Source organism: Gymnodraco acuticeps, unplaced genomic scaffold (genome assembly GCF_902827175.1).
Source record: "Gymnodraco acuticeps unplaced genomic scaffold, fGymAcu1.1, whole genome shotgun sequence".
NCBI classification, from domain to species: Eukaryota; Metazoa; Chordata; class Actinopteri; order Perciformes; family Bathydraconidae; genus Gymnodraco; species Gymnodraco acuticeps.
In genome coordinates this window covers 62,476-116,250 of record NW_022990010.1, presented here as the reverse complement: position 1 = coordinate 116,250, position 53,775 = coordinate 62,476, and the positions used below count along the sequence as shown (strand labels likewise).

General features: G+C 40.1%; 3 protein-coding genes across 5 annotated transcripts; 2 read left to right on the top strand and 1 right to left on the bottom strand.

Annotated features, from left to right (window-relative positions):
• Positions 1–6,783: 6,783 nt before the first annotated feature.
• dazap1 (DAZ associated protein 1) lies at positions 6,784–28,158 on the top strand. Of its 3 annotated transcripts, none has more exons than XM_034213125.1 (12): positions 6,784–6,924; positions 8,053–8,093; positions 9,380–9,546; positions 10,072–10,137; positions 11,323–11,427; positions 11,654–11,702; positions 15,293–15,375; positions 18,471–18,618; positions 18,749–18,781; positions 19,980–20,150; positions 23,055–23,219; positions 27,294–28,158. In XM_034213125.1, exons 1-12 carry the CDS (start codon positions 6,893–6,895, stop codon positions 27,455–27,457), a joined length of 1,224 nt encoding a protein of 407 aa, XP_034069016.1. In that variant the 5' UTR covers positions 6,784–6,892; the 3' UTR covers positions 27,458–28,158. The 3 variants fall into 3 exon arrangements, with proteins under 3 accessions (XP_034069016.1, XP_034069017.1, XP_034069015.1); XM_034213126.1 differs by having other exon boundaries at positions 11,320–11,427; positions 20,001–20,150; XM_034213124.1 differs by having other exon boundaries at positions 11,320–11,427.
• Positions 28,159–28,617: 459 nt separating this feature from the next.
• Positions 28,618–47,217, top strand: LOC117544254 (dipeptidyl peptidase 9-like). The gene is made up of 21 exons (XM_034213151.1): positions 28,618–28,755; positions 30,501–30,591; positions 31,475–31,713; positions 32,238–32,350; positions 32,855–33,028; positions 35,688–35,856; positions 35,950–36,060; positions 36,308–36,436; positions 36,586–36,647; positions 36,739–36,839; positions 37,008–37,185; positions 37,571–37,730; positions 38,899–38,978; positions 39,098–39,268; positions 39,431–39,566; positions 39,906–40,051; positions 40,251–40,397; positions 45,033–45,185; positions 45,380–45,522; positions 45,788–45,899; positions 45,987–47,217. Exons 2-21 carry the CDS (start codon positions 30,536–30,538, stop codon positions 46,077–46,079), a joined length of 2,673 nt encoding a protein of 890 aa, XP_034069042.1. The 5' UTR covers positions 28,618–28,755; positions 30,501–30,535; the 3' UTR covers positions 46,080–47,217.
• Positions 47,218–49,151: 1,934 nt separating this feature from the next.
• LOC117544217 (angiopoietin-related protein 4-like) lies at positions 49,152–52,127 on the bottom strand. Its single transcript, XM_034213075.1, has 7 exons — positions 51,596–52,127; positions 51,322–51,432; positions 51,074–51,164; positions 50,340–50,453; positions 50,077–50,172; positions 49,707–49,985; positions 49,152–49,618 (listed from the first exon to the last, which is right to left on the bottom strand). Exons 1-7 carry the CDS (start codon positions 52,037–52,039, stop codon positions 49,446–49,448), a joined length of 1,308 nt encoding a protein of 435 aa, XP_034068966.1. The 5' UTR covers positions 52,040–52,127; the 3' UTR covers positions 49,152–49,445.
• Positions 52,128–53,775: the final 1,648 nt, after the last annotated feature.

Genomic DNA, 53,775 nt, shown 5'->3' with positions numbered 1-53,775 from the left:
CATCATGCACTTCAGTCCCATTAGGTGAGGCAGAGTGGGGCCGGCTCCTCTGTGAGGGTCCTCGTCAAAATGCAGGTTTTCATCCACCTACCGCTCTCACACGAGGCTCTTCATCTGCACTGCCTGTGAATAATAGTTATTTCCAGGAGCTCAGATTCATTCAGGAACCACAGCACTCTGAGATGGGAAATAATAAACACCTTCCCTTTTTTCTGCAGTTCTCCAAGCTGTCATGTCACAGACCACAAAAAGCCCATCGGAAACCTTACGATGAGGTTTTAGCTCCAGGAGATATCCAACTTGGTTAATCATAGCATTTAATTGGAGAACCACTGGCAAGCAGTGAAACCTAACCGGGAACATTTCTAGTGATTTCAGTTACAGGACGTTTGAAGGATATCAGTTATATACCTACAAAACATCACGCTATGGCAAACCCTTCTAGCATTAAAGACCTTCAGAGGATATGAACTGGTCCAAGATTCAATTTAAACCTGAAGGTAAATGTTGCTCTCATTTCCTTCTCCACTTTGGATCAGCCTTCCTCAAAGCCACACTAAATTACTGAAAAGTATTATTATGTTGTTATCTTAAAACTTGGTATTCCATGTTGACTGTTTTATAATTGTTTTCCTCTCAATCAACACAAGATAAATAATCCCAATCAACTATCCATTTTCAAAACATAAACAAATTCACTTTTCATATTAAAACAATTCATCCACCACCTTAAACATTGGACATAATAAGTAGTATTACAATTAAAATGCTCTTGATGTTTTAAACTTTGTTTACATTTATTTCCCCCTAGTCTGGGGACTTTGTCCTGGCTGATTTTCTCTGTGTATGCTGCTCGGGACGTATGTGCCATACAAGCGTACACAGCTCATGTTCGGAGAAACCTTAAACAAAGGCATCAGTAAAGTGGAACTTCTGTGTGAACTATTCATATCTTAAACTGCACTGTAACTTTTTATTCATGTATTTGTTTGTATATGTTTATTTTGTATTTTTGCTATTTAATGACTGTTTTTAAATGCCTTTGTCTGAATGTCTTTCATTTTTATAAAGCACCTTGAATTGCCTTGTGTTGAAAGGTGCTATATAAATAAACTTGCCTTGCCTAGAAACCTCTTTAAACACCACTCTATAGCTCTTAAACGTTACATATTGTATATTACTTTTTCAATGTTATCTTTGAGTAAAACATGATTATACATCCTTTTCAGGAAGGCAAAAACAACAACTGCCTCTTCGTTAGCTACTTTATCACGTGACCTGTTTCATCACCGGTGCTCTTTAAAGGTGTCCTTATATAACATGCTGCTGCCCTCAGCATTTCTCCACCAGGGTCAAACTGAAGGGAAAGTCGAGTCAAAGGGCAGCAGAGGTATTCCATACGTCAACCAGATAAAATAATTTCATTATCTGTCAGTTCAGAGTCCTCTTGTGTTTTTAACTCATGTGCAGACAGATGTCACCCAGCACATTTGTATGTTAAAATAAAATGTAAAGCATGTTGGCCTAATGACCAATTACAACATAATTACTTTGGTTGGTATTTGAAAATAAATGATTTAAGGGAATAATAGTTTTTGCAAGAATCAACGGAATAGTGTGGTGAATAATTACATTGTGTACATGTTTGATGAAGTAAAATATCTGAGGTTAGGATTAGCTTGTTGTCATCTTAGATAATGAGTCCGTCCATGAGGTTTATGACCTGTGTGTGTGTGTGTGTGTGTGTGTGTGTGTGTGTGTGTGTGTGTGTGTGTGTGTGTGTGTGTGTGTGTGTGTGTGTGTGTGTGTGTGTGTGTGAGAGTTGAGCTAACTCTGAGCACTATGGAATAATTGATGGAATATATATTTTACTGGCTCGATCGTTGGTGTAGCCCAGGGGTGCCCAACCTTTTTTGATCCGAGAGCTACTTTTAAAGTTGCCAGTCTGCCGAGATCTACCAGTCCAAGCGTCCAGGCATAGCCATTACTGACAGCCTACTACCAGGTAAATACACACTTCTACTTGTATGAAACTGACCTTTGTATGATTAATACTTCATAAAATACTGCAGATCCTTTATCTTACCTCTTTCTAATCTACACACATACAAGTATTTAACTGAAGCTACACAACAGTGTTGTTGATACAGAGTTGGAGTTTATTCACACGTCACATACTACAGTGGGTAATGTTTTCAAGAAACATTGAACAGTGCTGCCACATATGACACAGGAAAAGAAGAAAAGACACTGAACCCTTTCTTTGCCATTATATAAAATTATGTTGCTACAAAAGTATAAATTAGGCTTAAGACAACTCAGATCTGAAGCTACACAGGAATCTGCTGCCAAAGTGCAATAAAAAAAGACATAATTAATAGAATCAAACCCTTTTTTATGCATTTTAGTAGATTATAAAAATAAATGCCTTTTTAAAATAGGATGGAAGCAACACTAATTTCTTAACCTGAATTGATAATAGACTATAATCAATTTAAACAGAACAGATCTTAATGTTTGCATTCTTATACCATTTTGTACAATAATTATAATGAATAACTTCAAACAAACTAGAATTTACAGCTGATTAATAACGGTATCTAACTTGAGTTTTTATTATATCAAAAACCTGTTATTTTTACTGTCCCCCAAAAGCGCGTCGGCAGCCTCCAGGAATGCTTCTTTCACAACTTCGCCGTCTTTGAAAGACTTCATGTGTTTCGCAAGAACGTGACTGACACGATAAGAAGCTATGGTAGCAGCCTTGCTCTTGTTGTTGGGCCTGGTGAAAATGGACTGCTGTGCATTTATTTAGCTGTCCTTTCGGGTCCCTCCCCTTTTGGGACCGTAGGGCAGAATTAGGAGGGAATTCCGTCTCGGAGCTTTTGAGCACTGTTTTGAAATGCCGCTCCTAAATTACCCTTCTTCGATAAAGCCACGCTCGCATTGCAGATGAGACAGATGGACTTTGAATTGGAATAGATACAAAAATAATCATCCTCCCACTCGGAGTGAAAATTATATATTTTCTGCCATAATTGTGGTCTTGTGTGTGTGCGGACTGTCACTCCTGTTGACACGGACAGCGAACGTCAGCAAATTAGTGCCCAATAGCCACGCCCCGACACATGGGGTCACGCCAATCACAAAGCTTTGATGCGTCCAAGTGCATTATTCTGGCACAGGAAGATTATGTTATAGGTCATTAACGATAAAACAAAATATTGTTGTTCTATTTTTAGACACATCTCGCGATCGACTGGGAATCTACCTGCGATCGACCAGTCGGGGCACCCCTGTAGCCTATCCTTCCAGTGGATGTGGTACCATGAGGTCAGATTTGAAGGTCTGATGTGCCACTTGTAACAGGGAGAGGGTGCTGTTTTTTATTTCAAGCTTGAACAATGATTTATGACTAGCAGTCTGTGGATTTATGCAGTGGAGGAATCTAACTGAGTACAGTTCGAATTCTTTTATTATTTCCTTACTTTCCTGACAAAAGAAGCCTGGAGCAGCCAAATGCTGTAACATTACATTTAGTTAAAGCAAACATTGTTTTTTTATTTAATGAATCAGGTGTCTGTCTGCTGCATTTTATTTAAAAAGATATTTAAAATTAAAAAGAGTAAAAATAGCCCTAATGAAAACAAAAAGAAAAATCAGGCAGTAAGTTTACTTATTATTAATGGATATTTATTACAAAATGGATTGTAATATTAACAAATAAAGTCATATGTTCCCCAAACCTGTATAGTAACAAAACAATGTATCTGTGTCCCATGAGACACGCTTCACTGGTGACCAGGTGACATAAAGAGTTAAAGCTTTATTGGTAGCTTTAAAGCCAAATTGAAAAGTGCTCTAAAAGCTATTAAACGCAGTAACCACTGACTCTGCATTTTATAGATTTAGCTTTGTATGCAAATATCCAGTTTTTGTATGTATAACATGCAGTTGCTGCTGACATGGTCTGTAATGTACTGCTTGGTGCAATGTTCCCTGTATTTGTATAGTTTGTTAAGAGAGTGTTGTGTCACTTACTGAGCATATTTTTCAATTAACCTGCACGGCAGATAAACATTTTCTTTCAAGCCTTGTACAATACATACATTGCTATAATCTATGTTTGATATGTATAATGTCAATTATAAACAACATAGAATGAGTTTACACACAACGATACTGACAATCCAGAGGACTTTTGGTAATCACATCATCATGCTTTCACCTCCTGCTCTATTTTGACTCATTAACAATATAGTACTCATTTGAGGTCTCTTTTGAGATACAGAATCAGTCTATTCTCCCCATGTACAATGTCATTTACATCCCCCTCCTCCCAAAAAAACCATGTCTTGATTGACTCCAGTCCCAGTGGAGGGAGTCTGCTATTATCTTGACACACTGAGGTATGACCTCATTTTGTCCTCTGAAAGAGATGAAGAGAAACAAGAACACTGAATGTGAGGGTGAATCTCATTCTGACATTTATAGTCCCTATGGTAGCTTTGCAAAGCTTGGGGAATACTCCAGAATGGATAGCGAAGTACTTCTATTTTTATTGTTAATCAGTCATATACAATAATTGCATGATGAATAAAATGGTACACACATTATTTTTGCCATAATTCCTGATATATGAGTCTATTAGAATAGTCCCCCTTCTTAGCGACCGTATAGGCTATAGGTATAGGCTATTTTCCATCTGACACAACATATCTCTAATACATCTGACGCATTTTGAATACATTTATTGCTAAACCTTCAGGTTTAGTAACCTTAGGTTAGTGTTTATAATTTAAAAATTGACATATGTTGCAGAGGGCTTTCATTTAAAACACCAATATGTTTTCAGACACAGTTTTACCCTGAAATCCAAAGCCTTCCTCTTTGTATGTACATTTGAATTGATAAGAAACTTTAATGTGACAATTAAATTCAGTCATTTGTGTTTGTAAGAGATGGGTATTTGGTTGATTGGTGATAACACTCTTACTAATGGAAAACAGTTTCATTGGAGAAGCAAAGAGTAAAAGGGTCTCAAATGGAAAAGAGAATATTAATAAACATATAAAGGCTAGTAAGTCAAAAGGATTTTATAAAACCATAATGGGCAGTGCGTTTTCAGTGGTTTAAAATGTATAAAATTGACTAAAGTAAAAGTAGCAATATTGCATTATAAAAATACTACCATAAGCTTCCTGAATTTAGTTATTTTCTAAGCCCAAGTACAAAGTACTTGCAACAGAATGTATTAGAAATATCGAAAAATAAAAATACAATTCACTAGCTGTGAAATGGTCAAACATTTTCCTCTTGAATATACAAAAATGGTATATGATGAAAGTACAAATACCGAAATAAGTTACCTAAGTACATGTTACTTACATACATGTTGATATAAACTATTTAATGCCAGATTTATTGGGAATTGCCTGTAATACAGAAACGTGACAGAGAGTGGAGATGTGAAAAAAGTAGGGTTTAATTAATATTAGAGACACTAATATCTTGAGGGGCATAACATTACCACAGTTGTACACACTAGTGTGCACTCAGTGTGAAGACGCTTATGTTATCATGTACAGACTTCTTATTAAATGCACCTGAAAGGTGTTATTTAAGCACACCTCATTTTGTGTCAGTTAAAGGTGCATGACATGATTTAAATATCACTGTTTATTGCTCATCACTTTTGATCAGCTCAGATCTGCAACAGTAATAGCTGGGTGACCTGATCAAAAAGATTATTTTTTTAAATGTGCACATTCCTGTAAATAAAGGAGACCCTTTGAGTTTATAAAAATGTTTTATGTTGAGTCGTACCACATGTTCAAACTGAGCTGAAAACAATGTGGAATGATTTAAAAAACATGGGGGACAATTAAATCATCTTTAGAGGATCAATAAAATAACAATCTTGGTCATTGTAATTGCTTTTAAATGTTTTAAAAATATTACCTGTTTATGCATTATGCATTTAATTTTTTATTTTATATGGCTATTGTGCTCACTTACTTGTAGTGTGTAACAACTGTCTGTACTTTAGTTTTGATGTTACAACATAAATGCTGCCCCCTTTGACAGGCCCTCTTGAAAAAAGTCCTGACCTAGCTCTAAACAGGAAGAATATATCGATGTGGGATAGCTCATTAACTATTCTTATATCCCACCTTGAGCATATGAATCAGATCATACTTTAGTCTTTATATTCTCACGGAGAGATACCGCAGGTCCTTCCTTCCTGCAGCGATCAGACTATATAACCAGCACGGCCCCTATAGACCCCCACACACACAACAACACAGACTATAACACCTCTTGTTGATACCAATGTGCAATATATATGCTGTTAAAAACTGTGCAATATATCATGGCTGCTAAATCCTCAGAACTGTTACAGGGTGTGTATTTTTGTAAAATGTGTAACTTTTTTATTATAATTTCTTTTTAAATCTTTATTACTTTTGTATGCATGCTTAGGTAACATTAAGCTGTCTTTGGCTCTTTTCTACTGTAACAATGTACATTTCCCCTCTGTGGGACTAATAAAGGTATTCTGATTCTGATGTCTTGACAGCTATTTCTAATTTTCATTTTTTGTTGTGAGGGATGTTTCTTTGCAGGGTTTTCCTCGTAAAAGAATATCCTGATAACAAAACCTCCTGATGTAAGGTACCCCTGGTACAGTTATAAATAGTAAAGAGAGTGTGTGCTGGTTGGGTGTAATGTTCCTTTAAAGGCCGCTGCCCCCTGCAGCGTCGTCACTGCGCAGAGCAGTTTGAACCAAAAAGCGGAGTGACCTTCCTCCGCTCTCAGTGAGTCTGAGAGGGGCAGCACTGAAGCAATAAGCCGGTAACAGCTCCTACAGTCCCCCACGCAAGCCACAGAAATGAACAACAACTTAGTCGGAGATGAAGTCGGGTAAGATGCATTTAACAACGCCTTCTGCTGCAGACGCATGACACTGTAAACTACGTTATAACTTATAATTAGCGTGCTCTCTTGTCAAGCTGTCATCTGACAGCTAACGTTAGCTACCAGGCTAAGCTAGCTGTAGTAACTCAGTGGGATCGCTAGCCCGGGGAAAGAGGGCTAAAAAGTGAAAGTAGTCATCAAATAAGCTCAGTTGTAACTGTTATTTCTTAAGACGAAATACACCACGTTTATCTGGAGTGTTGCCACTTAGCTTGTCAAGGTGAAGTGTGAAAGTGTAGTTACTTATTTCAGTGTTGTTTCGAGTTAGCACCGGAGCTAGCTTAGCTAACGCCAGCGAAGCGAAAGTCTCCTCTTCTCGACTTGGCCAGCGTGAGGACATTTAGCGGGCACGGCTGGAGGATGGAGCATCCTGCACCGACCCTACACTTTGACCACTGCTGCTTCATCACCGCTGGTGTGTTTCAGCACTGATCTCTACCAGTCATGAGCTGACCACCTAGTTTGATATTAGTGCGGCTTAAACTTGCAGTTTTACAACCAGCATCCGAGCTCCGCGGTCCGCAGGCAGGGAGCCGGGCAGCCGCTCCGCTGTGTCGGCTCTGACTGCACTGTGCTCGGAGCTTCAGCGCTGAAGGCTGCTGCATCCTCTGGAGCCAGTTTGTCAGCTGAGTGCTGTGTTCGCTACGGCTCTGTCCCGGGGTAACTTACGTGGCAGGATGTTCATAAAAAGACTGTTATTTTCGACGCTAATGCAGTGTGTGTCAGAAGAGCAAAGTAACATCCACGAGCAGCACTGTGCCTCAACATGAGTCACATTCAACGCGGACCTTTAAACTGAGGCTGAGCTGCAGCAGCTTTGGTGGCAGCGTTGCCTCATGTTGTGTAATATCTGTGTACTTATCTGTTCAGTCAGCTGTAGCGTCGTTAGGCTCCTAAACTGTGCTGTCACTCTTCTCCTCTCTCTGTGTAGTTAGTCTTTTAATGCTTCTGTGCAGGCAAACTGTCTCAATGCTTGTTATTCCTTTTGTATATGACTTGTATAACAGTGCATTTATTCTAAATGTAATTTATAACCCCTGACTGACTTCATATTTTTGTATCTACTCTTTACAGTAAACTTTTTGTGGGTGGCTTGGACTGGAGTACCACACAAGGTAAGTCAAGTTAAAGCTCAGACCCTTTATGCTTACTGTGCTTTTGGTTAACAGGATTTGGTGTAACACTGATGCGGTTGCATGGATGTGCTTGCAGACTGGAGGATCTGGTTGGTAGCCATTATGGATTACCAGATCATATTTATCTATTAAATACATGTGAGAGCTAGGTACAATTATAAACATACAAATATTTCAAAAACATACAAAGTGTTTTACCTTCTCCTCCATGACAGTGTTCATGAGTGTATGGTATTTAGCACATGGCAGGTTATTTGTACAATGATTGAAATAAGGGTGTATGGTGATTGGCCTCTTTGATGATCATACAGATAAATGCCGTACTTATTTATTCTTTGATCAAGCGTTGCCTTATTTGTTTTTGTTCATATTATGTTATTTCTAATGTCACACTGTTACAGTAACTACATGCAAATGCCATTACGTTTTCCTGTGTTTAAAATATGGCATTGAGATTTTCTTTATTTTGTGTTATTATTGGTGATCATTTGCAAACACTGTCAGTGAAGTGTACATCAGACAGTCTCCATTGGGTCAGCGTGTGCATTCCCCTCCCAGACTGCCCAGAGATGGTCTAGTTTGTCTTAAGCCCCTTATTGGCTCATGCTTGGTTAGCCATTGTGTGACTTTGAGCAAGGCTTTGTCCGTGTTAACAGCACTGTAAACATTAGGATCTGAACCACAGCGCTGCGTAACCCTGAGCTTGTTTCCCTAGCGATGCTCCAGGGCTTCCCAGCAATGAGAAAAGCGATTACGATTACTCTCAAAAGTGGCTTCTCATTTGTTCAAACTTGCAGGCCTTGCTGTGGGTGTGTGCGGGAGTCACAGCAGTTGGGTGTATATTTAGTGCTATTCAACATGAGTTTGTCAGTGCCTTGTTTGCTCTTGAACATCAATATGTCGCTTGAATATTTCTGCATTGTTGTTTTTATGTTTTCACATTAGAAAAAGGTAACATTCCCAATACTACCATTACATATAATCAAGGTCACTTGAGGATTGTGTCATTTCATGAAGTGGTGCTTGTGTGTTTTCCCCAACGCCTGTTTTAGCACAGGTTGAGCTGCTGTACATATTTTCCTAGTATCATTTATCAAAAGGAAAGCATCAGCTCTATAAACCATGAGTACACTTCTTTGTGTCCAGGATAGAAACTGGGCTTATATATCTCAAATGTATAAAACCACCTATGCTGAGTTGTTGTATGTTTCTACTTAATATAATGAAGCAATACTGTTGTGTAATTAATGTATTTCTCTTCTCAGAGACACTTAGAAACTACTTCTCACAGTATGGGGAAGTAGTAGATTGTGTCATCATGAAGGACAAAGCTACAAATCAGTCGCGAGGCTTCGGCTTTGTCAAATTCAAAGACCCCAATTGTGTACGGACAGTGCTGGAGACAAAGCCGCATAATCTTGATGGAAGAAATGTAAGTATTTAAATCAAAGGAGCACATAATCAAATCAACCTGAGTAATCAGCCTGTGCTTTGTGTGAACAATATGAAAAACCTCATACTGGATTTCACAACACAGAGTAGTTGGAAGTTATTCAAGGAGAAGCACTTGTACTAAGCATTTGTACTTGCCTGCAGACATTAGCACAAATTCACTTCAATTCAAATTGGGATGTGTTTTTTCCCAACAGGATTTACCTGTTTTGTGTCAAATTAGCACAATTGGCAGTGAACGTAGATTTCTCTGAGAAGCCGTTGTTCCCTTTTCTTCTGCATTAACATCAATGCAGTCAGCTCCCCATGAATGACATAGTGCCACATTTGTTCTGTTGAAGGAGGAAAAGAAGAGCATAACATTTTATGGCCGCATATTCAAATGAATGTCAGGACATTTATTAGGCGAGTCAATATACTGTAATGGATTCAGTGAAGGTGAACATTTGAAGGTGCCTTTATTTGGAGCTAATGTCAAACGCTTCCTCTCTCTCTCTGCTGTCAGATTGACCCGAAGCCATGTACTCCCAGAGGAATGCAACCTGAAAAGTCTCGAACCAAGGAGGGCTGGGTAAGAGAACAATGTCTACCGGGTTATGCTAGGTGTTTCTGCTGGAATAAGACTCAGGCCGTCAGTGTCTCCATCCCCTCCTCCTGAGGTTAGTCTCCTTTCCTAGGCCACAAGGAGACCTTGAACTTCATCTATAAAACTAGTCTGACTTTGACCTACATTCTCTGTAGAAAGCCATTTCAACAAAACAAAAACAAATAGAAAAAGATTACAGTGCAAAGCCTTCAAACCTTTGAGAATGCTAGAAAGTAGATTTGGGTTTTGCTAAATCACAGAAGCATTAAAGAATATATGAACCTCAACCTCTTTTTTGATCGAGGGACTGCGACTATATCAAGAGATAATTGGTACGGTTTACACCGCCTGGATTGACACATGATAAGGTCACATTTTCCCAGATGAAACAAAAATGAAGAGGTCATAGGCCTGTCACCATGCGAAATGTTTGAATTTCAAATGACACATTTGCCTCCTTTTTTTAATGCAGTACAGTTGTATGTTACTTCTCTGGAATGTGTTGTTATTATCTGTCCTCCTCATTGAATAAAACTGAAATACCACGAGTAAAACTAGAGACGAGTAGGCTTGTGTGGTTCAGAGAATTGCTGTCAGCAGTGCATTTTTGAATGGCAGAAATCTCTGCAGCAATGTGGGTAATTTGTGGGTCGATCAACATCCCTCTGCAGATTTATTATAGGCATTTTGTCCTTTTGGACGTAAAAGCTTTTACCAACTGCACCTTTCCTGTTTATAAAACCTTTTTATACGTCATATATTTGGCTGTAAGCATAGATTGTAAGTCAAAAGCTTTTATAAATGTGGCTCTTTCCCTCCTACTGGACCTCCTTTTACTGAGTAGCTGCCTCTTAATGTTTTACGAACAAAGCAGACGATGTAATTGTTAAAAGTCATTGTCGTACGCAGCCTCTAGCCGTTGCAGCTTGAGTGCAGTGCGCAGCAATGCTGAAATGCTTGGTGGCTGAGAGTAAGGGGAGGGAGATGTGCTCTCTGATCTGTGGAGACTAGTGTTTGCATTGACATGACATGTTAAGAATTATACCCCAGGGCAAGAGGAGAACCTCATTTCTCCTGCACTGTCTGAATAGATGATGGCTAAGTTAACTGGCCCCTTCCCAGAGAGGTCCTTTAAAATACACTGAAATCCATACTGTTTTCTTTCAGAAGGGCAGCAAAGCCGATAGCAATAAATCAAAGAAGATATTTGTAGGTGGAATCCCCCATAACTGCGGCGAGCCTGAACTCAGGGACTATTTCAATAGATTCGGAGTGGTGAGTATTGCCAAGTGCATAATGCAGTTCATAATATCATTAAGAATGCTTGAATGGATGTGACATTGAACAGGGTCAATACTACACTATAAAATAAATTGAAGTTTATGCTGGAATCGGAAAATTAATTATTTGATCAAATTGAGTCAGAATATTTAATTGAAGTAAAAATGGACCTGGTCTGGTTTTCTTAATGGAGCCACTGTTTCCCTTTGTCCCATTCAAGGTCACAGAGGTGGTCATGATCTATGATGCGGAGAAGCAGAGGCCCCGAGGTAAAAGCTGATCCCGTTTTTTCTCTCCCCTCTCCATACCTTACATCTTAAATCTCATGACAAACTATTCTGGCCCAAAGAGAAAAGAGCTTCAATTTAAACACTGTAGGCCATAACAGGCTTTTCATGTGTAGTGAAGGCGCACAATCAAACACGAAAGCATGTTGGATAAAACGTTACAAACCGTACAAAGTCACCACAGTGTACAAACAAATGAGAAATCTTACTTGACATTTCTGGAGGAATGAAAAGCTCAGTCTAATGCCTAAGCTCCGCTCTCCTGTAAAATGCATGACATTCTAAAACGGGCATCATGGCGATACCTTCATGTGGTTAGTTACACATTTTTGCAATTTGACATGAATGTAATCTGCTGACTCGATACAATGGTAGATGGCACCTTTAAAACCTCTCATCTTTCTGTGTCATACGCTCAATTCGGAAAATGTTTCGGGAATCACAGGTTCTGATTTGTACTGACGCAATGTCCTTCATGACCTTGTGTGACAACCTTAGCCTGTTCCCTAAACACAAATCTACTCTATAAAATAGCTAGAGCAAGAAGGAATATATATATATTAAAAGCCTTTAGTGAACAGTCTTGGTTAAAACACAGATCGGTTATGACTTGGTGATATCTTCATCAGAAATGATTAAAATGTAACAAAAAAAGATGGTCATCCTCAAGGGCGTAATGTCCGCTGTACTTACTACATTGGAAACTCGGTATTCTCATGGGATGATACAATACATGTATTACTACATCAAAGTATATATCAACACAGCTTATTGTGCACTGGATAAATGTTAGGAACACCCTAAGGAAGATCTTTCTGATCCAAAAAGCTCACTGAGGCATTTGTTTAAGGATGTATGAATGATCTCTAGTTTAGGTGGTGTTGACTCCAAATTCAGATGGTATCCTCAGTATTCTTGAAATAGGGCTTCTTACATTTATTTGAATGAATGTATCTCTTAATCCATTTTTTTGTCTTTTAAATATAAGAAAACGGTTTTTTTTAAGTACGCACACATTTCCTAAACACTTAATTCATTGTTTGGTCTAACCAGCAGTCAATCTTCAGTGATGCTTTTTAAATACGTTTGCAGGATTTATCATATTTTCAAGGAATGCAAAATCTGAATTATGATAAAGAGTCCTCGTACTTGTATTAAATGCAAACAGTTTCTACCTCGAAGTCACTAACTGAGGGAAAGTAGGCAGGTTGTAGGAAAGTAGGTGCTCCAAAAATGATAGTACTTTATCACAACATGCATCTGGCATATTGAGAGCAGTTTGAGTATCTAAGGGGAGGTGCATGTCCTTCAAAGGGGCTGGAGGTCCATTGTTATCACTAGAACAATTGAACCGTTTTAAAAGCGTATTTCCTGACAGACCATTCAAATCTCGGAGGAGTTTGCCCATTTAATCATAAATGTGATGTGAGTTTATGACTTGTGCCGACACTTTTAGCATGGATGTGCTCACTGGGAATCAGACCCACCAGCAGTGTGTTAGACCCCACCCGCTGCCTTGAAGTCACAGTTGTTTCATCTGTGTTTGTCCTACATAGCAAAGATGCAGCGACCCACAACATATATTACCGCTCTCCTCTCAAACCCCCATTCGTTCTCTATTGGGCGAAACTCAGAATAGTTTGTCATTTGAATTGAACAGGATGTATTGCAACAGTAACAGTAACTCTACTAGTATAACATTTTCTTTTACTAAAACCAATAAACCTTCAATGTTGGAATAAGTTTTCTTTACCTTGAGTTAGACGTAACTTATACATGTATCTTAAATGGCGTAGTATGTGTTTTCCTTATATTTAGAAAGTTAAGTAATTTTGTAAGTAAGCCCTTTCTATTTTTCTTTCTTCTGCCCCCCTTCTCCTTGTGAATGGTTTGAATGTGATTAACGGTGTCTCTTAAGATTTGTCTTTTCTCTTTTAGGTTACTGTGCATTGACTGGTAGCACAGAGGTACAGGCCAAATGTAAAAGCACTCAAAAAATGGTCTTGGTCTATATGGGAGGTGTACAAAGTTGCATCAAATTGTACAATTGTCTGCAGGATATTATTTCCTTGATTCTATTATAAAAAACGTTTATTGTTGATTTTCCTTTTTATTATTTGAGCTTTATATTTGATCCATGCGACAATTGAAAATGTTGCATGGATGTTTCCCAAGGACGATATTGACATTATCATAATATAAGACCAATATTCCAAATATCAAGACGTAAGAATCAAATGACTTTAAATCACATTCTTGGTTTAAAACGTACAAGAAAGCTATACTGTAATCACATCATAATGCAATTACATAATTATATAGAGAACACATGATTAGGGCTGCAACTAACAATAAATGTATCAATAAATCAAACAACAATTTTACCGATTAACACATTAAAAGTTTGTTATATAAACTGAATTTCTAATATTGTTTGCAAAAATCAGTCATTTGTGTGTTTGAAATATCCCATTTCATGTGTGATTGAAAACAGAGAAAAATATGTCAATCATCAGTATTTGACCAACAATTCTTAAAATGTTAACTTGAGTGAAAGACTTGTTGAACTCTCCAATGTGGCGACTTAGTTTTAAATTCTCATCAAGGACGGGTCATTGACAGTCTCAGATGTTATTAATAGTGATAGATCATGATGCTGGGGATTGCTTGGCGTGGCACTAGAGGTCCCTCTAAAATCTGTTGTCTCGTAGGACCATTAATTGGATTCAGGTTAGGTCCCCAAGTAGAGATGTGCACGCAACCCAATTCTGCCAAAGTAAATCAAATTGAAAGTAGATCACTGCAGCGTACCACCACCTGCTAATAAAAGTTCTGTTACAGATTTTCAGATGAGTTTACTGAGCCAACATGTTAGACCGAAACGTTCCTTGTTGTTGTTGATGAACTTTGTATACACCCCATAAAAGTCTTGATCAAAATCTGCACTTGTCACTTTGGGAAACCCGTTGTGGCCTATATCTTTGTGTTACCGTTGTGATCAATACTTTAATTGTACATTTTAGGCTTATCCTGGCTGACTCAAAAGTGAAATACTGAATTTGGGAAAGCTTGGAGAAAGCTTTAGGCATTCTACAGTTTGTGTTTCTCCATGTTTTGTGATGCATTAACAATGGCTGCTGCGAGTGTGTGCTCCACAGCAAAATACCAAGGGACAGATCAAGGTGGGGTTTGGATGAAACAGCATGAAGTAACAACATTATTCAATTGGCATTTATCATTGGTAAAGAATGGGAAATTGACTTAATTTATGTTTTTGTGACATTTCACATGAAGTCAAATGCTGCACTCATCATTCTTCATGTTTAGCAGTTAAGCAGTCCCGTATTGTCATCTTGACAAAAATATTTCACATTTTTGCACAGTAAAGAGCAAAGTTTCCTCCGATCCCCCAGGCTTTAGTGTTGGATCTTTGTTCTGCGACATCATCCGAACCCCAGGAGCATCTTGCTCAGTCTTGACGGATCCTCACTCTGCTGAAGTCCAATACTGTTCTTCATCTTGTGTTGTCACAACCCCCCTGCTACCTTGATTCACTCTTGGTCGTTGGCTAGGTTTTGGATTTATTACTTTCGAGGCCGAACAATCAGTGGACCAGGCTGTCAACATGCATTTTCACGACATCATGGGCAAAAAAGTGTGTAGTTGTAGTTTTATTTTACCCTTAAGATCAAACAGAGGCTTGGGCGACAGAGTGAGAATTATGATGCTGTTTTTTATTTTCTTTACTTTCCAGTGGCTTCTCATTAGTGACTGCAGCATCTTATAGCACAAAGTTAGCCTTTACACATCCTAAAATCACAAGGCCACCTATTAATTTACTCATCTTATTATTATTTTATTAATAATAATATGTTTTGGCTCTAAACATTTTGCTACCTTCACACCTATTGCTTATATAGGCACAATACATTTATACTAATGCTCTTATATTAGTTTTTTATAGTCGCCTAAGGCTTTGTTTAAATCGACCACTCCTTTAGGATGTCCTGAGTGCATAAGATTGTACATCAAATATTAAAGTCACATTATTTTCTGTTTTCATATTTAAAATATAAGCTAAATAAAAATTCAAAGCTCATTTGCATGAATATATATCACCTAAAGGATTGGTCAATTCAGTTCCGTTTCTTTTGATTTCTGATCTTTTGTTGGCAGGTCACTTACATGTCGACATGTTTTCTTTTTCTTTTTTTCTTTTTGAAAAGTAAAAACAAAAGCTCAACTCAGTGACCTCAGTTGAAGAATCTCCATACTGTATCCTTCAATTTCCTAAATAACAAAAGACAATTTACTCTAAAACGCTGCTTAGATCAGTCATTTTGAAATGTTTGTTTGTACTCACTGGGTGAACCAGATGGACGGCTTTTACTGCGCAAAGAGAACTCAGACAGCGTCAGGTAAGCTGTCCATCCGGGAAAACACTATCAATTCATTATGTCGTTATATTTAAGCACCCCTCCTAACCCTTTGGCAGTCCTTGTATTCTTCTATTGCAAGTGGCAAACACCTAATGCCTGGCACCTCAGCTGAGTAAAACAAACCATTAAAAAAATAAAGTGCTACTTGGTACAAATAAAGCACAGCTTTTGTGGGCATAGGAAAATGATCAAAGTCAAACACAGTGTAGTCAGTCGTATTATCACATGTATCCTGTTTCTGTCCTTGATCTTTACATGGCTGCATACGTGTTCTAAATCAGTCTGCGATACTTGACACTGAGAAGACCTTTGTTTATGTCTTGGGATTTATTTAAGGTTTTTATTTACAATGTTAAAGCATTGTTCGTGTTTTACTTTTGATAAGGGCTTGTTGGGGTGGTATTCCTGCACTGAATAGTGTGTGCAGTGAATGTTTCCTTCTTGAATTTCTGTGTTAGTGAAGCCTGTGATTCTGTAGGATGATCTTAACATTATCTCTGTTAAATGAAATAGCAATGTTTTAAAGTATATTTGGGGGCATTCTTGCTTTTGATTGAGAGTGGATGTAGATATATAACGGGAAATGAAAGACGGAGAGATAGGGGAATAACTTGCAACTAACGTCCCTGGTTGGAGTTGATCCATTGGTTTGCTATTAGCACTAACAATCCTAGCCCTACTATGTGTAATCTAAACAAACTATTGAATGAAAGCTTAATATTTTCATTTGTACTATTATATTTTTGGTTGTTTCTTTTTAGACAAAGAAGCGTAAAAACTTTCCTGAACTGATTTCAAGATGGATTTTGGTTAATGATCTTAAACAACACTAATCATTTGAATTGAAATGTCACTTAATACACTAAAAATCCCATTTCCTAGGTAAAAGAATCAGCCCTACCTGTATACTCTCCAGTGGAGCCCGCCCCCCTTGACTTTGCCCTGGTTTCCAGAAGGAATCGAGGCTTACCTTAATCCATTGTTCTTGACTTGACATTACCTTACGCTGGGACTTGAGGGAGGCTGGGAGATATGAGCTACAAAATTAGAAATTGGAGCACATCAAACTGTGGAACAAATCCCAAGTCTGCTGTTGGGGACTGCACAGAAGTCATGGTATCCATCACTCGTCGCTGTGATGCCCACGGGAGAAAGTGCTCAGGTAGCTGCTGGCGGCGGCGGGCCGCTGCCGGAAACATGTGCATGTAATTAGGTCGACAGAGAAGGAAGAGGGGAGGCTGGGGAAGGTGGCAACACCTTAAAGCGGGAGGAATGTGTGATTCGTTTCCTTTCTGCAAGGTGACCCCAATAACTCAAACCCTCAGTCTATTTCTGGTTGCCCCCCCCCTTAGTCTCAGCCTGTTTCTTTGCTCTGGTTAACTGCTGGTAGCTTTGCCTAGTTACAGGAAGGACATTTTTTGTTTTTGGGGCAATATATTTATACTTGACTTGTGGCATTTACTAGTACAGCGATAGATATTAGCAATACATAAAGGTCAGATTTAAGAATTACAACGGATGGATAAAGTCACTTGGCATATGTTAATAAATTGATGTTATAAGGCGTTGATTCCCAAACAGTCATTGGCCTATCCAAAATAAATGAAAGATTAGAAACAGAGGATTGAAACCCTTACATTTGAGGTTTTGAAGTATAAAAAAAGTCAGCTCCGGCAGCAGTTTGACATTCAGCTCCAATTCGGTCAGTCACTTAATTGAAAACAACCTTCGATACAGTATGAAGATTCATTGTATATATTGACAGAAAATACTGTTTATTTGTTCTATCTGCATGTTTACCTTTATTTATTCTGTGAGAACTCAGATACAAATTTCTCTCTACCTTCATTTCCCCCCTAAAACTTATTCCAAATAAAATACATTTGAGATTCTTTGTAAGCATTAGCCAGAGAAAGGTAAGTCATGACCTTCCATTAGATGTCCTAGGGGCTATTTATTGGAATAAAAAATAAATGTATGTTTCTCAGGTACATTTTAAGATGCTGTGATCTGGAGATGATTCATTTAAAACGATGTGTAACATTTACTGTGTTTGCACTATGATTCTGGCTACTGTGAAATTCTTGCTTGATCATAGTACCTGAGACACATAGCTGCACCGCTGTACTGGCTAAACAGTAATATTATTTACCATAGTTGCCCAATATTAATAATAAAGATAAAGCGAAAGATTTCAAACTGGCCCAATGTAAAAATGTATAATCAGAGGTAGGTTAGGACTGTCTAGGCGAGGGACTTTATGGACCTTATACTGGTGTTGCTAAATGTGTCCTCCTTGTCCTTTGTCCAGGTGGAAGTAAAGAAGGCTGAACCTCGTGACAGCAAAGCTCCTGGCCAGGTCGGCCCTGGCCAGTGGGTGCCCCGGGGCATCCTGAGCACAACCAATGGGTGGACAGCACAGCCTGCCCCAGGCTGGCAGCAGCCTTACGGGGCGCAGGGTGAGTGGGAGCAGGTCCGAGAGCTGTTGAACCTGCTGCTTCAACACTGTTGAATTGATAAACTGTATCATTGAACATTTAATATTTCAATTATTATCCTCGTCTAACGTTTTGTTTTCTCTTCCTGAAGGAGTGTGGGTGTCGACTACTGGCCAACCCTTAGGTAAGTGTTCGTCTCCACTTTACAGCAAAAATACATTTTAGAAAATTGGTTGGTTTTCTGTTTGTAGGCCTCTAAAAGTTATTGACCTATTGTATGATATTACATTTTTCTTAACTGATCCTGAGTCGATAGTTGTTATTATTTGGTTGTGTGGTTTTACAATATTCATGTTTTATTTGTAATTAGAATATTTTTCACATTCCAAAGTATTGATATTGCGCTTGTAATGGTGTAACATTATTTGCTATTATCTAGATGATTTTTTCTTTCATATCAAAATGATGTCTAAAACAGGAGACGTCAAACAAAAGTATTTATGGTCACTGGCCTTTCCGCTGCATAACTGTGAATTGATCAAACTGCAGATAGATGTTGTGCCTATTTTGAAACGTCTGTGTCAGAGAAAAGAGCCTGCTCTCTGTGTGGCCAATAGTCTGATGACCGTTAACAGCACGTGTTATCACTGATTCATAATGGCTGAGGCTGCTGATAATTTGCTGCTTGAGACAGATGGCAGCCTTGAATAGTTTCCAGCCTCCCTCTGCTATTGGTCAGGCTCGGTTTCATATCACTACCTCCAGTTCAACCCACAATGCTCACTGCTGTGTTTACCCTCAGAAGATATTTCAGTTTTATTCAGCTGTAGACTGTTTTCTGCAAATTCCGTTTCTTAAACCAGTTATTTCTCTTGTTAAAGGTAGGGTAGGTAATTCACTTCGGAAACACTTTTTGTTATATTCCATGGAATGCTCTTAACATCCCGATAGCAATGAATACATTAAATGCTTTGACAATAAATACATAAAAAAATGTCATCTGTGGAAGCCGTGGCGCTGTAAAAAGCACGACCAATCATTTTAGCCGGCCCGGCTAAAGTAACTGGATGGCCTACCTGCCTGTCAGCCTTCCATCTGTGCACAAGCTTATCTCGTGCCCTCATTGGTCATGTGTGCGTTCATGTGTGTTGGAGGAGGGGCTCTGTAAGGAAGTCTGAAGGAAGGGGCAGATTTTTTTCGGCTGCGTACTTTCAAATTCTAGCGCACTCGAGCTGGTTTCTCCATTCTTACCTACCCTACCTTTGAGCTGTTCAAAACGTACACCCATACATGTTGGCAGTTAGTTATTTTCGTGATTACAGTTATTGTACTTATTTCAATATATGAAACAAACATTTATCTAAAACATTTCTGTAAAATAGATCTGTTCTGTGTTGGAGCAGGTGGCTATGCACCTCAGCTGACAGCAAGCCGCGGTCACCCCACACATCCTCCGTCACCTTTCAACGGATTCCTGGTCACGACCCCGGCAGGCGGATTCGCTGCACCTCAGGCCTTCCCTCAGCAAGGCTACAGCACCGCACCTCAGTTTGGTCAGTAACACTGTGACACACTTACTACTTACACTGTGGTGTTGATTTAACATCACAATAAAGTACTTCTATAGCATATGTAAGAGAGAAGGTAACACTGTGGATTCGGTGGATATAAGTAAAAAATAAGACATACAAATTAGAATCACCAACACTGAAATAGGTGTTAAAAATGTTTTAGTTGAATCTAGTCAGGTTTTCCCGTCAGCTTTGCTTTTAAAGAGCCTGTGACACGGGTTTCCCCCATCATCCAAACCCATCAATTTGAGTAAATATTGTCCCCTTGAAAACCGTTACTGAACTGATTTTGGATATTTGTACTTTGATAACCATTAATCTGCCCTTCAATGTTGACCATTTTCTGGATCTTCTCGGGGATTCTTCAAGTCCCGCCAAATTATGTGTGACGTCATTGCGGGCACAGCGCTCCAGCTGCACCGTTCAGGATCCCAGCATCTGCATGTAAACGCACGATGGTGCACACAGCAGCAAGCTCAGACAGCGATGACAGTTTAATTTTGAACGTGTCTGAGAGCTCATATGAGGCTGAAGGATCGCTTTATGTTGTATCTGTTAGAAGTTTAGGAATTAGGTGCGTCAATATGGGCGATCATACGGTCATGTAGCCAGTGGTGGACTGGGACTAAAAATCATCCCGGGACTTTCGACCGGCCCACTTCGGTACCGCTAGTAAATTGTCAAGGGGGGAGTGGGGATGTCAGGGGCGGCGGGTGCTGTAGGCTAGGGAAGGCTAAGCAGTCCCAAATAATATTTGTGTCACTGCATTCTGGTAAAATACAAATATAATGTATAATGTCTGTGTCTTTGACATTAGCGCTGCTAGCCACCTGTGCCCTGTACTACGAAGCCAGTTCAACATACCCTGGATATGTTTGAGTAACTAACTAACAACAACAAACTAACAAACGAGATCTCGCTAAGCGGTCCTACGACGCTGGTTATCAACTCGGTAAATCAAGCCAGGGTTTCTCTCTCCAGCTGAGAGCGCGTTCACGGGGGCGGGGTTAGCTACATTTGACCAATCACAAACAGGGACAAGTGTACTGACAGCGCAGCGTCATACTTCATTAATGAAAAGTAAACTAATATTAGACAAATATGAGCTTTAAACATCCATGACTTAAACATATAATCCAGGATACAAGCCACAGAGTTGCTGCAAGGTGAATACAGAACAACTGGTTAAAAAATAACTAGGCCTACCGAGTGTTTGAAAGCGTATAGTTTTATGATATCACTGCCCCGCATCTAAGACACGAGTGGATCTGACTTTAATTACATTTGACTCGAGTGTTTCGTCAACTTAATGTGTTGCTTAAAATAATACTTCTGCATACAGTATGTGACACTGTAAGTGTTGCACGGCCAGATACGATATATTTATGATATGTTATGATATATTATGATATTATGATATATTATGATATTATATGATCGATGATCTGATTGATGATGTAATATGAATGATAAGTGCGACACGTCGGCGTCTTCTCTGCATACGGCAGTTTAAACTGTATTTCCTTTATCCTGTAATATGACTTGAGAGATTTAAACTCCGCACACTGAGTTGATCTCTTTTCTATAGACGCCGGAGGCGGGCAGCGTCAGGTAAAAAAAGTTATTTAGCCTTCCCAAACCTGAGCCTCACGCGCCGCCTATGGGGGATGTGCTAGTGACTTATCCGACCGGCCCACTTCGGTACCGGCCCATCGGGATTCGTCCCGATGGCCAGTCCGCCACTGCACCCAGCCCACGTAAACTGTCAACGGGGGGGAGCCTCGCTGCGGGGAAACGGTGGACCTAGTGTCCCGATCGGAGTGGGAATAATAATAATAATAAAAATAATAATCCGTGCATTTTATCCATTAATTTCCCCAACATTGTGGTAAAAAAACCACACGTTTAATCCATGTTGGTGTACTACAACTACAAAAAGCATCGGTTTGTTTTCTCATCAGGAAATGCAGACCGGCTCAAACAAACGATATTTAATCATCATCCTCACGATCATTTAATGTATCATATGTTCGCCGAATTGACATGAAAGCACTAATAAATGTAGTTTCATCCACTTGAGTTTACAACTACAAAAATAATCGATTTGTTTTTATATCACATCCTACGGGAGGAAATTCAGCAGCTCTCACTACCGATTTGTAATCCTAATTTAATCATCATCTTCACCACGATCATTTATGTTTATGTTCGCCGAATTGACATGAAAGCACTGACAAATATGAATATACTGTAGTCAACTTCATTAAAACGTTATTAACGTGCCTAAACTCAGTAATTCACCATTTCTACGCATGACAACACACTTTGTCCGTGTTTGGCTCTCTCACCGCACAGTGAAGCGTTCCCGCATTGACGTCACTTCCGGCTTCCCCCAAAACTTCAAAATGAGTCGACGGAATTTCCCCGCGATGTTCGAAATTATTGATATTTATCGGAACGGTATCGCACCTTCTTTTTTAAACTGACGGTTCGAGATGACTAGTAGCCCAATATTTCATTGCACAACAGTTGTTGGGATGCTGTCACAGGCTCTTTAAGGGAGGAACATCCACCTTATCAGAGATGGACAGCATGTCTCGCAGATACCCAGCTTTAAAATGTAATCATGCTAAAAAGTCTGTGTGGGTATTATATCCTTCCAACAATTGAACCTGTTACCAAACTAATATTGTCAATCATGGACAACATATTAGGAAAGTGTTAAAGCAGATCAAAATTACAGTTACAAAACTATTAATCACAATGTAATCCAGCAATCTGTATTTACAAAAGACATGTGCATGTAAAACATTGATTCTTTATACCTCTGAATCATGGTGGTTTCTGAATGATGTGATGCAAGATGATCTTGTTACACACCAACAGGTTACAGTTTCAGCACACCCGCAGCAGACCATTACGCTCAACAGCTTCCTGCTCCGCCCACAACTCCAGGAACTGCACCTCTGGGCTTTGCTTCCGCCACCACACCGACTCAGGACTCGAGCAAAGCTCCCATTGGGCAGCCTGACTTCCCCTATTGCCAGTATGGTAAGAAAAGCATTGTGCATTAAGCAGTCTGCTGCCCTTCTCCCTCCCATTTGGTTTTTATTCTCCCCTCGGCCCTGCCCATTTCCCTGGATTTTTCATTGGAAGCAACTACAGCTCATTCAAATGCTTACCTACACTCTTAGACGAGCAGAAGCTTGCTCCTGGAACCATTCAGCTTGAACTGCTCCACATGCATACATGCTTCTTGCATACATGAAGCCCTCCGAGGGCTGTGCAGTGAAGATGCTGCTGAAGATTCCTCATAGCCTGGAGTCTTCAGCAGTCATTTCTTTCAAGTTTTTCAAGTTTCTGTGGATTGATGAAAACACATGTGTAGGTTTGAATTAGATCATCCTGCCTGGCAATGTTTTTTGTTTTGTATTTTTATTTTCAAGGGAGTGAAAGCTTCTCCTGGCAGACTGCAATAGACAGTTGACGTGGTTCAATTATCCCTACCTTGTAATTATCCCACCTACACCTTCTCTCTTCTTCCCTGTTGATGACTTTGCTGGCTTATTTTCCGGATGTTGGCACGACAGCCGTAGAAGAGCCCCAGCATGACAGTTTTACGCCTGTGAAACCTTATTTCTGGAATTAGGCATGTCCAGCCTGCCAAGCTACCTATCAAAAACGGACGACATGTCCATCATTTTATCAAACCAGAGCTTTGCATGTTAGACCCTCTGCCTTTTAAATACATGCACAAATTACAAGTCATACAATACATTCCTTGGCAAGTCATTTTTTGACTATTGTGTCTGTAGGTTTTACTTCCTGTGAGTGTCTTTGTGGTCTTTTAGCTGGACTGTGTTCTGCCATGATAATTATTCCTCCTGGATCTCTTCTGGGCCAGTAAATTCTTGGCTTAATTTCAGTCAGCGTGAAAGGACTTGAAAATAACAGATTTCATCAAGCCACTTCTAGAAACTGATTCTCTTGCTTTATTCATTTCTGTGATTCAAATAATTGTGAGGTAGTTCTCCAGTGACATGGTCTAGTATACACATGAAGACAGAGATACTGTAAAAAACTAGCCAGCATCCATGGAATATGAAAATGCTTCAGTCAACATTCACACATTCAGTCTCATAAACACACATCGGATAAGAGTCAGATGTTCATTCTGAGGCTACATTCAGTTTTTTTGGCTGGCTGGTATTTTTCTTGGCTTACAGCTGCTTCACACTGCTGGATCTGTATTTAAAGCAGTCATGTGATCAGGATAGTCATGACAGGTGCCCATCTTGTTCAGTGTTTCCTGCTTGTGCTTATCTTCCATCCAGCTTTTTGCATTTAGTGTTCACTGCCTGACCTGTCCAGACAGCATTTAAAGCCGCAGAAGCAACACACTTTTTAAAAATATTTAACCGCTAACGATTTTTTCGGATATCACACTCCTCTATAGCAAGGACTGGATATGACATTTTTACCTTTTTAAGATGAGTAAATTGGGAAGAAATCTAGCAAGTTTGGTTTCAGGTTAGGTTTGGCCAACGTGAAGTAAGGGAGTTTGGGGAGAGTTGACTTCAAACCAGTGGTTTTGCATGTTTGATTCATTGATAATTCAATTGATGCCATTTTAATGATGCATACCATATATTATTGATGACTCCCACCTTCCAGGCAAGCGCTGGCTTTACTTAAATTACAGTACACTCACATTCGAAAACCTAATTCAGTGATATATTACAATAAACTATTTTTTGTACGTAATTCAAGAACACAACTTTGACAGCTCAAAAGCAACTTCTTCACTTACATTTGTCCCTATAGTTACAGGAAATCGATATATTTCCAAGACTATAGCTAACCAGACAAGTTCTTTTTGGTTACTTTAGGATATTAAAAGAAAGTAGAGTTTAGAGAATGGCCAGTGCTTACGATGGGAGTACACAGAACAATGGCAAATAATACCACATCGATACATTAAGTCAATTTCAAGTTGATTGTCATAGCATTCTGAATCAATGACTGCTTGGAAGATAGGAAATCTCTCTAGGTTATGGCATTCTTTGGTCAATGGCTGGCAGCAATAGGACGTCTATGCAAGTCGTATTTTATAACTAAAACAAGCCAAACACTGGTATGTTTTTTTCTCGTTACTCTCCCTAGTTGCTTCCCTTTTCCAATATTTTATTGTTAGGAAAAACACATTTTTCACGTTGCAATTTAACATATCATGCACATTTCACTTAATTTCATGAGGCCAGGCGGGCACGATTTGTGAGGAGCACTAGCACAAACTCACACTCCATTTTGTTTGACTTCCAGATAAGGCTGAGCATTGGTGCCTCTCCAGGCGTAGTGCAGTTGCAGTGAATGAGTATAACTGTGCAGCTCTTTAATCTCAGTAAGGGGGGAACTTTGTAAAGTAGTCGGCCAGCAGTATCTGGGTTCAGTCAACCTGGTCTCCTCATCTCCCTGATAGGCTTGGGTAACTACCTTCAGGACCCCTCTGCCTACGGACCAACGCGTCCTTCTCACAGTAATGGTCAGGATGAGCAGGGAGGATATAGTGCAGGTAGGTGACAGCATTGTCTTCTCCAACCACAACAGTAGCATTTGTTCAGTACTATAGTGTTTATAGACATGGTTCTTTTCCTCTTTTCTTTTGCTCTGTGTTTTTCGTATTTTGCATGTACATTTTGCATGTACATACAAATTACATTGTATACTCTTGAATAGTAAAAAGCAGCCATCAAGTTTCAGCTGAGTGGATTTAAAAGACATTCAAATGGATTTGCATCATTCGGAGCCCAAAGCAGTCCTTTCCCTCAGTGGCTGAAGCTTTACTATACCAAGACTAACCATGTCTTCATCGTTTGTCCACTCTCTCTGTCCGCATTGCTTTGCAGATTATACAAGGATGATCTAATTGTCAGAAAATGTGTTCATGGTTCAGTTGTCTTTATGCATCAGCAGTCCATTCACCCGTTGTGTTCCCCCATGTAATGTCTCCATATTATAGCTAAGGGGATGAGAAAGGAGAGAAGATTCAAAGAAGGACACACAATAGCAATACATTTTCCAATTCCTCTCTTCCATTGGTCCTGTTGGGACCACACTCTGTTCATCAAGTACCTGTGTATTTTCCGCTCATGGAGCACTAAAGAAATGTGATGTATTTTCTAACTGTACCTGCCATTTTTTTCCTTTCTGTCTTTCTATCTGTCTCTTGTATTGTCATTCCAATTATTTATAATGTCCCAACTCCAGTATTATTAGGGACAATTTCAAAATCACTGCAAACTACAAACTGATGTTTCTACCACCCATTTGGTTGCAAACCACTCAGTTTTTCGCCCATCCCTTTAATGTCCCTTTGGCTTGGACAGTGGCTGGGGAGTTTGGGTTGCCCCAGCCTTTTTTCCAGTCAGATCAGTTTCCTTCCCTTTGTGTCACTTTGGTTTCCCTGTCTGTTTTCAGGGAGATGGTGCCATCCAGTGTCTGAATAGAAGAACATTGATCATCAAGAGAATCTAGAGATTGTTTTCCTCAATGAAGCCTTCTTAAATTAACTGAAATTATCAAGTTTGTCTATATACATTTTAACAATATTGTTCAACACTAAAGAGCTCATTGAAGGAATACAGTATTTGCATTTAGAGGGAAAATCCACCATGAAACCTTTACATTTTGTACACAACATGCTATTAGCGATGCATATTTAATTTGTTTATCTATTTATTTGTTTGGTGTGTCACAGTTCTTGTAGCACAAACACATTTCAAAGCCCAAAAAATAAAAAGTACATATTTTAGATCTCTCTATAGCTAAAACAATATAGATATAGTCAAGATTGAATTACTAAACAAAGTAAAATTGGGAGAATCGTTTTGATGTCAGCTTCAGTAGAGTTTCTAAAACATTTCCTTTTGTTGTCAAACAAAAATATTTATCTAAAAAATGTATTGTGTAGTGAGAAGGTTGACAGGTGGATTTAGCCTTTTCCATTAAAAGTTGTTTTACTTTGCAATACTTGTAAAGAAGTAAGGCTTCTCCCCAAACACTGTCCGGTGTCCCTGACATTAAAGTCCTTCTTTCCCTCTGCTCTCGCCCGTCTGTCGTCCTCAGGGTACGGGCAGGACCTGACCGCCTTCAGCCACACCTTTGCAGACCCCAGCCAGCCCACGGCTTCCTACGGGACAGCACAGCCCGTCGGCCCCCAGGCCACTGCCACTGCATTTGGCAGAGGGCAGAACCACAACGTACAGGGCTTCCACCCATATCGACGCTGACCACCACCTCTGGGCAGGGCAGCTGTGTAAAGTGCAGAGAGAAAAAAAAATAGAAGTCAGGGAAATGTGTTCTTGCTAAAAAGCAAAACTGGAGTTCTGGATTGTTCTGTGGGAATGTTGACTGCACAGAGTTTGTGAAACAGAAACGTTTGTGAAAGCAGGGATTCCAGTTAAGTCAAAAGGGTCTAAAGAAACCCAGGTTTTCTTTTTTGCATAACTTTATGAACATTCAGCAGAATGAAGCTTTTATCCCCCACCCACCCCATCCCATGTTTTATAGTAGGACTAAACTACTTTGCAATAATTTTGATTGTCTGGTCAAACACTAGCACAGAGACATTATGTAAAGAGACTTGCATATAAATATGTATATTTACGGTGGACACAAATGAAAACAGGGTCTCAAGTTTCCTCAGCTTTAAATTCTAGGGAAAAATGTTTTTATTTTTCATTTGGTGGTTTTGTTTACTTTCTGAGCCTTTAAAGTTTGTTTAAAATGGAGATTATGAATATATATATATATTATACACAAACTGTGCAATTTTTTAAAAAGAGAATTTTGTACTATTAATGTACACTTTGCTTGTTTTTTTATTTAAAGATGTAGACTTCCCTCAGGTGGCTCTTTTGGGTGCATTTTTTGCACTTATGCAAAAAGAAAAAAAGGACAAATTATTACAAAAATAAATGTTTTAAGGATACAGTCTTTGTCCCGGTTGTTTATATTTGGTTGTGTTTGTATTTGCTTCTGGTGTTTTAAGGGTAAAATCTAGAAAATAGAGCTGAAACAATTGGTTGATCATTTCTGATTTAGTAGATTGAATCAGCCGTTTTTTTTCAAGCAAAAATGGCACAACAAGTGGTTACTGCATTTCAAATGTAAAAAATGTGCTGCTTTTATCTGTTTGATATTAATCGAAACATAAGTACATTTCCCATCTGGCTCTCAAAAACTGAGAATATAATAAATGTCGAATTAACATATAATGAAAATAATCATTTTACACTGTAAAATGATTTTTTATTTTTTTTTTTAAACAACGTTAAAGTTAAGCTTGTAAAATGTACAGGCTTAACTTTAACGTTGTTGTTTTTTTAATTACGCTTTTTGAAATGGTTTGATATTTTTTCAGAAGAAAACGAATTTGAGGGATCACATCCGGGTCACAAGATATAACGTTTCCGCGTTCTCTTAGCATATTAGCATTTAGCAACCTGCTCTGTTGGATTATTTGCACATAACTCAGACCTCGTTCATTGTTTCCTAAACGGCGAATCCTCAACACAAGACAGAAAGTGTAAGCTCAAAATGAATGAGTGTTTATTGCTTGCTTTTGTTTCTGTTTCGGTGTATTAGCTAACGAGTGTTTGGATAACGTTAATGGGCGGCTAACTGGCTAGCTCCAGGCTACGTAGAATATACACAGTGTGTTTTAATTATTATAACATAGATAATTATGAGTCTTTATCATGTTTTATGGGGAGTATACACGTGTCTCGACCAGATGTTTTCTGTGTGGTGTGAAGCTGTCGGTGACTTTGCAGACTTCATCAGCTGAAGTGTCAAAACGAAACTAATAGTTATTCGTTAAACAAATGTTATGTCATTGTCGTTGTAAATGGATGCTAGAAAACATACAGCATGTAATAACTGAGAGGATAATGCCAGATATATGTACTAGAAAATACCACAAGGGGATATTTACATGAATATTTCACGAGTAAATTGTATATCGAAAAGTAGGGCTAAAAAGCAGAAGTCATTGAAGTCACATGAACAGGTAACGGATAAAACAGTCAGGCGGAAAGAGTCCAGTTGTTGGGGGCACCGTGGGAGAATAAACTGGATGTATTCACCAGGTATTCACCATCTATCCAGTTCACGGAAGATTGTTTTTACTTTCGATTTAAACACTTATGAAATAAATTCTCAGACCTTATAATAAAGGACACATGCAAGCATCAACATATCCTCAGAGTACCAATAGGGAAATAATTACTTGTGCAGAATGGCCCATTACTGAATAATTCGCATTGTATTACTGAGTAATAATCAATGATGGCTGTTTTATCACTGAAGCTTTTAAAAATATTATTTTTAGCATTTTGGACATTTAAATAGGCAACGTAACTAGCAACCCAAGCTGTCAAGTCAATGTAATGAAGTGACAAGTACACTATTCCCTGCAGTGTAGTGTAGTGGACTAGAAGAATAAAGTAAAATACAATTATACACGAGTTAAGTAAATATACTCGCCAATGCTGCTCAGAGCAAACCCATCTTCACATTAAGAACTAAACATACATTTGCTTTTAATACAATATTTGAGATTGTCTTGAAACATTCAATAATTATACTTTAAAAAAATAAAATAAAATCTAAACCACACTTAAAAGGGTTTTAACCTTAACCCTATCTCACGGCCTAGGAGGAGTTTGATCAGTTGTGCCCTGGACTTTCAGTCACGTGATAAAGGAGTCAGATATAAGGATAGATTCTGCATTAAAATCCACTTTAATCAACTCTTCTTAAATGTACAAGTATGGCATTGGTTCTTCCAACACAAACATGAATTGCTAGAAGGGAGCTGCTGTCGTGTTTCTGGGCAACAACTTCTGTAGAATTTGCATTTTATTTTGGCCCCAGGGAACAGAACAGCCTACAGTAAAATGTGGAGCGACAGTGCAACATTTGCCACAGTTATAACTCAGACGCTGAAGTGTCAGCATCATGCAGCTGAGTCACACTCAGTGAGACTCCATTTCAGGAACATACAGCTGGAAATGTGGTGAAGGTGGCCGGCTGTAGAGCAGCAGCTCCTCCATGAAGCAGCAGATAGACATCTGCCCTGAGCAGGGTCTTCACTTCAGTAACAGTTTCACTTTGTTAGCATGTGACCTTAGCTTACGGCTAGGACTAGGTTTTCACATGTTGAGTTTTGTGTAAATAATTTGATTGTCAGTTAGACCAGGTGCTGCCAGTCTGAAACTTGTCTAAATGTTCAACATCTCCACTCCCGTGTGTTTCCCTGGTTTCCCTCAGGGTGTCAGGTCTGGTCAAGGGTCGTCGAACAGTTAATGCACAGAGTAAAGAGGCGGAAAATTGAAGACAAAAGAGAAGACAGCCCTGAAAGGTATGTGTCATTTTAACCTTCACAGCTGTTGGTAACATTTTATTTATTTTCATTATTATTTTTGATCAATGACATTTTTGGTCTAAGAAAGGTATTTTTTATTGTGTTTGAAAATAACCTGGAGGTTCAAATCTGTCACAAGACATTTTACTAGTCCTGGAAAAATGTATCCTGTTGTATGCTGACTAAGATGTTAGGTTTGCACAATCAGTATCACTTTAAATCACTTCTGAAAATATTTATAAAATAAAAAAAGGCTTTTAATAAGCTGTTAGAATGAAGTTCTTATATTTTTTTAATATCCTCTATTTGTTTATTTTGATCTTATTTGATAGGATTTTATTATGGGTATTCTGTTTTCTATTCCATTATCTTTACCATCCTAGTGTAGCTTGACTTTACCAATAAGCACTATATAGAGCTAAGGCTGATGGGAATGTCCTTTGTTGCTAACATAATGGATCATGAACCACTGTATTCTGACCTGCTGGTGGTACTGAAAAGTGAACTGATCATCTTTAGGAAACGACCTCAGTGGGACGGGAATGTGTGAACCTACATTCCTGGCAATCGCTCCAATAGTTGTTGCTGTTGAATTTCCTTTTGGACCAAAGGGGTGGACCGATCACCTGACAGATTGGTACCTCCATCCATAAAAAAAATAACATTTAAAAGTCTCTTTGAGATGACTCATCACTTTAACAAGATTATACGTTTAGAAGACCCATACATAGTCTATTTTCTGTTAGAACGTCCGACTTGGTAGGTCAAATAAGCCAAAATCAATCAAAGATTCAACCATGTTTTGCAGTTTGCTTGTGGTACTTTCCCTCTGGGATTTGCTGTAGCTGTGTCTGATCAGAGTTTCTGTCTTCATCGTCAGACTGGCACTGGCAGGCATGACGGGGCCTGAAGAGCTCTCTGACAGCACAGAGGTGGTGGAAATGGACGACGTGAATCCCAATAGGTTCCAGGTGGAGAAGCATACCTGGGATGGCCTGAGGAAGATCATCCACAACAGCCACAAGAACACACGCGTGGTTATCAACAAAGCGCCACACGACTTCCAGTTCGTCCAGAAGGATGAGACCAGTCCGCAATCCCACCGCATTTACTACCTTGGTGAGCTCGGGACAGAAATGTAGTATTTTCATGCAGGCTCTGAAATGAGTACACGCTAATGTAATGTTCTACTCGTATTGTGAAAATACAGCTGAGATAAAGTGCTGTTGGCAGGCACAGACTCCTTGGCCTTCAGATTCAGCTGCTTACTTTCTGTCTTTTGGAAAGCTAGCATGCTTCTGTGAATAATATGTGGATACAGCTGGTGAGTCACAGTAGTAGCCTGCAACTGTTTTCAGACTCATTTGATATCCACAAGCTGCAGTGGATCAAGGCTGTGTGTGCTTGAGCATACCTCTAACTCAACTAGGAACACAGATTACCTCTGAGGCCATCTTTCTGCACAGAATCAGTATAAAAGTGTCGCTGCTCTTTCCTGCTTTTCCTAATGTGTGTCAGTTGTAGTGTGTAATATAATTTCCAGAGCTCTGTCAAATGTTATTATTTGCCCCACACATACAGTCTGGAAGACCTGTACCCATGTAACTCTGTTGTTGACTTTACGTGTGTTTGTGCTCTCATAGGAATGCCTTACGCCAGCAGGGATAACGCTTTACTCTACTCCGACATTCCCAGGAAGGTCCGCAAAGATGCTCTATTGGTTTTGTCATGGAAACCAATGCTGAATCACTTTCAGGTGAGAAGGACATTTAGTTAATTCTGACACTTTCACTTAATTTCTATGGCGTTCACACCCCCCGTGAATTCTTGAAGAAATCTTTATTCACCTGCCTCTACATTGAATACAATAATCAAAAATGAATTGAAGTAAATGGAGGCTAACTTGTTCGCTTAACCATTAACTGTATTAAACACTTCCCCATTAAGAGACTGTTTATGCACAGGTGTTTAAAAAAGTTCAGTTTTAGCGTAATTACATGTGTTTTAGTCTTTTTAAAACGACTCTTTTAAATGTTCCCCTGGCGACAAAACAAGCTCGACCACTTTATTTCCTAACAGAAGTTGTTCCCGCTGAAAGGAGAAAATAGAGTGTTATAATCATTGGTACCGACCGATTATCTCTTTAATTCAGTGTGGTAGTGTTTTCTTATGGTTTGTTTACCATGCCCTGAACAAACTCACTTTGACTTTGACCCGCTCGGCCATCATGTTGTGTGTCCTCCTGTCACCCTGACCTCAGGCCAGCCCTCGCGACGGGAGCTTCTCTCGGGAGGAGGAGCTGCTGCGAGAGAGGAAACGTTTGGGGGTGTCTGGCATCACCTCGTATGAATACCACCGACCCAGCGGCCTCCTGCTGTTTCAGGCCAACAGCAGCCTGTACTACTGCAGCGACGGTGGAGACAACACTTTCACCGTGAGTTTCACAGCACTGTCAATGCCAAGTCACGCAGTGAATAATGGCTAAGATTGCTAATAGGTCACTACCTCAATAATTATCACTTTCGGTCCTTTAACAAGAAGTTGCATTACAGAAATACGAAAAGGTATATTGGAGGTCATTTTGAAACTTTGGATGTTTGTTAAGTTTCTCCAACAGAAAGCACTGGCTTTTTTTTTTTTCTACATCTCAGTTAATGTCTTAATCACAGTGAAGACAGCATCCAACTGGTATTTTACTGCTAGAAAAATAAAATGTAAAAAAATGGTGAATACCAAAGAAAAACCCATATAACTCAAATGTTCAAAACATTTAAAGGAGACATGTCATGGCCATTTCCACTGATCATAATTCCATTGTTGAGGTCTACTAGAATAGATTTATATTGTGCAATTTTCCAAACTCACATTGGTTTCTCAAACAGCATCTCTGTAACAGGGCTCGAGCTTAAGGACGTCCCGTCGTCCCGGGGCCGAAAAAAATAGGAGGATAAAAAATAATTTTGGGACGAATTTGGGACGAGAGTTAAAATAAAAATACCCTGCTAACTCTACTACAAACGGCGATGAAAATGAAACCGACTGCACGTTTTGTGTATCACACAGTTATTAAACCTCCTTGTCAACATAAACACACACGCACAAAACATTTAGAAACCCGCGAAATACACACACATGTAGCTCTAGCCGCCCAGCTGGCTGTCCCTGCAAATTCGCAGGTCTAGCTATGTAGCCTACTGAGTGTGTGTATTTCGCGGGTTGAGTGATGTACAATGGCATCCCGTGGAGGAATTCTGAAATGTTTTACCGTTAATCACAAAAACGCACAGCAGAACCAGACCCTGGAGCGCCGGCCTCTTTATTTACTTACTCCTCTTCATCCCCTATGGGTAATAAGGCTGAGATGAGAACTCTCCATCGTATTTAGTCCTTAGCAATATGCTGCGCCTCTCCCCATGTAGGGATGGGTACCGATCCCCGGTATTAAACGGGCCGGAATTATTAAAGACAGTGGTAACGTTAAGCTCCGACGTTATCAGACTTTTTATCGGTACTGGAGACATTTAAAAAATATGTCATATGTATTATTGCTACATACACATTATATCGCAGTTTTAGTTTCACCAACTCCGTTTCTAATATGCAATAAGACTACAACATGCGTCTATGATGTATTTTCGAGCTTTCCAATCCAGACGAGATCTCTCTCCCGTCTGTGTGCGAGGGGGCGGGGCCGTTTGTAAAGGTCTCCTGACTGACAGACTGTCATCCTGGTTAGTGGTTACTCTGGGTTCTGTCTTCAGGACAGTGTTGGAGTTTTTTGTTAATTGGATGAGACTTGATTGGATTCAATATTAGAGTAATTTTCTCGTTTGTGTGTTTGTTTAAATATATTTGGCCTTTGTTTATGTGATTGAATGATTTACTCAAATAAAAAGGTTGATGAATTATCATCTAATGATTTGTATGATGTTTTATTTATGTTAAAGGTCACTTTGAATGATTTTAACTAATGATAATGTAGAAAAACTAACATTTTAAATTCGGGACGGTACACATTAATTTCGGGACGGCTTAGATTGTATTTCGGGACGGTTCCGGGAGGATGGGGAAAAAAGTTAGTCGAGAGCCCTGCTCTGTAAACTACGTGTATTCACTGAATTTCACTCTCTGTCTTTAACGGCTCGTTGTAGCTCCAATAGCTCCAGCCCCCAACCCTCCCTGTGAGCACAGTGTGCTCTGATTGGTCGGGACGTTGTGAATCGCGCTGAGCTCCGTGGAGGTGTAGTTTCCTTGTTTAGCGATACACAGCGAAACACAGCCAAACTCATCCTGAGCACACACAAAGTCACAGTCGAAGTAAAAACAATAAGTGTGGCTTGATATTGAGTAAGAAAAAGGTTGATAAACGCTGTGAGAATGGGTCTGCAGAGAGAATGGGTCTGCAGAGAGAATTTTGCCGCGATCCCAACTGTCTGTTATCAGCCTGCAGCCAGGGAGGAGAAATCAGCTGAGCTGCCTGCACTGAGTGTGTGAGGAAGTCCGTGGATTGGTCAATTTGGACCAATCAGCGGGGGCTTAGCGTAACGGCTCCGCGGATGTAACGTACCGGCTCCACGGATTGGTCCATTTAGTTCTGGGTATGTGCTTACGTAATCTCGTACCCGGAAGAATCAAATGGTCAGTGACGTATCTCCAACGAGGCGTTTTGGGGAGGTCTTTTCTGTGTTAGAGTTTCACTCGCTACAGGGTGTACTTTGAGGGTTTTGACTCTGCAGACCGTTTACATGCATAAAAACCTTCATAACACACAAGGAGACGGGTACTAACCGGAAAAGCATGACATGTGACCTTTAAAAAAAAAAAACAGTGTTCAATTTATGAATGCAAACAATTATTTGAGCACAAACATGAACACTTGAACCTCTAATTTATTTAGAAAAATATAGAATCTGAACATTTGGAGACACATTTTTATTGGACAGTGACATTTAAAAAAAAATTGAAATATAAATGTAGGTCTTCTAAAATCTCACTCTTGGTCAGACACTAGATAAGAAAATTAGTACTTGTTTTTACATCTTTACTGACTTTTGTTGTGACCTCAGAGCTAACCACTTTATGTGTTTGTTCAGACTACTCCAATGCGTCCTGTTGAGATTAAGAGCGAGAGTCCAGGAACACGCATGGATCCCAAGATCTGCCACGGGGACCCCAACTTCATCGGCTTCATCAACAACAACGACATCTGGGTGACCAGCATTGAGACGGGGGAGGAGAGGAGGCTCACGTTCTGCCACAAAGGTCAGGGCAGAGACGGTCAGATGATCCTGGAGAGTGTTACCTGGTACTTTGAGGTTTTTCACAGTGTTTTTATTTGTCTCTGTACTGACGTAGGTATTGATAACCCAAAAGAGGACACCAAATCTGCCGGTATAGCGACGTTTGTTACTCAGGAAGAGTTTGACCGTTTCACCGGATACTGGTGGTCCCCAGCTGCTCGTGAAGGTGAGTGAGAAAAACACATGTTGTATCTTAGCAAGGAGAACTTATTATCAACAATCATCAGTCAAACAAAGATGGGTTATAATTTACTTGAATAACACATTTATTTATGTGAGGCTTTGTTCAGGTTGTTCCAGAGTCAACGTTTTTCAGAATGATCCTGATACCTTTTAACTTACACTTCTCCCGTGTGAGTAAAAATATCTTTGACTGGTTTTACTGATTTTTTTTTTTCTTCTCTCCGGTTCAGAATCCGATGGGGGTAAAACTCTGCAGGTTCTGTACGAGGAGGTGGACGAGTCTAATGTCGAGATCATTCATGTTCCATCTCCAGCTTTGGAGGAGCGCAAGACCGATGTCTACAGATACCCATGTGCAGGTACACAGATACAGATACAAACTAAAAAAAGCTTTTGTTTTAAAACGCATAACTTTTGCTATGATAAAGCCTAGCATTTACACTACACTGGTATTGTAAGAAATAATTTAGAATTGCTGCTACATAACCCAGTTTCGTTTTGTCTCTAGGCAGCAAGAATCCCGACATTACTCTCAAAATAGTAGAAATCAGGACTGACAATCTCGGCAAAGTGAGTGCTTATTCAGTGCCATCAAATATAATGATTACCAGAAGGTTCTTTTGAAAGAGATCTTTAAATGCCGGCTTCATGTCTCCCTCAGATTATCAGCACACAGGAGAAGGAGTTGCCTGCTCCCTTCACCACCCTGTTCCCTTGGGCCGAGTATATCACCAGAGCCGGATGGACCAAAGACGGCAGATAGTAAGTCTTTTGTCTATTAAAGTTAGAAAAATCACACTGTGATTTTAACAGCCCTACCTCTTTAAATTATCTTTAAACTTTGCCAAGCTCAAGAAGCCCAGAACCTAGTCACATGACATCATTCTGCATACTGCGCATGCTTATCACCCCTCCCTCTGTGTGTGTCAGTGCGTGGGCGGTGATGATGGACCGGCGGCAGCAGCGCCTCCAGCTCGTCCTGCTGCCTCCGGCGCTCTTCATCCCTGCTCATCAGGCTGAGGCCAGCAGGCAGGAGAGCCTGGAGGCCCTCGGAGACTCTGTCCATCCCTTAATCATCTACCAGGAGACCAGCGACATCTGGATCAATGTGAGGGTTCTGTTCATACTTAAGCCTGAACGTTTCTTACTTTATGTCCCATTCAGTAATGATGCTCCCCGAATTTAGTCAGTTATTTTTTCAGAACGTTTTAAGGTCTGTCCCGACTAGTTTGGAGTTTCGAAAGCTCTGATTAATTTAAGAACCACTTGACGCATCACGACTACATACTGTGATTGTGTCTGGCTCTTGTGATCTAAACAATTCCCGAGAACTCCAGGGCATTGTAAAGTCCAAAAGTCTAAACTTTTAGATTGTCTTACAAGAAAGAAAAGTGTAATAAACCTAAATGGTTAACCAATTCTGTAGCTTCAATGTATGATTTTATAAGAGTTTCTAGTGAGAAACCCATCATGACTCTCTATTTATCTTTCAGGTCCACGACATCTTCAATCCATTGGTCCAAACCAGTGATGAAGAGATCACCTTCGTAACCGTGAATGAATCAAAAACAGGGTTCTGCCACCTGTATAAGATCACGAGCATGTTGCAGCGGGGCAGCTACGCCTGGGCCAACGGCTACACACACTCTGAAGGTAACATCGTCACTGAGCACAGGCTGGTACCAGCAGGAATACATCACAGGAAACCTATTGTGAAAAAACGAATCCCTGTAGTTTTTTACTTTAAAGGGGACCTATCATGATAAAAATGCACTTTGTGATGTCTTTTATACTTAAATATGTGTCCCCGGTGCGCAGCGTCAGAAAATAAAACCCTCTCTCTTTTCCTCCGTACCCAAATCTTTTAAAAACGGGTGTACAACGAGCGGATACAGATTCCATCCGAACTGACGTTAAATCGGCGGCGGACCCACAGAAAGTTGCTATCAGAAACAATGCCTGACGTGTTTTGGATGTAATCTCGTCTTTGTTTACATTAGCAAGCCTCGCTAACACTCAGAGATAACCTGTACTGTGTATGTGTTTAAAAAGCAGGAAATAAAAAAGAACTCACCTTGTGATAAACCTGCAAGAGAAAAAGCATTTGAGCTCCATACTATTTCAGAAATAATCCTTGACGTGGTTTAAACAGGATGGCGTTTTATCACAACCGAATTTAGCTTTATCTCCAGTAGAATTCTGATCAGGCATTAGCTCTGCCTCCTCTTCTTTTCTTTTTTTCAAGCTAAGGACGCAAAATCGGCGTTTCTCTAACAGGGCTGCAAAAGAGGGGTATGAGCAGTATGAGGCATGGCTACAATGGGTGATCTGTTTGGTATTTTGAAAAAAAAAACTTCACAGAGGTGTTTTGTATAGGTATGGCCCTACAATATATGTTTCAAATATAGGATGATAGGTCCACTTTAATTTAGCCCAACAGTAAACATAATTCAACCAGTCTGGGGAAACTTTTTTAACAATAAGCATTGATGGGATCTCTGACTTTTATCATTTTCAGCCTTTCATTTTGTTTATATATGTATGAGCCCTTAAAGGTGTTTCAGACATACTCATCAGTCTTGAGTAATCGGTTGTAGTCAATTGAGTCACTTATTTCATGTTTTATTTCTGTATAAAATTAGCTCATAGGCTTATTTCATTGTGTCGATGAGGCTTAACAGACAAAGATAATTAACTATAAAATAGTCATTATAATAAAAAAGGATTTGTGCCAGGCAGTGACAAACTGATTGTATTATGTTATTTCATATTGCCTTTGCTGTCAAAACCTACTCACTCCCCTTCTCTCCTCTCACACCAGATGATTTCAAGTGTCCAGTCAAAGAGGAGGTGACAATCACCAGTGGGGAGTGGGAGGTGCTGGCCAATCACGGAGCGAAGGTAAAGTGCTGCCCAAAAATCTGTTTGATGACATTAAACTGCATCCAGAGCAGAACTAATTATCTTCCAAAATCACTCGTCAGTAAAACAACAAACCTTCTCCTGCTCTGTGTGTGCAGCGTTCGTCCAGTCCTCAGATTTGGGTGGACGAGGCAGCGAGGCAGGTTTACTTCCAGGGAACCAAAGACTCTCCTCTGGAGCATCACCTCTATGTCGTCAGCTACGACTCGCCGGGGGAAATCGTCCGCCTCACCAAACCTGGCTTCTCCCACAGCTGCTCAGTGAGCCAGGTGTGTAACCTCATGAGTATAACCTAATAATAATATATATATATCATTTTAAACCGTTGCCGTAAGTGTTGTTTTCCTGAATTTTTCTCCATGGATTTCGGCACATCTATACATGTTTTGGGATACTGGTCAACCCTGTTTTGTGTTGCGTTTTCTTTTCAGACTTTTGACCTGTTCGTCAGTCATTACAGCAGCTTGACCACAGCGCCCTGCGTTCACATCTACAAGCTGCAGGGCTCCGAGGACGACCCGCTGCACAAAGAGCCGCAGTTCTGGGCGAGCATGATGGAGTCCTCTGGTACTGACAACTGTTATGTCAAAACTAAAAGAACCTGAGACACTCAACATTGTGTTTAAATGTTTATATTAAATACATAAGGGCTAATTCGTTTCTAACTCGATTAACTAAAGTAGAGCTACGTCATTTAATGAAATGGGTTTTGTTTTTTTTCAAAGCATGTGAAAACTATCAAACAGCAATAGAAAGTCAGCATAGTACTGATATCTACCTGTTTGTTATATTCATTTGAACAACCATTTACATGACCTTTATGTTAAGATAAGATATGATGGAGCTTTATTAATCCCCGTGGGGAAATGCAGTTACCGTAGCATTTAAATATAATTTTTTTTCCAGGTTTCCCAATGGACTACACTCCTCCAGAGATCTTTAGCTTCACAGGGAAGTCTGGATTCGAGCTGTACGGCATGTTGTACAAACCGAGCAAGGTCGTCCCCGGCAGGAAGCATCCCACTGTGGTGTTTGTGTACGGCGGACCGCAGGTTGGATACTTTTACTTAACATTTTTATGATTCAATTATTTTACTTGTTAAGAAATTCTTGTTTTGGTCCTTTTTTACTTTAATAAATGGCAATTAATTTGTGCCTGTGGTCTTGTCAAAGCAAACAGACTGTCAAAGCTTTTCTTTAAAAAAGAATCAAAAGACCTAGCTGTTACCATGATTGTATTCTTTGTTCCAGGTCCAGCTAGTGAATAACTCGTACAAAGGAGTGAAGTACCTGCGGCTGAGCACGCTGGCGTCTCTTGGCTACGCCGTGCTGGTGATCGATGGACGAGGCTCCTGTCAGAGAGGACTCAAGTTTGAAGGAGCTGTGAAAGACAAAATGGTATTCAACACAAATCACCCGTCTGCTTCAGGACAGACTCACACAGGGACGATCTGTTAACACAAACTGGGACTAAATATCTTTGCAAACAACCTTTCTTTCCTTGACTTAGACAACATTAGACATGGTGATGCAAAATTAAATAGAAAATTAAAACTAGACTTTATTCTTATTTCTAGTGACAAAAAGAAGAAGAGACAAAATATTTTGGACAGTTTTTCTTATGAATGCAGCGTTCCCTGTCCTGTGTACTACACCAGCAGCACACAATAGCCACGTTCACACCGCAGTACTTTTCCCACTTTAGTTCCGAAATGTCGCATTCACACCAAAAAGAGCCGGAACTAAAATTAGTTAATCAGAACCTTTTTACCCCCTTTTGCTAGAGAGCAGGGTTGCGTTCCAATAGTCCATTTAGCTTAGGAACCTTCCTAACCAAGTGAAATGACCCGGAAGTACGTCAGTGGCAGCCATGTTAAGTGCCGTTCCAATTCTCTAAATCAGAGGTGCCCAGTACGTCGACCGCGGGGGCAATGCTGGTAGATCGCGAGTCATTTATAAAAAAAAAAAAATCCAGCTCCGTTAAAATAGACAAAACAGGTTTTGATCCCTCCTCCCTTGGCCTCCCTGCCACTTCATTCAGAAGTTTACTTGATTGACAGAAAAAGCGACCTATCGCTTTCCAGTCTGTTAACCCAGAATGCAAAGCGATACAAAATCAGTCAAGTGCCGGGAAAACTCAAATTAAGTTCAAGAGACAAACAACAAAATGAGTGCGGGACCGAGCAAGAAGCTAAAGGAATACCACTTCCACCCAGAATGGGAGGAAGAATATTTTGTTGTGATGTCACATTCAAAGGTTATTTGCCTTATTTGTAAAGCAAGCGTCGCTCTGCCATTATTGGAGTGTTCACAAGGCATATGACAGCGACTTCCCTCCGAGTAGCGAGTTGAGAAAGAGAAAGGTCATGTATTATTGCTACACAAACATTATCTTGCAGTCTTAGTGTCGCCAACTCGTTTCTAACATTCAAAAAGACAAACAAATGCGTCTATGGTCGGTGTATTTTTTATCTTTCCAATCGAGACGAAATCTCTCTCCCCCCCGTCTGTGCGCGAGGGGGCGGGGCAGTTTACACACACGCAGCTGCTCCATGCAGCAACACACGGCGGGGATGGCGGAGAGAAGCGCTCCAAGGTGTGGTTAAATGTTACCCGTCTTGAGGTGGACAATGCTCCTTGCCAAGAGAGTTCAGCATGTAAGGGCGGTAACACGAGCAATGTGTCTAAACATTTAGCAAAAGTGCTCCACATCCAGACGGAGGAATGCACCGGGTTCGACTGTCTTTCTAGCAGCTCTGTAGCCCCATCCACGAGTAACTTTTCCACGTCAGGTGTTATGTATGCTAGCAGCAACACACGCAGTTAACTCAATGATTCAAACATGGGTTAATGATTAGAGGAAACTGAGTTATTTATTTTGTTAAAGTTTCAGCTATTCTGTTTACAGTTCTGTCATCAGATTATTTAATACGATTTGTTAAAACATTGTTGTTTCTTTTGATGTGAAATATTATTTATTTAATTTAAATAAAAAGCAATGTTAATTTTGTAAACAATTTGTTAAGTTAATTTAATATATGTATTTTTGAATCAAGTATTCATCTTTATTGTCTTCATTGTTAGTTTCCACATGCCTAAAACAACCTCAAGCTAAATCTAAAAGTTGATGGCTAAATAAGAGCGTTTGAGAAATTGTGCAAGGCATACAGTAATAGTCCGAATAGTCGATTAATTGTTTCATTAATCGATAGATTAATCGATTATCAAATTAGTCGTTTGTTGCAGCCCTATTGTAGTTATCCCATGTATAAATAAAACGTGTTATTCAGCAACCCTTGCAATTTGGGATTTTATTTTTGGTTGGTAGACCTCGGTGAGCTGGTCATTTCAGAAGTAGCTCACCAGCCCAAAAAGTGTGGGCACCCCTGCTCTTAATGAAAGGAAAGGAGGTTTCAAACTTCCTTTATAACCTCCTTTAGCTTAGGAACGACTGGACCTCCCTTGACGAAAGGAGAGGAGAAAATGCTGCCCCACAATGCATTGCAGCCGCAGCATTTGCCGTCACTCAACAGTCGGCCGTTCACGGAAACAACCGATTATGACCGAGAAATTATATCATGAAAGTTACGGTGCTTATTAAGCATTTTAAAACGTATGTGGTAAGTTGCCAAAGTGCTTTGTTTTGAACGTTCATCAGTATTATAATCAAAAAGAGAAATATGAACGTTAGTTTTTACTGAAATGATCAAATAAAGTCAACATCTCACAGTCTTTACTGAGCTGTGTGGAGTTTGTTCAACTTTTAAAAGATGTTTGAATGGTGATATACACAGTGATAGATGTTAAGGACTAACGTTTATAATAAATACATTTGTATTGATTTTAAGATCTTTTCATAGTTCATACAATCATACGTATTGGGACCATTTGTATTAATGTGGACCGGAGGGAGAGGGTGACGAGCATAAGTTTCACTTTCCTTTTTTATTTCAATTCCAACTTTGGTCCTGAAGAATATGTTTCTCTGTTGTCCCCGTTCATAAAGCATAAAACAACAGCATCAGAGCACGGTGCAGAGTCTCTAGATGAGTTTACAGTAGTCCCTCCTTCTTATTATACATCCATGTTGTAGTCCGCTGTATAGAAAACTGTAGTTTCCAGTTTCCACACAGCAGCAGACGCACATATGACGTCCGCTGGCGCATCATAAACACGTCGGATAGTGAAAGTGCAGTCGGATTCTCTAAAGTACCGCAGTCTCTTCTCCTAAGTCCTTTTGAATTCTCCTATCCACTATCCCTTAACCCCGTGACGTTTCACTCAGAGGTCAAGGAATAGGAGATAGGGTTAGAATTTAGGAGCTGATTTTTGGATTATCGGAACGCAACCCAGGTACTTTCGTGGGAGAAAAAGGTTCCTATGTCTGATTGGCTGGGCGGAATGCAAACCACACCCCGTAAAACCATGGATGTATAATAAGAACTGGATACAGCATGAGAGGCGGGGCCTCATTCATTCCTATGAGAGCTGCTCATTGGCGCATGATGACAAAATGGCCCAACTTTTGAGAGAGTGAAATGTCACAGATTACCCAGCATGCCTGAGAAGTACCCGTATGTGCGCTCATAGAGCATGCGCAACTTTAACCACGCCCCCCAAAACGCTCGTTCACATCAAGCACGTCAATTTACGTACACGTAACAGCACCGTGCGTTCTGGATTGTTATGATGGATTTGATATTAACGAATAACGAGGCGGCAGCTAGCGGCTGGGTTCCTCGGGCGATATCATATGGTATAGCTAATTAATCTGGGTCAAAACGTGTTGTGCCCACATGCAAAGGTTGTAAACTCTGGCTTATCCCTGCGTGGTATTATAGTGATAGCAAACGGCAACGTTCAACTCCTTTTAATGGTATATTGCAAGTGCAATAAGAAGCTACAGGGACGTTAATCTACGTCGGTAATATTAACTTTATTTAATACAAGATTTACATCATACAGCCCATGTAGTATAATATTTTACAAATGATGAATTATAGCAAACATGTGCAATATATCCATTATTACAGCTCCGTGGGCTGGCAGTAAGGCGATATGGGTCCGTTCTTATTGTGCATCCATGGGTAAAGGTAAAACTCATGTAGTACTGAACACGTCACATCACATGAACGTGCCGGGCGGTGCGGTCCCGTGGGTTAGATGCGCGTTCATAATGCAGAGGGAAATAACTCTCTGAATAACGTTATTAGCACATTTTTACAACTTGAGGAACGAATATTTTTAATAAGGGCTATACAAGTGTTCATACTGGGTAGTTCATTTAGTTTAAAAAAAATTATCCAATGATTTACAGACCACTCTTTCCCAATGTAAGTTAATGGGGAAAAAGTGTTTCCGGGCCTGGCAACCAAACGGAAGTGTAGTACCGCCTTTTGGCCAGCACGAATATTTTCATCTGAGTCCGGCGTACTTCCTGGGGGCTTGCGTAAAACTCGGAAAAGTTTTGTGAAGCCGCCATTATCCTCGCATTAGCATTAGCCCAGCGCAGAGAGGCTAATTTATGGCAACACAAAAGAAAACATGGGAGCGGTGGAGATGAGGAGGTGTTGGCGTTCTGGCGATTTACTCGGAAGGCTCCAACTCCGGGGACTTCCGGCTGGAGACTTCGGGTGGCAGTATACGCAGTGAAGTGGTTTGCGGCCTGCCAGTAAACCCAAAGCAGAAGAAGAAGAAGTGATGTCAGCGGCTTCATTTGCCTAATCCACCCCCAGGGACTTATTCCGGTGTGAACGCGATCTGTACTTAGTTCATGAGAACTAAAGAGTTCTCATGAACTAAGTTCTCATGAACCTTTGTAGGAAAAGTACTGCGGTGTGAATGCGCCTAGTGAACACAGTCCGGAGGAATAGCCACTTTGATGTTTTAAGACCTAATTGTAGCTTCAAATGAGAAACACTGAGTAGCCACTACCTCCTGCATCCAAACTTTAGTAGAAGTAGTATATTATTTAGATTGCCAATGGAAGTGAGTTGTTGTGGGGGAGTAACCTCTCTGTTCTCCTCCAATCAGGGTCAGGTGGAGATTGAAGACCAGGTGGAGGGCTTGCACTATGTGGCTGAGAAGTACGCGTTTGTGGACCTGAGTCGTGTTGCCATCCACGGCTGGTCGTACGGAGGCTTCCTCTCCCTCATGGGCCTCATCCACAAACCGGACATTTTCAAGGTCAGAAACACCACTGTTCACTCTGTCTGTGTGCTAACTGACGTGCCAGTGGGCGACCAGATTAACGGAAATAATTGCAGTTGTTTGAATAATCCTATTTTTCTTTAATTTACCATTTCAACTTCCATTTTTCAGCTTGTCTTTCTGTATTCTGTTTGACACTGTATTTGTGTTGTTTTCATTGTTTTTTTTAGGTTGCCATCGCAGGTGCTCCGGTGACACTGTGGATGGCGTACGACACCGGATACACCGAGCGGTATCTGGACACGCCTGAGAAAAACCCCAAGGGTTACGAGGCTTGTTCCGTCGCCCTGCACGTCGACAAGCTCCCCAATGAGTAAGAGCTGTCTATTGAAAACATGGCATTTAGTTTCAATTACTATTCAGTTACTGTCCACTATCATCTGTGACAAATACCCACTTTAGATTGCATTGTTATGCTGTAACTTCTGTCATAAATCACAGCAAAGATTGTATTTCACTTGTACCTTTAAGCTGCAGTGATCAGTGTCAGCTGTAAAATGTGTTACATTTAGTCCTACATGTTTACATGTAAACAACACGATCAGAGGAACTAAAACTCCTTCTCTCTGTTAACGCAGGCCCAACAGATTGCTGATCCTGCACGGGTTTCTAGATGAGAACGTGCACTTTTTCCACACCAACTTCTTGGTGTCTCAACTCATCCGCGCAGGAAAACCATACAGCCTGCAGGTAAGCGCATTGACACATTCATACTGACTTAAGTGAAGACTCTTCAGCTGATCCCATGGTGATTAAACATGTTTTTTGTTTCCCCAGATTTATCCCAACGAGCGACACAGCATCCGGTGTCCAGAGTCTGGAGAACATTACGAGATTACGCTGCTGCACTTCCTCCAGCAGAACCTCTGATAAGCCTTTCCACACACTGACCTTTCCTCCCTCGCTTCCTAACCTCCTCTCCTTGTCTCTTCTTTCCATTTCCTTCATTTATTTAAACCTGCATCTCCTTTCACTTGGTTTTATGATTTGCTGAATGCAAGCTATGCCTCGTAGCAGCTCAATAGTTGTTTGGCAGTTTTAAAGGTGCTTTGTTTTTTAGCATCATTGAATGAATACGAGATTTGAATATCATTACCATAAAGGAGACTATCTCTGAGAGAAAGTGGTCTTGTAGTCTTAACACTGTATTTACAGTGAGGGGAAATCTGCTGGGATGCTTAGAGGCCCCGTAACAAGCAGAGGGCGCCGTTCACCCTAAACACAGGGCTGGAACTTTCTGAGATTGATGTGATGGCAGACGGTGACACAAAAACCATCACAGTGGGACAGTTGTGTTCAAAATGCTGCTCGGTGCTCCATTACTAGAACTTTATCAGCAATGCAAAAAGTACAGAAGTGGCTGCTGGGCTCAGTATTCTCTTTTTTTCGTGCCATTCCTTTTTTTATTGAACTTTCTTGGAACCCATTTGATATAGTTATCATTTTCTGTGTCTGAGAATAAACACTGGAGTAAATTAGTCATTGTAAAGCTCTAAAAGAGCATACAAGCAAGCTCTTAAATCCCCTAGTGTACTCTGTGCCCTCATGTGCCATCAAATACTTTTTATGTGCTGTGCCACACTTTTCCACATAAAAAAAATAAATAATCACAGGCCACGATTTTATTGTGTTGTAAAAAAAAATATTTTATGCAATCATAAACAATTGAAATATGTAGCGACATGTTGCTGTTTCACTCACTCGCTTGCTTTATTTTCCGGGGAGCTTCTCTTTCTTCTTCTTCTGCTGCTGAGGACTTTTGCACATATTACGTATATTTGCCTTGGTGCCAACAAACTGACCTATAAGATGATGTATGACACAGCTGTTGGCAGTATGAGGTGCCTTGCTCGTAAAGTATATATCAGGGAATCTGTCTGAGGACCTACGAGAATAAAATGCCTTTTTACGTGTGTGTCTGATGACCATCTGCAAGATGAGCTGCCATGAACTCATCATGGTTAAATGTACTCTCAGATATGGAAGAAATAAACAGAAGTGAACAATATTTTTCTACGTTTTGTCATCTCTTTAAATGTAATCTTTTAGAAACATTTTTAGATGTAATTATTTTGTCAAATAACACAAAAAATGGGTACAAAGTCTTTATAATCCCCACCGGACCATTTCTTAAACAGTATTGGGCTTTTTGTGTTAAAGGTGGGGTAGGTAATTTCGGAGAAATCAGCTCGAGTGCGCTAGAATTTGAAAATACACAACCGGAAAAAATCTGCCCCTTCCTTACAGAGCCCCTCCTCCAACACACACGAACGCGCACATGACCAATGAGGGCACGAGATACGTTTGTGCACAGATGGAAGGCTGACAGGCAGGTAGGCCATCCAGTTATTTTAGCCGGGCCGACTCAGATGATTCGTCGTGCTTTTTACAGTACTAAGGCTTCCACAGATTTATTGGCAAAGCATTTAATATGTTCATTGCTATCGGGATGTTAAGAGCATTCCATGGAATATAGCAAAAAGTGTTTCTGAAATAAATTACATTTAAGGAAAAGGTTGAACAGAATTGAACTTCCCCTAAGTTTCTTTTTAAAGAAAGGCAAAAAAAAGAGTAGAAGAAATCAGATGCTTTACTTTAAGTTAAACTTCCAATACATTATTGTCAACATATTTAATTACAAGTAGAAGTCCTGCATTCAAAATCTTACTTAAGTAAAAGTACAAAAGTATTATCAGCAAAATGTACTTAAAGTATGACAAGTCAAAGTAATCAATGTGCAGGAAAACAGAACATTTCACATTTTCACCAAAGAGAAAACCTGTTAAGGAATTCATCTTAAAGTGGACCTATCATGCTATATTTGAAACATATATTGTAGGGCCATACCTATGTCTGTGAAGTTTTTTTTTCAAAATACCAAACAGATCCTGCATTTTAGCCATGCCTCATTTCGCTCTATTTGCTCTTTTCCAGCCCTGTTTTTGCAAGGGCTGATTCTGCTTTTGTGGCAGACTACAGCGCCACTTACAGGCCTGCCATATGTACTACAGCGCTTTCGAGCGGTCTGTCATTCCCCTGATAGGTGGAGAGTTGCCCATATAGGCGGAGCACCCCTTTTCTGATGTCAGAAAAATTCAAATAATAATCAGCTCCGTTGCAGCCCCGTTTTTAGAGATTTGGGTATGGAGGAAAAGAGAGAGGGTTGTGTTTTCTGACACTTGGTGAGTTCCCTGAAACACCGGGGAGACATATTCATGTATACAAGACGTACAAAAGTGCATTTTGCATGATAGGTCCCCTTTAAACCATTTTTCTTTAGAGAGATTTTATATTTATCCATTTACATTGACCCTGACGACTAAAAGACATTCTCCTGTAAATGTACTGTTTGTTCATTGAGCACAACATTGACATTTATTATGATTTCCCCAGCAGGGAGTAGCTGTTTCAAACTAATCCTGATTAAACCTTTTAATCCTATAAAATGTTCAACAAACTATTGGCCCAATAATGTGATGAATAACCCTGAGGTCCATTCATTCAAAAATGAATTATAAAATGTCCCCACATATATGAATGTATTATCAAATGATTTACTGTGTGTGTGTGTGTGTGTGTGTGTGTGTGTGTGTGTGTGTGTGTGTGTGTGTGTGTGTGTGTGTGTGTGTGTGTGTGTGTGTGTGTGTGTGTGTGTGTGTGTGTGTGTGTGTGTGTGTGTGTGTGTGTGTGTGTGTGTGTGTGTATGTGTGTGTGTGTGTGTGTGTGTGTGTGTGTGTGTGTGTGTGTGTGTGTGTGTGTGTGTGTGTGTGTGTGTGTGTGTGTGTGTGTGTGTGTGTGTGTGTGTGTGTGTGTGTGTGTGTGTGTGTGTGGTGTGTGTGTGTGTGTGTGTGTGTGTGTGTGTGTGTGTGTGTGTGTGTGTGTGTGTGTGTGTGTGTGTGTGTGTGTGTCCTTTCGCCTTCAAGCATGAGCGAAGAGTCAGAATTTATCAAACCTTTTTTAAAACTTTATTTTTATAAATGAAATATAAAATGTGTATAAATGTAAAAAACATTACAGGGTTTATTACCAAATAGACGTTTATAAAAACACATACAGTAAGTCAAAGACAACATAAGATTATGGAGCCCTTATAAAGGGAGTAAAAAAACGGTCAATATGACAACAAGTGACGGTATGGCATAGCATAGAAATATGTGATGATCCTGTGCATGATGGATCATTGGAGTTAAATACAGTTTTCTTTGGTCCTTTGCTCTTTCATTGAGACTGATCTGCCTAATTACGTAACGTGGCGGGGGCCATCTTCAAAACAGTCGTCTTCACAGAGTAGTTTTGTCCCTTTGTGGACGTCCAAAACATCCCCTGTCTTCTGGACTGATGATGTCTCAGCCGTCTCGCATATCTCCCATTCAGGTTTGACTCACCGCAGCTACTGAACCACCACCCACCTGAAACAAAAGAGCATTATTATTACAACTTTTCATTTTTCCTCGTATTAAGCCACTCGCACAGTTTTGATTTGTAGAACTTTCTTACCTGAAAGCAGCTCAGCACAGTTGGCCTCAGCGGAGAGGTCGTTGTCTCTGTCGGCCGTGGAGAAAGGAAGACCAGATTTTCCAGTCGTCATTATTTTCTCTTGAAGCCCGGACAATGACTCCAGGTGGAGAGCGAACTTCTTCTCTTCTCCGTCCAGTTTGATCTGATATTGAGCGTTGTGCTGCTGTTCTCCCGCCCAATCAGAGAGCTCCACCTGCAGGATGTACGGGCCTTGTCGAGAGAGAGAGTGGATGTTCTCCAAGCCCAACCAAAACTCACCTGGAGGGACGAGAAATATTAAGATTAATATTCACCACTGAGGTTTAATCATGCAGATGTTTGAATAACTTTTATGAGACAAGTTTCTCACCATTCAAGCTGCCGAAGCCTGTCTTATAGCTTTCCCACAGCTGGTTGAAGCTCTGGGATCCATCGTGACGTTTCTGGATGACAGTCCATCCACCTTCTGCAAAGAGAGAGGAAAAATTAAGCTAAGAGAAACTCTTCTTTGTGGTTGAAGCCGTTGAGACAGGTGTGGTTTGTAAGTACAAAAGTTGCTTCCCTCAGGAATGTGTTGTTGTTCTGTATAATCTACACTGGAGGACCTTTAGGGGAAGTTCCTGTTTGACTCACCTGAAGTAATTTCACAGAGCACGCTGAAGGGTTGGGAGCTCTCTGGTTGGATGGTGTAGACGCCACTGGCTCGCTGCCCTCGTACAAACAGATCATGACAATCTCTGGCCAGACCTGATAAAACCAGAACACAGAAAAACTCAGATTAGGTCATTTGTTCAGACTGAAGCACCAGCTTTAATTTGGGGAATTCATTCAGTACATCGGTAAGCATTGATGAGTCTTTGGTTTTCTGTCACATGCTTGCTGTGTCTTTGCACTTCGCTCTTTGCATGTCCCATGAGCATGCAGTACAGTAGGTGTGTTTTAAAAACCACTGTCCTCATGTTCTCCTGATCTTTGGACTCTAGGTGAGCCGCTCTGCCAGCAAGTCAGGTATTATAAATTAAGGTTCAAAGGTTTTAGCTCTTATGTAACTTTAGGATAAATGAATAGTTCTGGTGTCTGTGCACACAGAGCTGCCCATCCTGTAAAGTCTCTATTGTTGCAAAATCAATGATGTTAACAACGTTTTCTGTCGACGTATGTGTCTCCTCAAATCGGGATTGTATACCTTTCGTACTTGATAAGGAATGCCCAGAAAAGAAGAACATATGAAGTTAAGGAACCATGGTTCCTTAACTGTCCTTTGTTTTCAGCACTCAAAGGTCAAGCCTCTCACACCGTCTACAGGTCAAAGTCATCACTCATTTTGGCTTCATTTCTTCCCCTCAGATCGACAGTTTGATTCTTACCTGATGCGTCTGTTCTCAGCTCTGCTGGCTCTCCTCTCAGCGCCATCTCTTCATCTCTCCGTCGGTGGGACTTCACTCTCTTATGTGCAACCTGGTGGATCACAGCAGGGTCAATAAACTATAACGTATCACTTACATTGATGTTGTTAACACTAATGTAATCCTGCAGCTGACATGTTATGTTGACAGTGTTGTTCTCTCACCTCCTAAATCATACGTGCTGTATATTGTTAAGTGGTGTATCTCACCTTGCTCTGCAGTGTTTGCAGGTGCAGGCTCTGCTTCTCCTGTCTTTCTTGCTGCTGCTGGATTTTCTCCACCAGCTGGTCAATGCGTCTGTTCTGAGCCGCCACCAGTCTCTAGAAAAATAAAATGTCTCGTCAGCTACAGAGCATCATAGCGTTTTGCAGGATTACAGCTTTTATTACAATATATAATGCCTTTCTTTATGCCGGGGTATTTAGATAAGAAACTCTTTCACAGTTACACATTAACAACATGAGCACAGTATGCGTCTCTCACCTGGATGAATGAGACCTCTGTGTGGTTGTTGCTGTCCAGTGTCGGGTCTTTGAGCACCTCATCCACTTTCTGTTCCAGTCTGTCCATCCTGGTGTGGATGTCCTCGTTCTGTGTCCTCACTTCCTGTGACAGCTCTGCCTCCAGCCTCTCCTCCTCCGTTATGCTTCTTGCTTTCAGAGCTTCTTCTTGCTCCTGCTGCCTCCTCTGCAGTTCGGCTACAGTAGCGTTGAAGGTCTTCAGTTTGGTGTTGATGTCCCTCATCTGGGCTTTGGTCTTGTCCACGTGCTCCTTCAGACCCTGGCCTAGCTGTAGGAGGCCGTGAGCCACCACGTTCATGTCGTCCCAGGATGCTTGTTTATCCCCAGCTCTTCTGTCTGTAGGGAAAGCATCTCCTGCTTGCACTAAAATGAACAGCAAGAGGATGAGCAGTAGTGGCATATTCATCTTAGTGTCTGCTGAGATTCTCTTTCAGTATGAAAGCTGGTTCTGAAATGTGTCTCTGTCTCTGTCGTGTGCTGCTGAAGAGCATTGTGGGGTTTTTATAGCTCAGGGCTGCAACAGAGGGCTCCTCTGATTGGCTGTCGGAGCAAGGAGGAGGGAATCGGGGGAGGCCTGGGGCGTGGAATTTCCTTCAAAGTAGTCACCCTCATAAGGACTTGATCATGATGCAATGGGAGGTCTTAATTACTGGTAAAGACTTACTGAAACAGAAATAAAAACTTGAATTCTTCTCACTTATCAATGCTCATAGCAAGTCTTTCTACCTAAAGTTTGTGGGTCAAATAAGGTAAAATTACATTTAAATATCAATATTCTAGAGCCAACCTTTAAAACATTACATTTCTTGAATTGTCTGAGCAACAAGTCAAACATCGATTAAAATGCCTTAAAAAATGCTTTAAAGAAACATCTTAATATTCTGTTTGTATTAATACAACCTATAATGTAGTATACATCTAACTTAAGCATGCGTTTTTCAATCGCTAAATAATGCACATTTACATCCCCAACACACTGATAATAATTAAATACTATCTATCTAAACTGTTTTCCATACGTCAATACAGATTAAACTGTTATTTAAAAAAAAAAAATAGCCTAATGCCAACACTTGTGAATACTTTTTTTTGTATTTTGTGTAAATTATACAAAAATAAATTCAAATTGCAGTTTTTTAGAATGGTAAACAACAAGATATAATGACTGATACTTACATATTGTTTAAAGCTTTAAATATCTAACGTATTTCATATTGTTAAAATGTAAATGGGCGAGCCACTGAGTCCTCCGCATGAATCAGGAATGCCGGAGAGCACTCAAAGATGGAGTCAGTGTGAGAAGTAGGGGAAAGTTCAACCCTCCGGCCTTCCTATTCACTCAGTCCCGACAGCAATACACACACACACACACACAAACCCACACACAGTGCACGTGGTGTACTGATGAGGTACAGATGAGAAGCCGAACTCTGAAACACAAACATTCAGTACGTGGGTTGTCACATTTGTGAGAAGAGTATTTTTAAAGAGATATTTTACCCAAAGAAGGAAATAAATGACACGATGTGTTGATTAGATAAAAGGGAACTTCCCCCTCAACTCTTAAAGTTAGTCTGCACTCATAAATATTTGATTAATCTATAACTTTAAACCAAAAATGCCAGAAATGGACTATTTCCACCTCCTAAATTGTGATAATGTGCTGCTTTTCTTTGTCTTGAATTCACTTGAGTTAAGGGTTGTTGTTCAACAAAACAAACAACTTAAACACCCTTCTCATCCTGGGCTTTAGGGAATTTTTGACAGGCTATTTTGTACTTCTTCACTCATTATACAAGCGAAAAGAAGACAATATTGTCAAATAAATGACATTGAACATTTCCATTGAACAGCCCTTAGCTTGTTTTAAAAAGAAAAGTGTCATCAGGAAGAATTTATTTACATGTAAATATGGTCAGATGTCTACGATTTTAAAGCCATGGTAGCCGCTCTGTGGACAACATACTAACATTATGTTTAGCAAGTGTAATCTTACCATGTTTCCTACCTGCGTTTAGCATGTTAGCATTCTAACATTAGCTAATTAGCACTCAACACAAAGTTCATCTGAAGCTAATGGGGAAAAAAATCAGTTTAACGTATATTTTCTTCTAAATCAAAGTGTTGGAGTAATGTAAATGT

Bases quoted from the DNA above. Each gene is read 5' to 3' on its own strand.
- LOC117544217 (XM_034213075.1), bottom strand. From the start codon at position 52,039: ATGAATATGCCACTACTGCTCATCCTCTTGCTGTTCATTTTAGTGCAA. The intron at 51,165-51,321 runs GTGAGATACACC...GTGATCCACCAG, and splicing joins TGCAAACACTGCAGAGCAAG to GTTGCACATAAGAGAGTGAA. The intron at 49,986-50,076 runs GTGAGAAACTTG...TCGTCCCTCCAG, and splicing joins AGGCTTCGGCAGCTTGAATG to GTGAGTTTTGGTTGGGCTTG.
- LOC117544254 (XM_034213151.1), top strand. From the start codon at position 30,536: ATGCACAGAGTAAAGAGGCGGAAAATTGAAGACAAAAGAGAAGACAGC. The intron at 36,648-36,738 runs GTGAGTGCTTAT...TGTCTCCCTCAG, and splicing joins GGACTGACAATCTCGGCAAA to ATTATCAGCACACAGGAGAA. The intron at 36,840-37,007 runs GTAAGTCTTTTG...TGTGTGTGTCAG, and splicing joins TGGACCAAAGACGGCAGATA to TGCGTGGGCGGTGATGATGG.
- dazap1 (XM_034213124.1), top strand. From the start codon at position 6,893: ATGAACAACAACTTAGTCGGAGATGAAGTCGG. The intron at 9,547-10,071 runs GTAAGTATTTAA...CTCTGCTGTCAG, and splicing joins ATAATCTTGATGGAAGAAAT to ATTGACCCGAAGCCATGTAC. The intron at 10,138-11,319 runs GTAAGAGAACAA...GTTTTCTTTCAG, and splicing joins CTCGAACCAAGGAGGGCTGG to AAGGGCAGCAAAGCCGATAG.